This window comes from Strongylocentrotus purpuratus, unplaced genomic scaffold (assembly GCF_000002235.5).
Source record: "Strongylocentrotus purpuratus isolate Spur 01 unplaced genomic scaffold, Spur_5.0 spur5_scaffold_1, whole genome shotgun sequence".
NCBI classification, from domain to species: Eukaryota; Metazoa; Echinodermata; class Echinoidea; order Camarodonta; family Strongylocentrotidae; genus Strongylocentrotus; species Strongylocentrotus purpuratus.
The window spans coordinates 5,241,090-5,313,178 of record NW_022145594.1 but is presented as its reverse complement, the minus strand read 5'-3'; the positions used below and the strand labels follow the sequence as shown (position 1 = coordinate 5,313,178).

General features: G+C 36.9%; 4 protein-coding genes and 1 long non-coding RNA gene across 5 annotated transcripts; 3 read left to right on the top strand and 2 right to left on the bottom strand.

The window, feature by feature from the left end:
- The first annotated feature begins 5,107 nt into the window (after window positions 1-5,107).
- On the top strand, window positions 5,108-7,068 carry LOC115921455. The gene is made up of 3 exons (XR_004062871.1): window positions 5,108-5,193; window positions 5,818-5,892; window positions 6,987-7,068. It is a non-coding gene; the product is annotated as an uncharacterized LOC115921455 (long non-coding RNA).
- A 22,766-nt stretch (window positions 7,069-29,834) lies between these two features.
- Window positions 29,835-41,259, bottom strand: LOC764863 (glucose-6-phosphate isomerase). Its single transcript, XM_030977557.1, has 13 exons — window positions 40,920-41,259; window positions 40,089-40,179; window positions 38,803-38,991; window positions 37,951-38,034; window positions 37,141-37,284; window positions 36,392-36,508; window positions 34,773-34,826; window positions 34,051-34,275; window positions 33,171-33,333; window positions 32,366-32,442; window positions 31,807-31,935; window positions 30,896-31,038; window positions 29,835-30,109 (listed from the first exon to the last, which is right to left on the bottom strand). Exons 1-13 carry the CDS (start codon window positions 41,045-41,047, stop codon window positions 29,986-29,988), a joined length of 1,668 nt encoding a protein of 555 aa, XP_030833417.1. The 5' UTR covers window positions 41,048-41,259; the 3' UTR covers window positions 29,835-29,985.
- Window positions 41,212-47,940, top strand: LOC100891003. Its single transcript, XM_003730468.1, has 5 exons — window positions 41,212-41,262; window positions 43,016-44,744; window positions 46,181-46,470; window positions 47,078-47,392; window positions 47,935-47,940. Exons 1-5 carry the CDS (start codon window positions 41,212-41,214, stop codon window positions 47,938-47,940), a joined length of 2,391 nt encoding a protein of 796 aa, XP_003730516.1.
- Window positions 47,941-50,984: 3,044 nt separating this feature from the next.
- On the bottom strand, window positions 50,985-55,461 carry LOC576642 (heat shock 70 kDa protein IV-like). Its single transcript, XM_030977556.1, has 2 exons — window positions 55,265-55,461; window positions 50,985-53,240 (listed from the first exon to the last, which is right to left on the bottom strand). The coding sequence occupies exons 1-2, from the start codon at window positions 55,444-55,446 to the stop codon at window positions 51,521-51,523; spliced, it is 1,902 nt and encodes a 633-aa protein (XP_030833416.1). The 5' UTR covers window positions 55,447-55,461; the 3' UTR covers window positions 50,985-51,520.
- Window positions 55,462-59,595: 4,134 nt separating this feature from the next.
- On the top strand, window positions 59,596-71,692 carry LOC100890046 (tyrosine-protein kinase receptor Tie-2). Its single transcript, XM_030978270.1, has 13 exons — window positions 59,596-59,599; window positions 60,675-60,989; window positions 62,503-62,778; window positions 62,986-63,120; window positions 64,363-64,491; window positions 65,312-65,467; window positions 66,460-66,588; window positions 67,601-67,894; window positions 68,409-68,717; window positions 69,181-69,251; window positions 69,838-70,069; window positions 70,576-70,814; window positions 71,588-71,692. The coding sequence occupies exons 1-13, from the start codon at window positions 59,596-59,598 to the stop codon at window positions 71,690-71,692; spliced, it is 2,394 nt and encodes a 797-aa protein (XP_030834130.1).
- The last annotated feature ends 397 nt before the right edge of the window (window positions 71,693-72,089 follow it).

Below are 72,089 nucleotides of genomic sequence, written 5' to 3'. Positions count from 1 at the left end.
CAGAGAGATGGAAAGATGAACATATGTTCCATTTAACACTATTAAAAACGAAGAAAAAACTGCAACAAACATAAACAGACAAACTACTTATTGCAAAAAGATTCCATATGGAATCTGAATAGCATTATCATTTAGTTCTAAAACCCATTCAATAACACACTTATCTTCTTCTTATTGCAGCTTGGTCTCCTCGATCTGTCTATGGACTATGCCACAGTCAACGAGCGAGTTATAGACGTGACCGCTCAACAGAATATGGTATTGAATGTGTGAAGTTACGGGTTAAACATAATTATTAGAATACGAATGCGACACGTGCATTTCTATTAAAATTCATTGTGAACCAGACTTAAGAAAAATATCACAATGCACCCCAAGGTGGATATGCTTTCTGTGTGATCGCCAGTAAAACTGACTATGTACCTCCTGTTACCCTGCTGGAAAAGGAAGTTGATCCTGTATGCGCCGCTGGAGTTACTCTTGCCATCCTAATTTTAAGAGTTCCTTCTTTTGTTAGATTATGGCAATTATCTTTATCAATATTGTGATACAAGCGAAGGTATTTAAGAGAATATCATGGCCAGGAGATGACCCCCAAATGACATTTGGTTCGTGCTTTATTTCCCAAGTATGAAGAACATTGGCATATACTTACTTTGCCATATAATAACATACTTGGCTGTGCTATTTGAAAGCAAGTAGTGAACTAAGAAATCTTAGTCTAAAATGGCAGAAATAGATACTGTTTTGATGGTGCACTTTAAACTTTTATTCATTTCTGTAGAGTCGGCATCTGGATCCGTCAGTGGAATATGCTACGGTCAATAAACAACGCAACATTTCATCAAATCTTGGTTCATCTTCTGCCCAGGTATTAAATAGCAATATCTAAAATCTAAATAGATATGCATATACTATACGTAAATATATATATATATATATATGCATATAATATATTGATCATATAGAAAAAACACATATATTTATATTTACTTATCAAAACTTGTCGATTATCTCTCGCAGCTGTACTCTCATTTTTTATTTCTCTATCAGAGAGAGAGGGATAGATAGACATATGCTCCATTTAACAATGTCGAAAATGATGGAGAAAAACAGCAACAAATAAACAGACAAACTACTCATAGCAAAAAGAGATCACATGGCATCTGAATAGCCTCATCATTTAGTTTTAACACCCATTTAATAACACACTTATCTTCTTCTTATTACAGCTTGGTCTCCTCGATCTGTCTTTGGACTATGCCACAGTCAGCGAGCGAGTTATAGACGTGAATGCTGAGCAGAATATGGTATTGAATGTTGAAGCAACGTATACAAGATCATTATAAGATTACGAATACGACATGTGCATTTCTATCAAAATTCTATGTGACCCATAATTATATTTATGAAAAACATCACAATGTACCCTACAGTGGATATGTTTTCTGTGTGATCGCCAGTAAAAGTGACTATGTACCTCCTGTTACCCTGCTGGAATAGGAAATACTCCTGTATGCGCCGCTGGAGTTACTGTAGCCATGTAAATATTAAGAGTTCCTTATTTTGTTAGATTCATATGGCAATTATCTTTATCAATATCGTGAAACTAGTGTAGACAACTAAGAGCATATCACTGCCAGGAGATGATCCCACATTATATTTAGTCCGTACTTTTTTCAAAAGTATGACAGACATTGACATACATACTCGGCCATATCATCAGCGATTATACCGGATTATTCAGATGCAATTTATAAACTCTCAACACTTTCCGGTATATAAGACAAAAAAGGCAGAAATACGAATTGTTTTGATTGTGTACCTTAAACCAGAAGACGATGGGGTGTCACATCATACTATATTTCATTCATTTTGTAGAGTGGGCCTCTGGATCCGTCAGTGGAGTATGCCACAGTTGATAAGCAACGCAACATTTCTTCAAATCTTTGTTCATCATCTGCTCAGGTATAAATTTGCAATGTATTTTCTTTTGAAATAGACTTTACCGTAGAAACTCCATGTTTGCCAAGTATATACCGTGGAAACTCCATACTGGCAAGATATACCCACAATTCCAACCTTGACCAAACACCTTCAAATACTCTTTTTTTTTCTTCTCGAAAGCCAGTTTTTCCTTGATTGGTGATCATTCATATACTGTATGAAAAATATCACTAGTAATTCACATACGCTTAAAACCCTCTTACATACATACCTACTTGAATACAACGTATATGATATAGGTATATACACATAGATGTATATTAACTTATCAAAACTTATTCATTCTCTATCTCTCTCTCTCTCTGTCTGAACTCTCGCTTTTTATTTCTCTATCAGAGAGAGAGAGGGATGGATAAACATATGCTCCATTTAACAAAGTTAAAAATGGGGAAAAAGAGCAACAAATAAACAGACAAGATACTTCTAGCAAAAAGATGACATATGACATCTAAATAGCATTATCATTAAGTTCTAACACCCATTCAATAACACACTTATCTTCTTCTTATTGCAGCTTAGTCACCTTGATCTGTCTTTGGACTATGCCACGGTCAGCGAGCGAGTTACAGACGTGACTGCTCAACAGAATATGGTATTGAATGTTGAAGCAACGTTTACAAGATCATTATAAGATTACGAATACGACATGTGCATTTCTATCAAAATTCTATGTGACCCATAATTATATTTAAGAAAAACATCACAATGTACCCTACAGTGGATATGTTTTCTGTGTGATCGCCAGTAAAAGTGACTATGTACCTCCTGTTACCCTGCTGGAATAGGAAATACTCCTGTATGCGCCGCTGGAGTTACTGTAGCCATGTAAATATTAAGAGTTCCTTATTTTGTTAGATTCATATGGCAATTATCTTTATCAATATCGTGAAACTAGTGTAGACAACTAAGAGCATATCACTGCCAGGAGATGATCCCACATTATATTTAGTCCGTACTTTTTTCAAAAGTATGACAGACATTGACATACATACTCGGCCATATCATCAGCGATTATACCGGATTATTCAGATGCAATTTATAAACTCTCAACACTTTACGGTATATAAGACAAAAATGGCAGAAATACGAATTGTTTTGATTGTGTACCTTAAACCAGAAGACGATGGGGTGTCACATCATACTATATTTCATTCATTTTGTAGAGTGGGCCTCTGGATCCGTCAGTGGAGTATGCCACAGTTGATAAGCAACGCAACATTTCTTCAAATCTTTGTTCATCATCTGCTCAGGTATAAATTTGCAATGTATTTTCTTTTGAAATAGACTTTACTGCAGAAACTCCATGTTTGCCAAGTATATACCGTGGAAACTCCATACTGGCAAGATATACCCACAATTCCAACCTTCACCAAACACCTTCAAATACTCTTTTTTTTTCTCGAAAGCCAGTTTGTCCTTGATTGGTGATCATTCATATACTGTATGAAAAATATCACTAGTAATTCACATACGCTTAAAACCCTCTTACATACATACACACTTGAATACAATGTATATGATATAGGTATATACACATAGATGTATATTAACTTATCAAAACTTATCCATTCTCTATCTCTCTCTCTCTCTCTGTCTGAACTCTCGCTTTTTATTTCTCTATCAGAGAGAGAGAGAGAGGGATGGATAAACATATGCTCCATTTAACAAAGTTAAACATGGGAAAAAAGAGCAACAAATAAACAGACAAGATACTTCTAGCAAAAAGAAGACATATGACATCTAAATAGCATTATCATTAAGTTCTAACACCCATTCAATAACACACTTATCTTCTTCTTATTGCAGCTTAGTCACCTTGATCTGTCTTTGGACTATGCCACAGTCAGCGAGCGAGTTACAGACGTGACTGCTCAACAGAATATGGTATTGAATGTTTGGAGCAACGGATACGAAATCATTAATAGAATACGAATGCCACACGTGCTTTTTTATAAAAATTCATTGTGAACTTCACTTTAAGAAAAATAACAATCCACCCCAACTATGGCGTACTGCGTGACCGCCAGTAAAACTGACTGTGTACCTCCTGTTACCCAGCTGGAAAAGGAAGTTGATCGTGTATGCGCCCCTTGAAATTACTCTTGCCATCTAAATATTAAGAGTTCCTTATTTTGTTAGATTTATATGGCAATTATCTGTATCAATATTGTGTTACAAGTGTAGGTATTTGAGAGAATATCACGGCCAGGAGATGATCCCCCATTATATTTAGTTCGTACTTTATTTCCAAAAATATGAGGGACTTTGACGTACATACTCGGCGATATCATAAAACATTATACCGGGTTTAATATTTTACTGCAAGTAGGAAAATTTCTAAATATTTTGAGGAACTTTTAACACCGACAAAAACAGAAATACATATATGATAGTGTACTTCAAACCAGAAGACGATGAGGTCTCGCATCATAACATTGTTTATTCATTTCGTAGAGAGGGTCTCTGGATCCGTCAGTGGAGTATGCCACAGTCGATAAGCAACGTAACATTTCCTCAAATCCTGGTTCATCTTCCGTTCAGGTATTGATAATCAAAACATTTTCTTTTGATAAAGACTAAACCTTAGAAACCTACAATACCCACACTTAACCAAACACATTCAAACACACGGTTTTTCAAGAGCCAGTTTCCCCTTATAACTCGAAATTTATGTCATTTAGCATTTGTTCATGTTTTGATTGAGTTATGGAAATATAATTATTTTAATTGAATTAATCTACATTCAGTTGCTGTGATATGTCATAACAAAAAAAAAGATTTCTTCATAATAGCTTAGTGCAAGAGGTTTTTATTAATAAGAAAACAATATTAAAATCTACACTTTTATTTACCGAAATAGAAATCTGCACTAAGAAACAGTATTGATTTTAGGGAGTAAAACCATATGGGAGGCCGGGAAGTGGCTGCTATACTACAGATATTAGCTGGTAGGGTGTGTAATATAACATTATTTGGACCGCCGAAGGGAGTTATATTTTCGCAAGGGGCTAAATGATCAACCATGCAGATACCATGCCTACGAAAAATCAGTATTTATTATCTTAACCCGTTTATGTCATATCGAAACAGAAAGGAGATGTTGAACAACCAGAACAGTCACTAAGAAAGGAGATAGGGAGAAGAGGAAATGTACCACACGTGTACACTGCATCAGCAAATGGACTGGTAACTATAGTATTTATAATCTCCTATGATGATTTAGAGTATAACAAGGCCAGAAAAATTAAGGCACTAAAAATCCAATTAATCTAATAAGTTGTTAACACAAATCTATGTTTTAATGTAATAACAATATGTAGTGTAATAGCTTATGTTCATCTGATATTTTTAAAACATTTTTATGACATGAACATGATATTACAAAAAATCCAAGTATCACGTTTTTAGTGTGATATTGAAGGTATTCTTTAAGAACGCAAAGGAAGTTTGTTTCAAACTGTGAATTTTCACAAGTATTGCGTAGTTGAAACTAAAGCTACCATCAGGTTAACAGAAATTTAAAAGTTTCAAAGAAGAAGAAAACCCTGTATCATATGAATACAATAGATTTTCTATTAAGAAGTTCTGTAATATTTTGTCTGTGTTTCTGCAGTTGCCTTGATGTTCAGATGTTGTTGAAATGTCTAATTTAATTAGTTTTGTTAAGCACCAGGGGCAGTCATGTGTGTTTGATACGTAATGAAAGCATTCAAATACTCAAGATAAAGCTTTCGTTGGTTTTAATTGTTCACATATTCTTGGACGAAATTGATCACGTTTATTTTTGTCTTTGTTAATCTAACACTGAAGGCCGAGTATGCAGTTGTAGACACAACTAGAGAAGAGAGAAATAAAGGGCAATCAAGAGCTCATCAAAGGAATATGGTTAGTTTTAGAAAATCAAGTTTTTTTCTATGTTAGCTGGCAGTCCTAAACTTTAAGGAAAATTTTTCTTCCTTACATGTACTGATATGTCCTTCTTTAGTACATGTACTTACGTACTACATTGAATTGATTTGTTATTTTGGTACGAGCAGTCATCTTGAATAAGATTTTGATTTAAGGATACCACTCGACATAATGCCATTGATATTTAACTTATCTGATATTCTGAAAGAGAAAAATGAAAAGTATTTGTTTCTAAAAATAACTCACTCGCAGGCATCTTGAACACTTCCATATTACTTCGATTTTTTGTTGCTGTGCCTCTCTGCACTGTAGGTCATTTGACTCGCAAGAAATGTTGCACAAAATAAGAGGCACTACTTCCATGACAGCAGGATCGGTTTTGATATCACAATGATTTTGTAAATTACCAATTTCCGCTCTTAATGGCTCCATAACAACCTTTTTAACGTCGGTATAGAACAATATTTTACTCTAAACGATGACAAAATTGAAAGATAAATACGAAGTGGTAAAGGAAAATTGTATAAAGAGTTGCAGCCTATCTGCACACGTTTGGCAATGAGGGATCAGACCTCCCTGCATGGTCACTGACAAGTGGTTATCTCATTAAATCGGCTCTCAATTAACATACGAAAAAGGGGACCATGGGGGACCAACGGTCACCGCTTAGGCATTGTTTGCTATATAGAGGGCGCAAGTAGCTATAAGTAGTTCAGTGTGGATTTAAAGGAGTTTCTTTCAGGTCAATCTCAGATTTCAAGGATGACTTTTCACAAAGACATATCTCAAGGATTTCCTTGGTCCTCAACGTCAAAACGGACCCCCCCCCCCCCAAAAAAAAAAAAAAAAAAAAAAACGCCGATGGTCGGAGCACCTAAATCCTTACTCGATAAATGGATACGAATAGGTGTCACCTTATTTTATAATGGCTACTCTGTGTCAAACTAAACATATTTGACACCAGAGCCTTCAAACGCACTTTGAAATTGAAAGATATAAGAGTGAAAAGTAATTAGGAAAGCAGCAATTGATTTAGTTCTAATTGTAAATTTTTATTATATTGTTTACAGGCTTACCATGACCCGGAAGAAGATTATGCTGTTATTGACAAGAAAAAAAAGAGCCGACGAGAGAAATGATATGATGAAAAGTACATTTTAAAAAAGGTCCATGCGTTCATTTTGATAATAACATCTAAATTTCTTAGCATAATTATGTGCATATTTAAATTAACTTCTAAAGATTTCTTTAAAAAAAAGATTAGTTTTTGTTTTGTTTACTGTTTAAATGTAAAACGACATACCAATTCAACCAGTTGGCTTACAAGTAGGCTTATACATATCACTTTTCCATTTCATATTTCACGTTTACGACTAAAATTCAAGGGTGAAATAGTATTGTTCCCGTTACATATCTCTTTAGATTAAAAAGAATAATAATTAAACACAAATTATAATCTCTTTACATTAAAAAAAGAAAGACGGATGACAAATAAATATTTATGCACTTAATTAAACATCTAAATCAGTGCACATACAAATCACCAATGCGAAAATCATATATTCTATATTTTAGTCATATTGAACGTTTTGGTTTTTTATCCCATATTGTAGCTGTGGAATGTCAAATTGATTAATAATTATATTATACAGGGAATGACGCGATTTGATAAAGAGTCGAAAGTTTGACTGACATGCATGACAAACTTATATGTGAAAGGGATTTTGGAGAATCCGGTTAAAAAAAATGGAAATACGACTATCAGAGAAGATCTTGGTTCTAAAGACGGAAAGTGCAATCAGGCGATGATGTGTATTAAACCCTCCTTCTTACGAACCTGACTAGCTTGGTGGTGTACTCGATGTGTGGTTTAATTTTTATTTATAATCAACAGCGATGCTATATCAACCCAATACGTACTAAAAATAGTGTAAATAAACACAATCTTTTTAAAAATAATATACAAAACATGTTTCAAAGTAGCCTATATGATTAGAAATAATGATAGATATATTTAGATCAAATTATACAAATATGTGCATTGATATCGAAATGTTTCGGTTATGAGTTTATAATCTTAAATTTTTCTGTTCTAAGACCATTTTGAGATTTCGGAGAGAGAGAGAGAGAGAGAAAGAGAGAATGAAAGAGGGTGATTAGAGAACATGCTAAACATGCACAAGTTGTTTACACTTTTCGTGTTATATCATGCAGCATTTTTTTTGACGAATGGGTAAAGAATATTTTTTCGAAAACGTCAATGCATTTTGTTTTAACGATGGTATTTGAAAATATTAGCCAATTGATAACGATTAGAAGAGTTTTAATTATTTAGGTATGTCAAGAAATAAATGAGAAAACAAATACTGGTGTGAGGTAGGGTCCATGGTATAATAATCAAGTCGCACACAATAATACTCCGGCAATGAAAATTAAAAGCGCAAGGTGAGAGTAATGCAATAATCATTATAAGCTTGCCTTGTGTCGTTATCAAAATGTAGGACTTAAAATTCAAATTTTGCATCAATATTATTTCATTGTAAATAAACTTGTGTCACCAAACAGTGGTCTTGATATTTTGTTGCTTTATTTAAATGCATTAGCACAAATACGCTTATCGTTATTAATATAATAATAATAATAAATAAACAAAATTATGAATTTGCTCGTGTTGATGTATTGTTGTTGTTGTTTTTATTTCCGAAATCAGATAACAATATTATACATAGTAAAATATACAAAATAAAATATTTATACATGTACATAGACAAAAAAAAAAATCGGTGGATAGCCCAATTCAGCAGTGTTTATAGAACACTACTGTTCTTCCTTGGGGTCCTGTATCATCAACTCTCCGGTCCCTTTGATGATTGGGAATTTGTATGAAAGAGACATAAGCCTTTAACGAGAAAGTAAGTGGGAGGAAAAGAGAGGGAGAGAGTAAAAATAGACAAAGGTAGAGAGAGAGAGAGAGAGGGAGAGAGGGGGAGAGGAAGATAGAGAGAGATGGCTAGAGAGAGATAGAACACGAGAAAGAAAGAGAGAGAGGAGGGACACGAGAGGCTTTGAGGGAGAGAGGGGTATTTCGTGTTGTGTATCAGTTTGGCCATGTATACAAAACATCTAAGATGAGTACCTATGGAAATAACATTAGTGAACTCGATGCTTCTTACAAATTCTCCAGAAGCATAACCAAAACCAGCTCCAAGCTTTTACTACTGGAATTTTTATATAATACGTGAAACGGCAGCACCGGCAGATTCATTTCGCAACAATACATCGAATAACCATAAATACATCGACATGGAAAATGTTTACCAAACGTCCTCAGCGGGGCAAGATGTAGACCTTGGTGGATATCTTTTTCCCGTATGTGGACTCCAAAAGCGAGTTGAGCGAAAACTGTGGAAAACTCATTAACCAGTGTGAAACAAAAAACATGACATAGAGTTGAATCCATGAGTATACGGACATGCATACTGTAGGTGAAATACACATGAAATCAACGATGGAATTAGACAGTGTTGCGTCAGCGTTCAGTTGTTGCTAGTGTGTATGATCTGTCATTTGTAATGATGTTAGCAAGTGTGCTAAAAACAAAAGACTATCGAATGAGAGCCATATTTTGATGATGTCAAACCAACACGGTCGAAAACGATTTTCACTCTTCAGTACGATGAAAACTGAAAGTGATGTCAAATTCGATTATAAATGGAGGTTATAAGTACTGTTCAGAAAACTGAAAGTGATATGGAGGTTATAAGTACTGTTTTAAAAATTGAAAGTGATGTCAAATTGATTATCAATGGAAGTCATGAATACTGTTCTGTTCTGTTAATTAAAATGCCTCCTTAGTTTTATCACCGATAAAACAATATGAAGTTGTATTCAAAGTATAAAATGATTATCTCATATATATATTCAGTAACTTTACCTCTTTGTGATACATAAAGTAATCGTTATCGTAAGATGGTAACTGACGCAAATAATTGATTGTTCACAGCAAGCAGTGCACAAAAAGGTAAATAAATTCAATCTATCAATCATTTTATGATACATAAAGTAATCGTTATCGTAAGATGGTAACTGACGCAAATAATTGATTGTTCACAGCAAGCAATGCACAAAAAGGAAACAAATTCAATCTATCAATCATTTTGCTTTCCTTAACTTGGTATAGATGTGTTGTAGCAAATTACTTAGATATTGACATGATTTCATTTTAGATTGTAAATATTCATTATCATGATTGTGTAAAAAATGTACAAAGATTAATCACACATAATGTGTCACTTTTATTTATCTAAATTAATTATTTCACAATACTGTTAAACTTTTATTTGTCCTGACAGTGACAAGGATACCAATTCAGGTGTTATATCGCATTTAAATATACCTGCCTATCTTGCTTTCAAAATAACATGAGTTCTGACTTGTTTCTTGTTTCCTTCTTTTGTGTATTCTATAAGCTCAAACGTTGTCACAAGGCACTCATATAACATATAAAATAGGAAGTTAGTTAGCGAGTATCCTTTTGGATAAAAAGGTGTCACATGACACTCAATATGTTATCATAATGTGCAAGACCATGCAATTGGATAACACGGTATTACGCGTACAAAAGAGAATCTTCGTAAAGCCCCCATCTCACTAAACTAGTTCTCACTACGTTCTGGAAAATGTTGCCAAAACGGGCTCAAACTGTGTGCGAACGGATTTGAACGTAGTAGCAACTGTTTACGATCTGTTTAAGGACTTCATGGACGGGCTCGCAATACAATGTCTCTAGTACGATCCTAGTTCATTCATAAACAGCCCGCAATACGTCCATCTCGTCTGTAGCCCGTCCACAGTAGGTTCATATCAAGATCAGATCGGGTAAATTTGCCATTTCCAAAAGTCCAAACCCGTCCGTATTCTGTTTAAACCCGTTATTAATTATTGCTTATTAACTATAAATATTCGTTCCCAATACGTCTAAACCATTCTTACTAGTTCACAACTTATTCTGAATAGTTTATAACCCAAACACCCCGTACATAGACGGTACGATTCGTCCTCATCTCGTTCTTAGTGCGTTCGAACGCTCGAGGGCTATAAAAATACGTTAGTTGATGCTCGACCACGTCACGTTGTAACACGTTCCTAGTAGGATCGAAGTACGGCAATTTCGTTCATAGTACGTCCATCTCGTTTTAAGGACATTGTCACTCCGTCTAATTGCAGGACGGGGAAAATTTGAACGGGCTCAAAGTTCTAGAGCATCCTTCCCGTCCAAGCTAGCCCGAGCCCGTTGCTACTACGTTCACTCCGTTCGCACACAATTTGAGCCCGTTCGGCAACATTTTCCAGAAAGTAGTGAGAAATAGTTTGATGAAATGGTGGCTTCACTTGATTGTCTTGATCTGCAAAGATTGAAGTTGAACTGGAATGATGAATGGCGAGAATGCGCTTGGTTTTTCAAATTGCTCCGGTTGTCTCATTTTCGCTCGCTGGACATATAAAGCAGACGACAATCGGTGGATTAGACGACACTTGGTAGTGAATTTGTATGTGAGATTGCTTCGTGAAATATAAAATACAAGAACGTTTTCCATATCTTTAAACTTTCATTGATATCTGATAATTAAACAGTTATTAATATAAACCTACCAAACTATATAATACAATGAAATACTTGACTTAATGTACGAGAGTTTGATTTGGTGCACAATTGCACCCCTCTGTAAATAATCGAATAGTCCATGGCGATCATTAATATTCATGTTTTTGCTTACCTCGGCAAAATGTTTGCCCTTTTTCAATGGAAAAATTACGGTGGGGGGGGGGGTTGGATGAAATGGAAATAATGAACCGATCAGAACTGATCTATTATAATTCATGCTTCTTATCCTTCGTGTGCTTGACCTAAAACCATACAATCGCTTGGCAAACTGAGACCAAAGTTCGACTTGTTTCACATGTGTTATATAGTCAATGGCGAGCTTGCAACCTATTTCGATCAAATTACGGTGGGTGAAGTTTCAAAAATCAATGGGACATGAGGGTTCCAATGAAAGAGCTAGTGATAACGTACGTCGGGGTGGGTGTGCTTTTCGTTTAAACAAAAAATGAATTTCAAACTATTTTGGGGGGTAAAATTCCATAGGCTAACATGTTAGGCTGCTGACTCTGACGATAGGGGGCGTTGTCAAATGAGACTAAACGGAGCTATATGTATAGCCAACATTTTGTTATCGTACTTTCGGCGTAAACATTAGACGCAGAAAATACGCATTGTGTACACAAGTCCACGCAACACTACGCTACAGTACGCCACACCTACGCAATAGTACGCTACCGTACGCCAGTCCGACGAAGCAGTGAAACCTTGCGCACACAGTAAACAACCGTACGCAACCGTAAGCAAACCTTTACGCTAGGCCTACGTAAACGTACGCAACCCTACAGTTGTTATACGCAATTGTACGCTTAGATACTCCAATTGCATATATGTATGTACGCGGTGCCCATTCACAGGGTACGTAGGCATACGCCATCGTACACTAACCTCCGCATAATCTACGCAGGGACTACGCCGAAACAACATTTTTTTCATGAATACGCAGCCTAATTTAGGCGTAGTCGTTACGCCACACTGCGCAACTCTACGCAGATCCGGTGTGAAAGGGGATTTAGGCTCTTAGTTGGATCCAGTAGTGCTGAAGGCAGAGTGCAGGTCTTGTACAATGGATCCTGGGGAACTATCTGTGATGATAGTTGGGATCTTAGAGACGCGAGGGTCGTCTGCAGAATGCTGGGGTTCAAGGGAGCTTTGGACGCAACTACTTCTGCAAGGTTCTGACAGGGATCTGGGAATATACTCCTCAATCATGTCAGATGTGATGGAACAGAGGGAAATCTTGCGGACTGTGCAAAACTTGGGTTTGGTGTCAATCACTGCGGACATGAAGAGGATGGTGGTGCCATCTGTTACTCGGGAGGTAAGTGTCTACACTTTCAGCAAAAAGATGATAGATGAACTCCTTTTTAAATGATACAATCAAGCGCAAGAGTGAATTCCTGATATTTATGGAAAGATTGTTGTCAATTGAGGGCGTTTGAGTGACATCCGCGCCGGATAGACGCTATTCTGTCGTTACATTCTACTTTGCACAAGGTGACGTAGGTGTAGTGAATGTGTGGTCACATATACAAAATGGCACTATTGGTTTGATGGTCTTATATCTTAAATATTTGTTTTTCAGTCTTATTGGCATGATGGATACTTGCACTTAAGATCGACATATATCCTCTGGTATGGAAATGGCTAGTAGGGATGTCTCCAATAGGTGGGTAAACAGAAATAGAGTACATGAAACGATTTTCACCCCCTAAAAATGAATGTACTCCCCGTGATTTGATGAACAACTTAACGAGAACATAATGGGGAACGACTATTGTAGCTTTACTTTAAAAAAAATAAGTTCATTTTCGTTCTAGCTCATCCAAACTCTGAGGGAGTACGGCTCGTGGGTGGATCTAACAATTCTGAAGGCAGAGTGGAGATCAGCTACAACGGCACCTGGGGAACAGTTTGCGACGATAGCTGGGATTTGAAAGATGCAAAGGTCGTATGCAGAATGCTGGGATTTGGCGACGCCTCAGCTGCACCAGGTTCAGCCAAGTTTGGCGAGGGGTCCGATGAAATTCATTTGTCTGTAGTCGGGTGCGATGGGACGGAAGACAACCTCGCGGACTGCGTATATCTAGGGTTCGGAGTGCACAACTGCCAACATGGAGAAGACGCTGGGGTCACATGCCTCTTAGGAGGTACAATACTTAGCTATTCATTTTGCTTTTGCATTCAGTAATAATAATAATAATATTCCCTTTTTGTATAGCGCTTAATACACCTACGATGTGTCTAAGCGCTTTACAGATGTACTATAACTCCCGGTCATTGGATTCAATACTTTGAGGAGCTTTCCAACCAGGTACCTATTTAACACCTGGTCGGAGAGAAGCAAGTGCATGTTTATATATTGCCAAAGGATTAGTGCCGTGTCGGGATTCGAACCCTCGACCTTCGCATCTCCAGTCAAACGTCTTAAACCGCTCGGCCACGACATTCGTTTATGTAACCATTCAAATTGACCTTAAAATGGACACAATTATGAATGAATTGCTTACACTGACGTTGTGTATTGATAGATTTATTACAAAAAGGCAACAACCTTTTCACCAAAATTCATTTCAAAGATAAATATTTGTGTACCGGTCAAAGGAATCGAAAGCACCATATCATATTAAGCATTTATAAATATAGTTGGAGTCAGTGCAAAAGGCGAGAAATGAAGGACAATGATCTGTCTGTTTTGGTTGAAAAGACCAACACCTCTTTTTCTTTTTGTTTGTCATTCAATCTAGTTCGACTTGTCGGTGGAGCAAATGAATATGAAGGAACAGTTGAGATACTACACGAAGGGTCTTGGGGAACTGTATGCGATGATTCGTGGGACATAGACGACGCTACAGTTGTGTGTAGACAGTTAGGATTTGATGGGGCTTTAGCTGCTCTACACGAAGCAAGATTTGGCCCAGGTACTGGTGAAGTCTTGCTCGAAGGTGTTCAGTGCAATGGGACAGAAGCCAGCCTCATAGACTGCAATTATTGGATTGGAGTCCATGATTGCGGGCACAAAGAAGATGCCGGCGTCTCATGCATGCGTGCAGCTAGCCAAGGTAATATCGCTATTGTACATAGCACTAATAGCAATATGTTAACCAAGGCTGTTGTTTCTACTTGGTCCTCTAATTTACACTGAAATATTATAATCAACAAGACAGATGACCTTCATGAATCGTCACTGCTGTCAGACGATCCGGAGCATGAATTGGACCGTTCATACAGAGTGTCAAAAAGATATACATGTCCTTGGACATGAAAAACTTTACCGCATTTCCGATTCAAAATGTTGATTCTTTTTATCAAAAAAAGAGATAGAAGTGAATCACATTTAATATAAAAATCAGGATTTTTATGAATTCATGCTTCATTTTAAATTGCCTACAATACCTTTCCTTTTATATCTGTATAATACAATCATCCTAGCGCATGTTTTGATCTATGTTTTCCCATAGATATTTTGAAAATGTAAAATGTCTGAACCTTTATGCTAACTCAGGAAGTACGTTTCCCTTTATCTCATAACCAAGTCTTTTTCAGGACCTCTTTTTACCAGGTTGGTCAACTTTTCTCTTGAATGGATTAAATGTTGATTTAAAAAAAAAATATATTTTGTTTTACTGTACAGTTCAACTAAAGATACAAATAAACTGACGAAAACAAAAATCCCCTGCAATAAAACTCAGTTATTAAACGCATTGGCTACCATCAAAAGTAAGCTTTGAAAGCAGGTCAATGCGTTTTTTTGTATAAATGTGAGGTAAAATGCATGGGTTACATCTTTTAAATGATTATAATTGTTCTCCTGTCTCAGACCCACCTGGTCCAGTCGGTTTAACTCTAATACACGAGAACGAAGGGTCAGCAATCAACTCCAGCTTTCTCAGGGTCAGAGCTGATGTCGATATGACGATAAGATGCCTTGCCAATACATCAGTAGTGTCTCTCCAGTGGTATCCCAATTGTTCTGATCTTTCTTACCACGGATGCAATGAGGGTGATCTACAGAACGGTAGCCGTGCATTCTCATTCACCCCAAGAGCGAGTCAAAATAGAACCATTCTAACATGCCTAATAGAGAACACGTATGAAGCACCGGGAAATATTAATACCTCGATTACATTACAAGTAGAAGGTATGTTTTTTTTTTATTTACTTTTGAATTGAGAATTTTACTGATTCGTGTACAACGTGTATGATATAGATTGCAGTTACATATTTTTCTTATCGTACTCTGCTTAACTGTACTCGTTGCCCTATTACAATGTAATATATTGTTAATTTTATGTCATTCTTCATAGAAAAATTTAGTATTGTAAAATTTATGTCAAGTATTTGTCCTATGCATTGAAATATTTTTGTATTATTGTATTTAATATTCAGCACATTGAAGTGTACTATGTAATGTGTTATGTGAATGTAAAATTTTATTCATTTATTAATACTGTTTGTGCAAAAAACCTTTTTTTCTTCTTGATGAATGTCTATGTCTGGCCACAATCGTTTTCTTCAAATAGATTTATGTGAATGCAGAACAAAGATTTTCACTTGCCGCATATGCGTACACAATTTTTTCTCAAAAATCTAGCTTGTACCAAGGACCTATCACCTGGAATTCACTTTCTCAATCAAAGAATCTCAATGGCCTAATGTTTTTAAAAGCAGGTTCAAAACAGTTATTCCTGCAAAATATTAATCTAATTTCAATCTGTTACTACATTTATTTTCAATATTGTAGACCAGCCAGTTTGTAATTTGTTTCGGTTATATTGTATTTTGTCATGTCCATGTAATATTCTTATTATATTTATTGTTGAATTCCATATCTTCTTTAAAGATGAAGTTGAGTTCTGGTCATGCGATTGCATTGTGAAAGAAACGGTGTGGAACCGACCAGAAACGGTTGATCATCTAGCATATGAGAATTTGTGTGTATTGCAAGGTTCTGGAATCATCAAAATGATAAGAAATTTGGCCAAGTCTTGGTAAAGTTACAAACACTTGCACAGAAAGATGTATATGGGACTACACGAACACGTGGCGTAAAAAGCCGGCCCCCCGATTTTTACGATGTTACATGCATATTTAGAATATGAAGGCATTTGAAGAGCCATGCTTTTCAGGGAACATGTCTTAACTGATGTTCTTCCACACTTGCATAATAAGAATGAGTAGTGCTCACAAATTATTTTTCACCTCTTCCCAGAACTCAACCTTCTCTTTAAGTCAGCAGCTTATAAAAGTAACTTTCTCTCTTGCTGTTACCTTCCAACCAACTGCTATATTGTTTTACAAATGTACATACATGTATTCTATTCTTGTTATGTGACAATGTGTAATCATATGAATGTTTGCTATTTTTGATTGATTATGTGAAATGAAATTGAATGAAAATGAAATTTGTTTTTTTCTTAACAGTATGTGTTCAGCATCTTGAAATCGTCGGTCACGACTCCTTTGAATCTACCGTCGGTGGTCAGAGTGCATTTAGATGTGAAACCGATACTAGTAACTTCAATCTGACATCATCATCACTCTTCTTCACCACATCTTATCTAGATGGGAGAGGAAATGAACATACGAGTGCTTCGTGGGAAAATGCAGGAGAATTACATTTTGCTAGCTACAAACTTGATTCAAACTTCAGCTCCCTGTCCTGTTGTGTGTCAAATACCTCTTTTTGCCCAGGGGTTTGCTCGGAAGAATACGTCAAGGAACTTATTGGTAAGGGATACAACAAGAATTTCTACATGGAACCCCTGTTTAGAATAACCTACACTTCTCTTCTACCGACAGCATCAAAGAATTTTAATGAAAAGAACTTGCAATCGTTACATGATAGAAGCTAAATCATTTGGGTATGAAAATACAATCCTAGTGAAGTGGGATATTATTTACACCCCTTCATTTAATACTTCATTTTATAAATTGCAATGAATATGGCTACAACATAATTCGATCAAATGTTGATAACATACAAGAAACTTAGACCTTTCTTTCTTTTATTAGGTTCAATATATCTAGCATCTACACACTATCCTGAAATTATAACCGTGGCTAAAACCGACGGATTTTCAGGTAAGATGGATTCAATAATGTATTATTTTCTGTGGGGAAATTTGATAAAATTTCATGAGCAAAAATGCTTTGTTCTTCATCGATTGTCCTTTTATTTGTTTAGCATATCACTTTGATATTTTCAAATCTACTTTTGTGGTATGAAATATCCAGTATTCTTAATCCTTAATTGGCTCCCTCAACTCTGTGACAGGTGGGTTACTTTATATTTCTTCGGGATTTATATGTAAATTTAGAGTCTATAACTATACTATGTAGAAATGTATACAAAGTTTGTATGAAGTAAATACAAAAATCAGTGCCAGAAGTAAACAGAAAATGGAAATAATTATTTAAAAACTTCCAGTTTACTTGTACATGGATCCATTTTTGTTCCTTTAACAGATTGCTTTCTGCCCATCTAATGTTGCCGCATTTTGTTGTATGTACATATATATCAATAAATTGTATTTTAATTTTGACACATGAATATATTTCACTACTTCATAAATCTAACAATATGATACTAATAAGAGGTAGTTAAATGATATTCATATAATTACATACTGTACTTGTTATCATTAAAGTTGTCAAAGTAATAGATTCTCATTAGCTCTTAAAGTATTTTCTTTTCTCTGCAGATTCGGTGCCATTTGCTATGTACGCTGTAGGAGGCACGGTATTTCTCATCATGATTGTCATTGTTTTCATATTCGTCTTTTGGAGATGCAGAAAAAAGAAAAATGGTTATTATTTTGTCATTATAAAATAACTTGAAATTCCAGAATTCTGTGACTGAAAGAAAATATAAGCTAACCAAAACAACATCAAGGTAATGAGATGGTTGTTGGAATATAGGAGATTCAAACTAATAGATTATTTAGATGTACTAAATTTAAATTTGATTTGAAGAGTACAAATCGAAAATTATAAGCATTGATTATGTTGGTGACTGTACAAGTAAAAACATGAATTATAATCAATGTAACCAATATAAATAAAGTAGAGTTTTCCTTTTTCTTTTATTGCATCCAAATTTTCACATATTGTTGGGAGGGATGAGTGTGCTTTGTTTTAGATATATCCCAATTCATAACGGATCGTACGAAATTCCATCGTGGTAGACCCATAACATATTTGTCGAATACATATATATAAATATTTAAACAAAAATCAGTCGTATGTCAAACCTGTCTTAGTGATCAACTCTCTTTAAAGACCAACTGTCTATAATTGCCATGTATCTAAGTTATTTATGTGTGCATAATACTTACAGGAATAGTTCCTAAAGAAATGAACAACGTTCAAGGACCAGGTACACACCGAACGGGGCATAACCGAGGAGCTCTTCCCCCTATCCCAACCATCACAACTGACCCATCTACTCACCATTCACCCGTTCCATCCCACTTGGCTCAAACCAATCGCCGTATGGCCAAGGGAAACCAGGACCGGATTCCGCTTCAGTCACTCGTGTCTCCTGTGGATGATACCCTCAAGAGAGATCAGAACAGGACCTTGGGAGCCAGGTCTAACGCTGGAACAAGGGCCAAGACGGTAATGTTTCTGTTTTCTTCTTTCAGTCATCAATACATACAATTTTTAGTTTCTACGGAATTAAAGAAACAAAAAAGTTGTATACGTGTTTGGCAACACTTAGCAGTTGATAGACGACCCCCCCCCCCCCCCCTCCTCCCTCCCTCGGTGGAATGTCTCTTAAGGAATTTTCTCTTTAAAAAAACTCACAGTAAACCTCATTGTATTTCATTTACTTAGAATAACATAGACTCTAAACGGAACAAAGTTTTGGGTTATTTATTTTATATCAAACAGAGTAAACCAAATGTTTCTTTCCCTCGACAACAAAAACATCATCCTTTGTATTGCTGTGATACCACACCTAAGGTGAATAGTGACACTGTGAATTACCAAATCGGAAAAACAACTCATCTGCAAAAGCTATTCATATCCTTTATATTCACTTTTATTTAAATTTGGTAGTTCAGTTGGAAAACCCACATAAAATATTAACTGAAAATTAATTGTAGAATAGGTTTTCTATCTTGTTCACATGCAGAAAAATATTAATGTTTTTCTTACCGGTAAAGCTTAGTACTGGTCATGCAAATGTGTTGTCTGGAAGGATTAGAAGTAATATTTATATATATATGTACGTTTTTTATATTGTTTTAATCGAATTGGATGAATAAACTGAAAGGATATTACTTTCACACTACTTTAACAAAGGCGAATCGAGACAGTAACGGACTCGTATTGGATTATTTTTGTCTTGAGCGATTATTTCCTTTTAAATACCATTACTTTTCATGTCAGTACCTTTCCTTTTGTACTTGTGTCTATCTATCATGTATTGTATCTTTTGCACAAGTTGCGCCTTGAGAATTTGATGGTCAAGATGATTTGGCGCCTTAAAAATGTTATGTATTATTATTGTTATTATTACTAATATCAAATAGGAACACACTCCAGATGTGGAAAGCTACATGGAGCTGCGGCATGTAGCACCGGACCAGCAATACATGGCACTAATCGATGATGGAGCTACAATTGATGACAAACTCGGGTCTTACGTTAGCCCTACACTCACACGGAAGCACAACCCGACAACCGCAGAAAAGACTTTTGTCTGTGACCCTACGTATGTGAATACAGAGGAAGTTTTATATGACAATACAATAATGAAAAAGGATGATGAAACATTTCATAGTGAGTAAAGACTAAAGACACTCCCATCCGCTTTATGACTTTGAGGCAATGCAAACGTTATCCATGTCTTAGAATGTTAACCTACTCAATCAAAATATGCAAACGAATAAAGAAAGAAATATGGAAAGACAGACAGAAAAATAGAATGACAAAAAGAAAAAAAATTAATATATATATATATATATATATATATTAATTAATGAACCAATACATGAAGAGATAATTTCTAATTATATCAGGAAGTTTATTAGAGATAAAATGTATGTGAACTATCCTTTGAGCTGTGTATATATGGATATTCTCTGTATTACTTCAGATAAGAACAAGAGCTTACAAAATACCTTACAAAATAGCTACCTTCACACTTCCACCCATCTTTTAATTTGAAGATTTAAACTCTTATCCAACCAGACAAACTGACAATTTCCATCTAACTGTATTTGCTCTTAATTTCATTCGACACACTGGACTAATACTCTCTCCTTCTTAAAATTCGAAATCTACATTGGCTTTGTAAACAAGAAGTTGAAACTAGGCTATAATGCGATTATTATTGACCCATGTTTTACTCTTTATTTTGTCTTTTCTATACATTTATGTTCATTCGGTTGATATTTTTGCATGACCTCGCATCATTAAGGCTTATGAATCTGCCTCGTATTATCTAAACTGGTGTTACTATTGTTGTATTTACGGTTTCCTCCTTTTTGTCTATACGTATATGTTTAGTTAATCTGAAGCCTGCAAGCACATTTAATATGTATTAACTATGCATGAAAAATGACACTTATTATTATTGTTTCGTTTTATTCTAATTTTCTTTATAATGGCATGTACTTGATTGGTAAAAATATAGATCAAACTTAAATTTATGGAATGTCACATAAATTCACGTGAATATATAATTGTTCAAAAAAGGGGATAAGAAATATGATATAAATTAATGAATGTATGGACGAGCAACTTATGAAACGTTTAAAAGAGAGTTGCGGAGTCAACATAATACAGAATAGATGTTTTGATCGTATGGCTCAGAGAAGCCAGGACCAGATTCCGCTTCAGTCACTTATGTCTCCTGTGGATGATACCCTCGAGAGAGATCAGACCAGGACCTTGGGATCCAGGTCCAACGTTGGTCCAAGGGCCAAGACGGTAATGTTTCTGTTTTCTTCTTGTCATCAATACATTAAACGTATTTTTATCTAAAAAGTTTATTTTCTACGGAATTAAAGAAACACACAAGTTTTAGAAATTCTTTGCAACATGTACCTGTTTTTATTTTCCACCTCGGTGGAACGTCTTATAAGGATTTGTCCTCTATAAAACCTCACAGTAAACTTCATAGAATTTCATTTACTTAGAATAACATAAACCTGAAGCAAAACAAAGTTCCGTTATTAATTGGATATCAAACAGAGTAAAATGATATGTTTCTTTCCCTCAACCAAAAAATATTATTCTTGTTATCGCTGGGATACCATATCTAAGGTAAGGGTATCATGACATTGTAAACAAGCAAATCGCACAAATAACTCATCAGCAAAAGCTGTTCATATCCTTTATGTCCACTGTTATTTTTATTTCTAATTCAGTTGGACAACCCACATAAAATATTAATTGAAAATTAATTGTAGAACACGTTTTCTACTATGCTCACATGCAGGAAATAGCTCAATGTTATTCTTACCGGTAGAGCTTAGTACTGGTCATCCAAATGTGTTGTCTGGAAGGATAATAAGTAACATATACCCTTTTTTTTGTTAACTTGACTAATTTTTTTTAATAAAAATTGAACTACCCTACCCGCATACATGACAGAAATGTGTCATGTCAACCTTTTCCATTTTCATTCGATTTTCACTTTTAAATATTTGCTCTAAAACGGCCTTATTTAAACGTCCCAGTAACGGAACCTATTTAATTACTGGTATTAGGAACGTCCTCGACATTTTTCAAAGGAAAAAAAGAAAAGATCTATTAAATTAATTATATCTAACTCCAACTAGGCAATTTCACGTTTTTTACCCTCCATATTTCGATATCTCTCAATCCCTCATTTTACCTCTTCACTGCCCCTTTTTTAAATTGCTTTTTTGAAATCCACTTTCTTGAAACACCCCTTTATTTTCTCTAGCGGGAGACGAGGCCGTTTACTACTAGACCGCATTTAATATTGCAAACAACTTGACTTTTTCGTATTGGGCACTGTATTATAGGTTAATTAGACTACAAGTAGCTCTTCAATAAGTCAAATCGTTTACAAAAAATTATCTCTGTAAGTCTGTATACTCTTTTTGGAATGTTGTGATGTAAATATATACTATTTACTTGAATGAATTAATTGCGTTACCTTCATCTTAGATGTATTTAGGTCGTGCAGATACAACTGACATTGGAAAATGTACTTGATACATTTTGATACTTTCAGGTTCAAATAAATCCTGATGTTGATTATGCTGTAGTAAACAAAAAGCCGCGATCAGGAAAATAATAATAATAATAATAACTTTTACTTATATAGCGCTTTTCATAAAACATTTATATCAAAGCGCTTTACAATATTGATACAATTAAAACTTAACAGAGTAATGACAAGAAAACAAATGAATGAAAGTGAAATTATGAAACATAACATAACAAGGTAAGGTAACAATATAAGAATTAGGTAACAATTTAAGAACTAGGTAACAATTTAAGAGCTAGGTAGAATATGCCTTTTCCATTAGGTAGGTTTTTAATTTTGATCTAAACAAAGTAATATCAGAGATGGAACGAATGGAGGCTGGGAGAGAATTCCACAGACGTGGAGCAGAGCATGAAAAGGACCTATCACCAAAATATTTTGTTTTTGCTTTTTTAACGGTCAAGAGAGTTTGATTTGCAGAACGAAGGGGCCTATTGGGTGTGTATAATTGAATCAGTTCAGAAAGATAATTTGGGGCATGACCATGAAGAGACTTGAAGGTTAAAAGAAGAACTTTGAACTGGACGCGAAATTGAATGGGGAGCCAATGCAATTGTTTAAGGGTTGGTGTAATATGGTCATGTTTTTTGGTGAGAGACACTAGACGTGTCCGGGCGGACAAACACAAACTAGATCTAAAAGTCTCTTCAGCTTTGGTAAGTCGTATCAATATTACTACGTTTAATATGAAACCTGACAACACTCTTTCCTTTGTAAGTACTTGCAGCAAGAATTTGCAAACGGTCTCTCAAAATATAATATAAGGTAATGTAGTGAATACTCGCATCTGCCAATGGAGATATTTCATATAATGTATAAATTACATCACTGGTTATTTACATATACATGTTGCTTTTTTGATGGTAAACTACGTATGACTTTGCTTGCGATTTACTAAATGTGTAATTTGCAAACATGTATATGTAGAAAACACAGTCTTGTTAAAAGGCAATGAAAATTTGATGTGTTAAGCAAGCATTAGTATCTCAGATCTTATGCTTTTCGTTTTTCTTCTCTCCCTGCCCCACCCCAACTCTCCATACCCGCATCTCTCCATCCGACCTATTTAACAGTGACTGATTACTGCGTACGTTGTATCTGCGAGCAGACCAGGGGGCGTTTCACAGAACTTGTCATCAGTGACAAATTACAGTTTTTTTTATAAGCTACTGAAATCCTTGCTTCTGATTGGTTATCAGCAGATTTGTTACTGACTTTTGTCATTTTTCATTGAAAAAAAGCTTTGTGAAACGGGTCTCTGGAGCTGTTCTTGTTCTGGGGACGACGGCTGTGGTCCTTTCAACATCGCAAGATCTTTCGTAAACGCTGATTCAGGCTCGGAAACCAGACGAATGAGTAAGCCTTACTATAATTTTAGAACTTTCATCTTACAAGTAATTGTAATCTGTGTAATCAATATTTTTAAATAAAAAGAGAAAGTAGATCTTGTACCAGATTTTTGTTACGAAGCTGTTATAAGAAGTTATCTTCCCTATTAAAGAACTTTCGCTGATAATCCAACATATATTGTTTTCCAACAATTTAATTACTGTACTCTCTTATCATAATGTAGAGTGAAAGCGTATAGAGTATTAATATAAGAAGATGGTCAAAACTGTTTGATGAAATGTGTTTATTTTTCTTATTCTCAGTAAAGTTCTAAAACAACATTTACCTGTTATGCCCACCATTATTAATGGTCGTCCTCCAGGGGCTGTTTTATTTCTTCTTTTGTCTTCTTCTCTTTCCTTTCCTTCTTCTTCATATTTTTGTTCTTCTCTTTCTTGTTCTTCTTCTTCTTTATATCCTTCTTCTTTTTGTTCTTGTCGTTGTTTTTTCTTATTTACTTTCCCTACTTTTATTTTTCTTTCCTTATTCTTTCTTTCTTCCTTTATTTCTCTCTCTGTTGCCTCTTTTTTTTTTAAATTTTAAATATTTAATCTGTTTTCTTCGTTGTTAACTTCTTCTACTTCACCGCCATCACATTCTCTTTTAGCTTTTCCATTCTCTTGTTTTATTTCGCTAACTACAATTTACAATATTTCTCATTTCCCTATTAGGTTGCAAAGAGTGCTCTGCCTATATTGGGTGTAGCAGGCGTGTTTTCGATGCTTACGTAGACTGCTATGTGCAAAGGGAGGGTTCCAGACGTCTGCCCAAGTGCGAGCTAGAGGGTCCCGCGGTCCCTATTCCCGATCAACCGATCATATCCACGAGGGAGGGTCCCGCGGTCCCTATACCCGATCAACCGATCCTATAGAGGGAGGGTCCCGATGGCTTCTGGCTCTATTTCAATCCTGCATGACCAACGAATAATTCTAGCAAAGGAAGTCCCGGTAGTTATTGCATTCGCCAAAAAAAAAACACACGTAATAGTCAGTTAATAAACGAAACAATAGTAATAATTAGGATTGTTCCATCCCGTTGGTTTAAAAAAAAATTATTCCTCTTTGATAAGACAGTTGTTTTGTATCATTAAACTAAACACTATTAGCTCTCCGTTTCTAGTCTAGTATCTGTAACTAAGAATTCTATCTAAGCAGATGAATAAGCTAAATACCCAAATATCTACTTGGTTTCATCTGCATCATTTGCATCATCCCCCAAAATAACCCTCAAATTTCCCCTTCAATTCAGTGGTATTATGACTGTCATAAAAAAAGTTTTTGTTGAAATGACTCTTTATATCCTGTTCTTCCTTAAGTTTAATTTTTAGTAGTTTTAGTGAGGTAATCTAAAGAAGGTAGTTCAAAAGAATGTGAAGTATATCATCTTCTTTAACTTGTTCATGTCGGTTTTGTTGTTGTTGAGCGTTCAAAGTGTATATTTCATGCTAAATGATGTTACCTATTTCCAATGAGGGCTGTTTGAGGCATAAATAAAGAATATAAAAACATACATCGCTTTTACTTGTATGTAGCAAATGTATAACTTTGGAAATGGACAGATATTTATTGGGGTATACCCCTAGAAAGGATTAGACAAAACGACTGTATGACTGTATGCGAGGACAGAGGGCACATGCAGAGAGCAAGTGGTGTGAGAGAGAGAGAGAGATAGAGAGAGAGAGAGAGAGAGTGAAAGAGAGAGAGAGGGGGATAGGGATGTCCTCTATTGGTATCACGACGACTGTGTATGTGTGTGTGCGTGTGTGCGCGCGTGCATGTACACATCCATGATAGACATTAATTGTTAAGACTTCGCTTGCTATCTCCACCCCTGTGACAGGAGCTCGTTTGCCACGATTGCAATTTTGCACAAAACAACAGGCACCAATTTACGGAAGGATTGCTTTGTGCAGCACAATATCTTTGTAAAATTACATATGTCTGGTCTTGATTAGCTCCATGAAAACCATTTTTTAACACTGGTACAGATTAATGTTTCACTAGAAATTAGGTCCTTCCTAATACAGTACATTTCCAGAGAGAGAAATATAAAGAGAGAGAGAGAGCGAGAGAAAGAGAGAGAGAGAGAGAGAGAGCAAGTGATGTGAGAGAGAGAGAGAGAGAGATAGAGAGAGAGAGAAAGAGAGAGAGAAAGAGAGAGAGAGAAAAGAAGGGGGTAAAGTGACTATGGTATAGAGTGAGAGCGAAGCATTCAGATCGATCAAAGATGGAAACAGAAACAGATAAAGGAAAGAAATGGGTAGGAAAAAAGTGAGAGGGGCAGTCAAGAACAACTATAAACAGTGAGAGGGGGAAGGAAAGTGTTTGGATAGGGGAGAGATTACGTGCACCGGTTAGGAGAAGGGAATGGGGTGGTGAGAGCCAGAGGAGTAGAGCAAGAATAACTGTTGTTAAACCAATGCATTGTTGTCATGATGAATATTGAAGATATTACACGAATTCTGTCAGCAGTTATTTTCTGTCTCTCACCGCTTCTTTCGATTATTGCATATTAATTTAACCCCGTACATGCAATACCTATTTTTGTTTCATTTTGTCTAATTAAAGTAGTTTTTTCTTCTCCACATTTGCTTTCGCTTTGTCTTTTTCTCTTTCATCAAGGTTCCCCATCTCAGTCTACATTCTTTCTTTCGCTCACTGTGACCCTTTTTTTTTTTTAAAGTCATCGCTCATTTTCTCTCTTCCTCTTTCTGTCTTTTTTCATTCCCCCTCTATTTCTTTATATAATCTCACTCCCTCTGTCCTTCTCTCTCTATTTTTTTTTTATATCTCTCTCTTTGTATGATCTTACTAACAAATAATATATTTATATCATGCCCTAAAAGTTTCTTTTCAATAAAAATATAAATAGTGAGAAAGCGGGAAACAGAATAGAAAGAGAGACGCTGAGTGTCAGAGAGGGAAAGGAGAAAAATGAAGAAACAGCAGCAAAGATAACAAATGTAGTAGAAGAAGAGAAGAAAACTATCCGATAGGCAATTTGAGAGATTTCAACAAAAACAATTTATTTCTCTTTTACTTCTTATGCAGAAATAAACATCTATTTTCATTTTTAACAAAAACTATACAACTAAAATTATGAAAACATGCAATTGCTTTAACATAAAATAAAGTCCAGGCAAAGCTTTTACAGAACAAAAAACACCCATTTTATCACCCATAATGCCAGGGGCGTTGAAATAATTTAGTCAGGGGGGGGGGTGTTGGAAGGATCAGGTAAACAGTGGCGTACGCAGGATTTTTTCAAGGGGGTGGGTGTTTAACATTTCGAAATCTCTGATTATAAGCTTTCATTTTCTTTATTATGGCTACCAAGGTGAAACTAATTTTAAGGTCCTAAACATGATTAAGTCTTTAAAATCTTTAAGAGACATTTATTATCATCTCCTCAGTGTTTGAGGCTATGCATATATATACCATGCATTGGCAATGATTATGTCTTATCAATGATTGTAACAAGCAAACGTAATGGCAGACCTTCTGGGTATATCAACAAATTGAAAATGTACTTCTATTTCAAGCATTACTTCAATATTCCATCACTTTATTTAATTATTCAGAGAGACATTAAAGGAAAGCACAGCATGAACATTCTCCTATCTATCAAAGCACAACATCAATCTTTTTTTGACATCATGTGAGCATGTTCATTGAACCAATAATCACTGGAAAAGCAATGTAAACCTTGCATCATGCTTTTTTCTATGCCATGTGTTATTACATACCATACTTTCAAAAACTTTGTATGTCCGCTTTGACTATTTGAATACTGCACATGAAAGTGTTGCTCGACTGAGTTTAATACAAAATAATGTTTAAAAGAAGCCCAAACCCTAATTACTTGTTTACTAATGTCTGCTAAACAATCTTCAAAACAATGTACGTACCCGTGAATCATTTACGGCAAATATTGACTTTGCTTCTAATACACTTGTTAACATGATTCAAACAACTATAATAGCACCCATCGTATTGTATGAATGATTGACTGAAACTCGTTTTTTTATCAAGGTTCAGACATCTATTGATACATAACTCAGATTTGGCTGAAAATAACTAAACAATATCCTACAGCAAAATGTGATTATTTGAATAAGTAACAGTTACACATCCAGTGTGGAATAAACAAAATTAATACGCTCCATAAATAAATCATAGATCTATATATATATATTGGAACCCTTATACAGCTGTACATACACCAGAACAATACACTTACAAAAATAAGTTATTTTTGAAACAACTGAACATAAATATATCTCTTTCTCTCTGTATACCACTTTGGTATTTTCTACAAAACAAACTAGCAAATATTCTCTTTTACAAAGAGATAAACAAAAAAGTAGGAAGTACTGATTTTGTTTTGATAATTGTGAGACAATATATCATTAAATGAACTTTCATCTATAGGAGAGCACAAACATTCAAGCTTTTACACAGAAATTAACAACTCACAAAACTATAATAAGTAATTTATTCTCAAGACCATTGGAATTGCATATATATTACCTTTGAGTTTCTTGAGGGGTGAATCTAATTCACATTAAAGTTGGGAGCTGAGATTGTTCGGCAGGTTTCTGAAAACCAAGAAAATATTTGGCAGTTGTGCATTTTTTTACCCAGCAATTCAGTTAATAGAGTTTCAGCCACTATGATATTTCTTTCATTCAGAAACACAGAATTATTTCTATGATTAAAAATTTCTTTTAAATTTCAAATCAACAATTCTAACACATTACATGGTTTGGATGTATCATGATAATCTGTACGTATTTCAAGTAACTTGGGACAGTAAACATACATGTATGTTCTACATACTATAACCATTCACAAACATACATACCATAACCATTCACAAACATATAAATGTACACTGTATTCTATTGCTTAACAGTTGTAAAGTGAAATATATCCCTGGGTTGCTCATAATAAGTAGATATTATCTTTGTGCTTATAATGCAAAATGTATAATCTTCAACTATTTATGAACTAACAGGTGGAAATTTCTATACTTTGTCATTCAAATTTGAATATGACCTACAGCAGAAGAGGTACATCAAACTTCATGCACATCCTCTAAATACTCTTACAGCTTGTTCAGATATGGGGCGGTAAACCACAGCAAAAAAGCCGCTGTGATTTTTTTTTTTAAACGTGTAAATGAACAGCGACTGCATGCAACAAAGGGCTTGCATGGATTCAATGAGCTCTGTGTTATAAGATACAGAAATGTGAAGCATATTACACTTACGTGATTAAAAAAAAAACGTGAAGGTGTACCGCATCAAATCTGAACGAGGCTTAGGTTTATAGCACTAAAATCCTTTGGCAAGATAATAACCTGCACTTGCTACTCTCCACCCAGGTGTTAAATGGGTACCCGGTAGGATGCGACCGTTATTGTCGGTCAAACAGCTTGTGAGCGTCAAGTAACGCCCGGCTGGAATGCTCCCCAGGGAGTGGAGATTGTGCACACAGTGTGTGCGGGCAAGCACTGAATCCAATGACCGGGGTAATAGTATATATTTGTAAAGCGCTTAGAGACATTTGTATTAAGCGCTATATAAAAAGTAAATATTATTATTATTAATACATGTACATGTTAGTAAACCTTACGTAAAGAAACTTTCACCAAGATACTGATTCTATTATTAAGATTGATTAGTTTCTATCTATTGGAGCACATTGCGCTCGGTAAGTAATACAGGAAGGTCATTGACCTCTGACCACTGAACCTCTCTTGCTTACTTCCTGTGGGTCTTGATGAAGTTGATAAGGCCGTTGGTTGAAGAGTCATGGGAGGATACTGGGTTGAAGTCTTTGAGCTCTGGTTGAATGATCTTGGCCAGTTGCTTACCGAGCTCAACACTATAGGCAACAACGGGGGGGGGGGGGGGGAGAAGAAATGATGTATGAATGGGGATTCAACATTGTGGTGTCTCAGATGTCAGCTATCCATCATTTTAAATAATGCCCCCACTTACCCCACTGGTCCAATGGTAGACTTACCCCCACTGGGCGCCCGTCTTACAAAGAGTTGATATCAATCACAACTTATTTGCGATTGATATCAGTCACAACTATGTACATACGAGATAGGAGACTGCAAACTTACAATTGATTGGAGGACTTGCTTCGTCATATAAGTTGATATTCCAATTGATGGACCTACCCCCACTGGTCATATAAGTTGATATTCCCATTGATGGACTTACCCCATTGGTCATATAAGTTGATATTCCCATTGATGGACTTACCCCATTGGTCATATAAGTTGATATTCCCATTGATGGACTTACCCCATTGGTCATATGAGTTGATATTCCCATTGATGGACCTACCCCCACTGGTCATATGAGTTGATATTCCTGTTGATGGACTTACCCCCACTCACTATGAACGTGACTGACAAAGAAAGCGGACAAAATATACAGTTCCTCAGGTAGACAAAAGAACATCCCTCCACTGCTATTATGTAAAAATGTGTAGAACAGGTGCCACATGCATATTCACCTGTTCTACACATTTTTACATAATAGCAGTGAGGGATGTTCCTTTGTCTACCTGAGAAACTGTATATTTTGTCCGCTTTCTTTGTCAGTCACGTTCATAGTGACTGGTTATATGAGTTGATATTCCCATTGATGGACTTACCCCCACTGGTCATATGAGTTGATATTCCATATGATTCCTTGGGTGAAGATCTTGTGTTCATACGTAGCAAGCAGTACGCCGAGTGTGAACGGTGTTAGTTTCTGGAACATGATGGAGTTGGTTGGACGGTTGCCTTCAAATACCTGATACAATTCAAGAACATATACAGGAATGAGGTATGAGTTCTATTCAAGTTAACATGCAAAAGTTTTTTGTACAGACTATGCTCTGGCAAGCTAGAGTGCCTCCGGAGTCAATTTCCAACACTAGTCAACTCCCTCACTTAAACTCTGGGTTAATACTACTAGTGCTGTGAGTTAGCGTGTAATTTTTTCTCTGTGTACACGGCCAGTTTATCTGTGTGTTTACACGGTTATAAAATTTACCAAAACCAAAAGCAGTATTTCAGCCACGAAAGACCAGCAATCCAGCATATTTTTTATGTACGAAAATAAATGGTGTATGGAAATTATTATAAAGTTATGTAACACAAGTGTTGGCCATTTTCTATTCAAGGAAGCTATTCAAGTAGTCTACTCACAAGTCGATTATTTGTTGATTGAGAGTGTATTGAAACTTGCAAATATATCTTTAAAGTAGTGATATTTGAAGATAATATTTTTAATATAGTATAGTTAAAGGCCCACTGCACTACTTGTAGCTACTTGCGCCCTCTATATATAACAAACAATGCCTAATCGGTGACCATTGGTCCCCCATGATCCTCTTTTTCTGATGCTAACTGAGAGCTGAGTTGATGAGATAACCACCTGTCCAGTGACCTTGCAGGGCGGTCTAATCCCTCCTATAAACTACGGCAGGTAAGCTTTAAATCAAAACCCTAACAAACAAAATACAACTTTTTTGAGTGATTGGTACACTTTAAGGAAACATCTAGATACGTAACCTACCTTGTGGGGCAGAATGAGTTTAATATTTTCAGCGGACATCCCAGAAGCCACCAGCTCTTTCTCTGCTTCCTCTTTAGTTTTGCCTGTCATCAGAGCCTCAGTCTGGGCTAAGAAGTTAGCCATTAGGATCTAAGATAAAGGCAAATATGAAATACTTTATTAAGTCACTGTATATTTCTGACTTTAATCCATTCATCACCAAAACAACAACAGCAAAAACAACCCTTCCCCCCCCCCCCCTCTAACATAAGAATAGTAGTCACAATGCACCACTTTACTTTCAAAGTCTATGATGAATCTGATGATTAAGGGTAACAAAACTTGTGTTTAGGGCCCTTATATCTACAGGAAAATAAAATGTAAACAAAACTAAAATTAAATGCACAGATAATATGAATACAACCTTGCTGAAATAGTTAAGATGGACATGGATGTAAATGAGGATTACCAAAAAAAATCATGTTCTCCGACAGGGTTTTATCTAGTTGTAGAAACAATTCACTCACACAGGGCCTTTATCGGCTGTGAAACCAAGATAACTTAATGTTTAGAGTCTAACCTCATGATGTAACCCTCCCTGGACAGGGTTATGAGTCTCTACAGGAGCGATGAAATCAGCTGGGATAATGCGAGTACCTAAGAGAAAAAAAGGAAAAAGAAGTAATTTCAATTGTTTTAATGTCCTTGAGCAAGACATTTAATCTACATTGCTTCTCTCCGCTCAGGTGTTTACTGGGTACCAAGGAGGATGCGTTAGTCATTGTAGTTTGCTCTGCATTATGAGTGTCTGAAAAATGGCTGGAATGCTACTCAGGGAGTGGAGAATGTGCATACATTAGGGCCAGGCGAGCCTAAATCCGATGACCTGGGTAATTCCATTTTCTGTACATGTATTAGATGTTTAATAAATCCGGATTATTTAATTTATTGGTGGTATCAGAATTATTACAGTATGTAGCTTAAAAATAAACTTTGGTATTCTTCATTCTGCTAGGTAAAATACTGAATTGAATACGGCCCCTGACATGGAGCTCATGCACAATATGACCCTAAAAATCTCAATCTGGGCCCCCTCTAACAAAAGTTAGTGTGGAACTCCGTCCACAGCCAGGAAGCATGCCTTCATCCAACACGAAAGCAACAAAACATTAAAGCCCATCTGCACTAGTTTTGCCAGGAGGAATTAGACCTCCCTGTATGGTCACTGACAGGTAGCTTTCTCATTGACTCAGCTCTGAACTAACATACAGGTAAGAAAAAGAGGATCGTGGGGGACCAATGGTCATAGATTAGGCATTGTTTGCTATATAGAGGGCGCACGTAGCTATAAGTAGTGCAGTGGGGCTTTAAAACTGATGGCTGACCTTGATGAATGAGTTGATAGAAGGCATGTTGTCCATTAGTTCCTGGTTCTCCCCAGACGATAGGACCGGTAGAGTAGGCTACACGGCGACCATCACGGGTCACATACTTCCCGTTAGATTCCATGTCGCCTTGCTGGAAGTAAGCTGCAAAGCGATGCAAGTACTGTGGGAGATATACAAATATAATATCTAGGTTAAGAGTTTTTAAGTACTGACAGTAAAACTAAATGATAGACAAGATTTACCCTGTCAAAATGGTATACTGTAAATACTGGTAAGGACAAATAATGTAATTATGAGGCTTCAAACATATATTCATTTTTCATTTTGTTATAATGGAAATATATATTACGGGAATGGTAGGTAAACAACAACACTTTAATCATGATTCATGATATGGACAATTTTCTTGAATATCTCATATCAATATGATACTGATAGAACATTAAAAACATTCAGAGAGATCTCAAAAAAGCTTTTAACTAGATGGATGTTCGACTGCGCGCAGTCTAAAATGATGCCTCCGTCATAGAGCAATTTTTCAAAGTCAAGTTTGGTTGTAATCTATTAACAGGTTCTCAGAATATCATGATTACACGCTATTTTTCATATACATGTAATCAGTTCATTAGCTCTGCCAAATACATACATGACCTAAGTTTGGCAGGAATCCATCGATCGGTTCTTGAAATAACGAGATAATGCGATCACAAGAACGGGACGTTTGGACGGACAACCCAAAAACATAATCATTGTTGAAAAATTAAGTCGATAATGCTGACAACAAAGTCATCAACAATGTCACAAAGTCACAAAATCAAGAAACAAAATCTCCATTGGTATCATACAATTCAACTCCATCGCATGAAATCTGACATACCTGATCATACGGGAGTAGGGCATGAGTCTCCGCTCCAAAGAAGTTGGAATACCACACTCCTAGCATGCCCATGATGACTGGGAGATTCTTGTCCAGGGGAGCGGTACGGAAATGATTGTCCGCAAAATGAGCCCCTTCCAGGAGCTTCTCAAAGTTATCCATGCCGACATAGAGGGCGATAGAGGTGCCGATGGCGGACCAGAGAGAATAGCGTCCATTAACCCACTAGGAAATGAAAGCAAAGTACAAGGATATCTAACAGCACATAGTAATAATAACAACAACAATAATAATATTACTAATATGCAACACGTATAAAGCACCTGATACTATGTTTCCAAGGACATAGGGAGATAAAAGTAATAATTGGAGAGAGGGAGGGAGAGAGAGAGAGAGAGAGATCATTAGCAATTCAAATATTCACAACTACTATTGCTTCTGTGGTATTGATAAATACAGTCAACCTCACATAAGTCGATTCAATAGAACTTTAGAAAGTGTTTCCATGGCAATGATACTAACAAATCCTGTCTAGCAGCAAATGGCAATTCTGAATTAAAAGGCAACACAAATAATCAAAAACAACTCGAAATATCCTCTATCTTTGGCTGTGTGATTTCAGCAATATCTCAATGGTGGTTAATGTCAATCAATATTAACACAAGGGTGCTACACTGCAGCGACTTATTTACATGGTATATTGAACCTTATGATATACTCACATTCCATAATCCAAACATGTTGTTCTTGTCAATGCCAAAGGCTGAAACCTTCTCCTATAAAAAGAAAACGAAAATAGTTTGTAATATCAACTGTATATTTGCACATGGTGCTTTACAGACCTTGGCAAATAAGGGAAATTATTCATCTTATTTTCCCTACTATTAAAGCGGAGGACCAAAGTCAAATATCATACTTAGTTTTTGAGTTGCCTGCCACTACCACACAAACTAAGCACACCTTGTTCATTCGAAAGATTTTAGCATAATACACAACAATTCAGAGATGTTTTTTTAATTTGTAGCGAACACCCCTAAATGGGAGGGGGCATCCAAAAAAGACCCCCTTTTGACAATAAAAAAATTGTGAATAATATTTTAAGGAAACCTTAAGCCACCATGAATTTGAAGCCATATGAAAGAGAATTAAATTATCTACATTTTGATATATTAATTTGTAGTGAACACCCCTAAATGGGAGGGGGCATCCAAAAAAGAGGCCCTTTTGACAAAAAAAGATTGTGAATAATATTTTAAGGAAACCTTAAGCCACCATGAATATCAAGCCATATGAAAGAGAATTAAATTATCTACATTTTGATACCAATTTCAACGGAATTGGGATTATTTAACAAAAATTAAACAACAAAATGAATAGGCAGCAGTTGGTTCTGGGAGACAGGTCTCCTTTTCTAGATTTAGTTTTTAATATTTCAAAATCATCTGTTTGGAGCCAGATGAGCATTGACTCCTATACCTGAGCACAGGGACAATGCCCTTCTTGCTCTGAAGATGAAATATGCCTTGTAACAAGAAACATAACAGCAACAATTTCTTACAAGCATGGCCCTAGGAATCAGTTTTCTAGAGCTAAATTTTGATAAATGTTACTTGAATGGAACACTGTTTGTGTAGTCTTTGTATTGGCTTATATCAAAGTCATATAAAACCCACTGGGAAATGGCTTCCTCCGGGGGCTTCAAGGACACGACCCACCAGTTTGCAAAGGTAATAGTTGAGGGTAAGCATGCAGAGTAAAGCAGGTTTGACTATGTCAGTCAAACCTGCTTCAGTGACCACCTGTATAGAAAAACCACTTTCTTGTTTCCCTTGAAAATGGTTTCTCACTGAAACATGTACTAAAGGAACATATAAATAAAGACCACCTGCGTATAATGACCACTTTTCTTGTTTCTCTTGGGTGGTCTTTATAGACAGGTTTCACTGTACTTAAGATCGCGATGATAGACTTCAAAGTGTTGCTTTAGTTGACAGATGTCGTTTTTGGCAAGTGTCGTAACAGGGTCGCCATACGTGTAGGCAGCAACATGACTCCCAAGAAAAGCCTGGGTCAACCTAAACCGTATCAGAACTGGAGTTGGCCGTACACAACATTTTCTACATAAAATTGGAGCTGAATCATCACCAAACTGCGCATGTGGAGAGATCCAAACTATGGACCATGTCATCGATGTTTGTCCGATCTACAAATCCCCCCACGGCGCTTCCGGACTTCGCGAGCTCGATGATGAGACAATATGTTGGCTTAATAAGGATCTTCCTATGTAGATGATGTACTCCCTGATATTCTTTGCACGAACGAACGAACGAACTGTACTTACAGCATTGGTGGAGAGGGCGACGAAGTGCTTGGCGACATGGGCAGGGTCCTTGGCCGTCTCCAAGAACCAGTTCTTAGCTGAGGTAGCGTTGGTAATCGTCTCCTGGGTGGTGAACGTCTGAAAGGAGGAGAGATCAACAAGAAGAGGAGCCAAATACCAGAGGGAATGCTTACTGTGTGCATAATGTAATACATACAAGTCTGTGACAGTAGAAGTACTGGTTGTTTGATGCAATATGACATGGTATGTGGCACATCTTGTTTTAACACTTATGGAAACTGGTGTTGTGAAATGGCAGCACTGGAAAACATATTACAAACAAAAACTTACCACAGTTACCAGTAATGGAAAAGGGAATATTTGAAGTAAGGGTCAGCAATGGGTCATAATTTAGATCAGAAGTACGAGTCTGATCATTTACAAACAAGAACTTTGATTTCATCACTTTAATACTTGGCACACAACATCACATACAACAAGTGTAAATAATTGATTTTCTTTTACGTCACAGAAGCATATTGCCTCATTTAGTTTTAGTGATGCTTTTTGCATTACATTTTGATCCAGAATGCTTGGAGTTACACTTAATACATGAGCAGAAAGAGTCAAAATCAGAGAAAATTGTTAAAAGTAATTTAACTGTAACTAACCTTTTAAGTTTCTAGATAATAAGAAAAGTAGACTCTTTCTCTGACCTGCGATGGCTTTCTTAGGTGATAACCACAAGAATAATAATGAGAGAAATCTACCTTTGATGCTATAATAAAGATGGTTGTCTCAGAGTTAACCTTTTTCAACACCTCAGCAAGATGGGTTCCATCGATGTTTGATACAAAGTGAACCTTGAGTGGTCCTCCAAATGGTTTCAGGGCTTCTGTCACCATCACTGGACCCTATACACAGACAATATTACCCATAATTATAAACACAACTTCATTGTGTTATATATTTGTTTTTGTTTGTTGATGATCATTACCATATAATGTGTTTGTATATTGGGGAACCATGATTGTACTAGACCTAAGGGCTTTATTTATGCAGTTCCCCATTTCATTTTCAAATTATGAGAATTTTTTTTTTTATCGAGAATGAAATAAATGAAGAAAAAATATCAAGTTAACAAAATTGTTCAAACTACAGATTCATGTTCCTTCTTTTGTTAAATAGTACTTTAAACAGTTTCAATAATGTAGCTTCGTTGTGGTGGTGTGACACTCATCGAATCACTACTAAAGATAGGAGAATTCTCAGCAAAATGATTATGTAATCTCTGAAAGACAAACAAGCAAACTTTATCTGCCTAATATTTCTTCATTCATTACAGGCAAAACACAGAAAATATATGGCTTATAAGTTAAATTTAATCAATTGAGTGTTTGGATTTAGGAAGAAAGTTTAACTCCTTGTTTTATTAGAGGACTGGTTTTGAATCGTTTTATTTGAACATCCTTAATATTTTTGGAGTTTGTACATCAGATGCAAAAAAAAGATCTCCAATTGAAGCATTGTGTACTAATAAAATTATTCATATGCCTAATAGTAATAGCAGATTGACTTACGAGATCTGATCCTCCGATACCGATGTTGACAGCGTCAGTGATTGCCTTGCCTGAGAATCCTTTCCACTCGCCGCTACGAACAGACTAAGGAAACATAAAGAATAATATACATATAATAATAAATAATAATAACACATCCATTGATACAACACAGCTACTATATTACTATACTCTCCTGCATATCATCTTATTACCCCAGCTGAAGCTGAGCCACCAGAAGGTTCTAAAACCTCCAGGGAAATTCTTCCTACATGGTACCCATTTACTTCACCTGGGGGAGAGTGGCAGATATAACTGGTTAGAGAGAAAGAGGACAATTCATCTAGTCTAAATAATAATTGTTTACATTGTCAATCAATATTTTTTTCACCTTAGAATAGGAATACAATGGTTTTGTTTACTCTGAACCAATATTTGTCATTCAACATTAGACAAACTCTAAAGTGCATGAAGCCTTGGGCTTGAATTTTCAATGTCATGGTTCTCAAGTAAACTTCTTTCATACTTTAAAAGGAAGATATACTCTCATGTTTTGAACCCTACGAATGAACAAAGTTTAGTACTATACTACTACCCAACTGGACTTGAATTTGCAATGTCATGGTTCTCAAGTATGTTATTACTGCTTTCAGACTTATAAGGGATATATGTTCTTTTGATAACCAACTGCCAGTGACCATGCAGGGAGGTCTAATCCCTCCTGGCCAAACTAGTGCGGATAGGCTTTTACACATTACAAGCTTATCAAAGGTCTCTACACAGCTCTGGCTTTTCTAAAAATCTTGTGGCTGTCAAAGTTTTGATAGCATTCACAAGTTTCAAGCCAGACACACTCTATAATAACTTTTTTACCTCAGTAAATTTCCTGACACGACAAAGGACCTCATTGACATCTGTCATCACGTCCTTGCCATTGAACAGGATAGGAGTGTTAGAACGGTTACGTAGGGCAACATGGAGCACAGCCCGGTCCTCCGTAAAGTTGATCTTCTCTCCTCCAAACATACGATCTCGAGCTCCCTCCAGGTCTCGAGCTTTAGCCTACAAGGAAAGGATAATATCGGTAGGGATAGGTTTTTAAAAAATGAGCCAGTTTGTAGATACAATCTGAGCCTGGGCAGATGAAGTCATTTGTACCAAAGTTGTAAAACCCCAATTGAGAGTGCGAGACAAATAATGGATTCGCGCTCATGAAAGTTATGCAATCATTATTTATTTATTCATCAATGGTACATTCTGTGATAAACAGGTGGAAGTATTCTTCTCAAGAGGGTATTTCATGAAGCAGCTCCATCACTTTGGCAGTGATTATTCTAAAACGCATTAAGTGGTACGTCTCCATGTGTAAAAGATCTGTGGATATTTGGGGGTCATATGTATCAAAGCTACCGGGTAACTATGATCTAGCCTATTTGTTGGGTCTGTGTGTTTGTCATTAGTCAAAACATTCTGCAAGTACCACAATTGTGATAATTACATGTAAATGTAAAAAGAGATTGCTTTGTAAAAAGAGATTGCTTTAGTTGTCTTCTATTATTACTGCCTCTTCTTTCATGTCGTTATTATTGGTCCCTCTAATTTTTGTTTTTTTTATATACATCTGTGCATGCTTTTTGTTACCTTGTACTGTACATGTATCTTTTCAGTATTCATTACATCATTATTCTATAAAAACAGAAAGTATCTTATGTCACTCACTCAAGTAAATATAATAATAATGATAATTATAAATAATAGTGGGTTCTTGTATAGTGCTTATTTGTTCAGTTTAAATATTATAAATAGGTTTTTTTAAGGGGAAAAAAGTAATTACAAAGTAAATGCTCTGTGACCTGCAGAAATTAAAAAGCTCCTACATCACTTCCTAGCAACTTTGGTAGCTTCAGATTTAAAGATATATACAAATAGCACAACATACATGTAATTGAATCTTCATTTTTGACAATATCTTGAAATATTTATCACAGGGCTCATTTTTTTCATAAAGGTTCCAGATCATACTTTTAGGGTTTGTGTACTGAGCGCCTGCTAGAGTCGAGCCCTGCCTAACAAACAAAAGTTAGTATTTAGTTAGTATGGAACTAAGTTACCCTAAATAGTTTTAAAGCATCCTGCTTTTGATGGATGAACTAGCTTACCAGCTTCAGCAGGAAACCAAAGACTTCATCATCCACAAGATTCTTGGAAAAATCAAGGAGGAAGTCTCCATCTGGAGTCGGAATAGTACGGCTGAAGAAAAAAATTGAGGCACAAGGTAGTCGATCCAGAGAGGATGACAGTGAGAAAAATACATTGGAGTAGAAACTATGATTTATTTCTGGAACATCCTATACAAAATTACAGGTTCTGGAAAAACTGAAAAACCACTCTTTAACAAAAATAAGTGAAAAGGTAAGCGAATAAATATTGTATCACTGCAATACAATCTCACTTTTTTAGTTTAACAAAATATCACTACAATTTGTTTTAAACTTTTAAAAAATGGGTAGAGTTTATATCTTTAAACTGGGTGATGATGATGATGCACAAAAAATGACCATTCCAAAATGTGGGCGTGGCAGGGGGTGTGACAATTAATAAATTTGTTTAATCAATTTAAACTGGCCACAGAAGTCTTTAAATCTAACAGGTTTTTATCCATTCAAGTGTGTTTCAGATATATTAAATAAAAGCGAATAAACATTGTATCACTGCAAAACAATCTCACTTTTTTAGTTTAACAAAATATCAGTACCATTTGTTTTAAACTTAACAAAAAAGGGTAGAGTTTATATCTTTAAACTGGGTGATGATGATGATGCACAAAACATGACCATTCCAAAATGTGGGCGTGGCAGGAAGTGTGACAATTAATCAATTTGTTTAATCAATTTAAACTGGCCACAGAAGTCTTTAAATGCTCTGGACCGGGGAATGTCAGCTGAATGCCGTTCGTTCGTGCGGAGCAGTGAAAATAGAAAGAGATTTACCTGTATTTTTCAAACCGTTTTGGATCGGATTTCATCAGCTGATTGAGGTTCAATTTGCTTCCGACTCGGTCATAGCATGCCTTGAGTTCTTTATATGCTGGATCGTCAGTCAAAAAGGTAGCAGCCATGATGGAAATTTAGCAGAAATCACAGACAAATAGGCGGAAGTATTTCAACAGAGACGGGAGCTAACCAGGTCTACGGGCAAATAAAACAATATACTGTGACGAGCAATCAATCATTAGTCCCTTTGTAATCACCCAACGTAATTCACTGCTCTAAGAAATCAAACATGAATGCCGAATTCTCAGTTGAAAAAATGCAATGCTCACTTGGTCAACAGGTAGGGTAACACAAGTGCAAACTGTATTATGTATAGCCTCGGTGAGGCTGTCTGGTAGCGGATACAGTGTAGCCACCTTGGCTGACTAGTAACTCCATGCTGACACGGAGTACTTGTCAGGATGCTCGTGTCCGGCCAGGCGCTTTCCGTTCGTGTGTCACAATATATGACCGGACCTAGCTTGATGGCTGGAGTTCACTAGCACTGCTCACACAGGGCGTAGCACCAATCATTCGTCCGTCGACTTGCAATCGGTCACCTCAAACATCTGAGCACAGCATGACTCAATCGAACATCCTTCGAGCAATCAATCATTAGTCCCTTTGTAATCACCCAACGTAATTCACTGCTCTAAGAAATCAAACATGAATGCCAAATTCTCAGTTGAAAAACTGTAATGCTCACCTGGTCAACAGGTAGGGTAACACAAGTGCAAACTGTATTATGTATAGCCTCGGTGAGGCTGTCTGGTAGCGGATACAGTGTAGCCACCTTGGCTGACTATGCTGACACGGAGTACTTGTCAGGATGCTCGTGTCCGGCCAGGCGCTTTCCGTTCGTGTGTCACAATATATGACCGGACCTAGCTTGATGGCTGGAGTTCACTAGCACTGCTCACACAGGGCGTAGCACCAATCATTCGTCCGTCGACTTGCAATCGGTCACCTCAAACATCTGAGCACAGCATGACTCAATCGAACATCCTTCGAGCAATCAATCATTAGTCCTTTGTAATCACCCAACGTAATTCACTGCTCTAAGAAATCAAACATGTATGCCGAATTCTCAGTTGAAAAACTTTAATGCTCACCTGGTCAACAGGTAGGGTAACACAAGTGGAAACTGTATAGCCTCGGTGATCGAGGCTGTCTGATAGCGGATACACCAGGGACATGCTGTAGACATGTCTAGTAGCTGGTCCATGGATACACAATCCTCCCGTGCTAATATTTTCACTTTACTTATGTAGCCCGCCTCGACCCTTTAAATGAAGAGAAAAGACAGACACGCGTTATTTCTTGGTAAAAGTAATAGCAGAATTCTTTTATTTAGACAAATAATCAAACACATGAATGTATACAAAATAATAATATAAATATGTTGAGTTTAGACATATATATATCAAGATACTGTAACCCCGAGGTTATTCAGTCTCCTATAATAAACTTAACATTGATAACACAATGTATTAACGAGTTCCTATTTAACTTATATTTACATAATTATTAATACAGTTTCATTATCGAATCGAATAGACACTAACCTAGTAACATATACAGATAATGATTTATATTCCTAACTAATATGGTGATTCGTAATACCCTCTAACTCTAAAGGTATTATGAACTTCATTGTATATCGAATCATCAAAATGCTTATCTATTATCCTCTCAGATTTATAGAAATATAATATAACATAGACCTATGTTGTATCCTTCAAGCTAGCACACAGCACATATATATTCTCAGGTGTAACTATCGTTTTAGGAAAACGAGCTTATCAATCATTACTGCTATCTGCATGATTCACCTATTAATGCACTATTATTATGCTTACACTACCCATGATATGACATAGAAACAGAGAAGAATAATCATGAACTATATACAAGACAAGAAATATAGACTAAAGAATATTGATTGTCTCTAAGAAATCTGATAACTTCCACTTATACAATATACAGCGATACATGTTGTATTAAGCCAATCGATATCCTAAACATCAATCTTTAAACAATAATATGCACGACAGTTCCTGAAACCTGAGCCAACGTCAAGTGTGGCCGTCCCTGATGACCTTGAGGTGGTGTGGATCAAGCTCCAGCCAAAAAGACTTCCCCGCTCTGTTTCCACAGTGGTGGTTGCGGCAATATATCATCCTCCTAATGCCGCGACTGCTGACACCCTGATCGACCATTTGCTGCACTCGATGGACGCCATTGCATCTACACATCCAGAGACGGGTTTCATTTTGTTGGGGGACTACAATGAGTTAGACATCTCGACGCTAACCGCAAACAGGGGGTTCCGACAAGTTGTCAGTGTACCAACAAGAGGTGACCAGATTCTGGACAAGATAGTCACCAATATGTCAGTCTACTATAATTCCCTAACAACTCTACCCCCATTGGGCTCAAGCGACCACCTTGCGGTTTCCTGGATCCCTACCCAATACTCACCGAAGCCCAATCGCACAAGAACTCGGATTGCAAGACCAATCAAAGACAGTGCTATTCGCGAATTTGGACAGATTCTCCAGAACTATGATTGGTCTCCAGTTTATCAAGCCGAGAACACGAACGACAAGTGCGATACGTTCTATTCCACACTTCTGCCATTGATTGACGAGTATTTCCCCTTAGTTGTTGTCAAATGCCACGACAATGACAAACCATGGATTTCCCCTAAGATCAAAGCGCTTATTGGTGCACGTCAGCAGGCTTTCATAGCAGGTTCGAACAAATGGAAAGGACTGAGGAACAAAGTAATTAAACTAATCAAAGGGGCAAAATCTGAGTTCTATGTCGGACGCGTGCGTAAGATGAAGGAGAGCAATCCATCTCAGTGGCACAAGAACATCAAATCAATGGCGGGAAATAAGCCCAGCCCACCTGCCATTGAGGTCGAAGGGATCGACGAGTCAGACCTCGCTGCTATTGCTAACACGATCAACAGGTTCTTCGTCAGCATAGCTGAAGACATCGATAGACTCGATCTGACTGATCTCCCAACCTATCTCCCTGCTCTGCCGCTGCCTGAAATTAAACCTTGGGATGTCTACTGGGAATTGCAACATCTTAACAGACGGAAAGCTCCCGGTCCAGATAGCATCCCAGCTCGGATCATTTCCGAATTTGCGTTAGAACTGAGCAGCCCTCTTACGGCCATTTTCAATGAATCTGTCAGAGAATCGGTGGTGCCACACCGCTGGAAACGTGCAATTGTGGTACCTATCCCCAAAGCCTCCAAACCCACCATAGGAGACTTGAGACCGATATCGCTCACAGATCATTTCGCAAAGATCCTGGTGAAATCCATCTCAAAGTGGCTGGTGGGTGACATTGGATCTGCGATTGACAAGTCACAGTACGGCAATAGGAAAGGCTACTCGACTACACACTATCTGATAGATGTACTAAATACCATCTATCGGAATGCCGAAAATCCAAAAACGGTCACAACACTGGTAGCTACAGATTTCAGCAAACCTTTCGACAGGATAGATCATGGACTAGCGGTTAGTAAACTACTCGAAATGGGGGCATCCCCGTCTTTGGTGGCATGGATTTCCAGCTTCCTTTCCAATCGAGAACAATGTGTGCGCTACATGTCACAGCTCTCTGACTGGATGGAGATCTCGGCAGGTGCCCCACAGGGCACTCGACTTGGGCCGCTTATCTTTCTCTGCATTATCAACGACGTGTTCAAGGACAGTGATGTTCAGTGTTGGAAATACGTCGACGACCTCTCCCTGCTTGAATGTAGGAAGGCAACGGACCAACCCAAAATCCAAGAAGTGATAAATGAACTTGAGAAATGGACCAAAGACAATAGCATGAAACTATCTATCTATCTATCTATCAGGCTATAGTTCATCCAGACGTTGGACAAAGCCCTCCTCATGAAATTTCCATTCTCTTCTGTCTCTAGCTGTCCTGGTCCAAGCGGCCGTTCCCATGTATGATGTTAGGTCATCTCTCCATCTTCTCTTCTGCCTTCCTCTTCTTCTCTTTCCCACCCTTGGTTGCCATTCTGTTAAACGATTTGTCCATCTATTGTCCTGCAGTCTTGCTACATGCCCTGCCCATCTCCACTTTGATTCTCTTACTTTCTCCATGATGTCTTTAACCTTTGTTTTCTGGCGTATGACTTTGTGGTTGATTTTGTCTCGCAGAGATAAATGCGACATCTTTCTCTCCATAGCTCTTTGAGTAGTCACAAGCTTCTGTTCTAGATCCTTTGTCAATGACCATGTTTCTGATCCATATGTCATAGTTGTTAGAATGCATTGGTTGAACATTCTTCTTCTTAGTGACATGGGTATGTTTTTATCGGTCAACATGTCTTTGTATCTTCCAAAGTTCATCCATCCTGCTTTTACTCTCATCATAACTTCTTCTTTTGTGGTGTCCTCCATTTTCAAAGTTTGTCCCAGATACTTGTAATTGCTCACTCTCTCTAACGTTCGACCTTCTATCTCGATGTTTTCATCTGTGTCATAATTAGTCATATATTTAGTTTTCTCTTTGTGCATAGTTAGGCCAATACGTTTGCTCTCCCTGTTGAGACCTGTCAGCTGGTCTTCCAAGTCTTTGGTTGATGAAACTGAACCCTAGCACATGTGTCGTCATGAACATTCAGTTCATGAGAAACCAGGCAACCGTCCCAAAAGTAAAAATTGGCGACCTGGACATAAGTGAAGTACAACTAGTTAAGCTTTTGGGTGTGTTTGTACAGGAGGACTTAAAATGGTCATATCATGTCACAGAAATGGTCAGGGCGGCAAGCATGAGGCTACACATGATGCGTATCTTGAAAGGTTTTCGGCTACCTGTTGAGGATCTGAAAGTTTACTATAAGATTCTTCTTATAGTAAATGATATTTTTTCATGTAAATATGTTTCTGCTTTCTCTCCAACAGTTGCAAAAGACTGATATACATCTTCTGAAATATTACCTTTCAAAATTTGTGATACAATAATACGAAAAAGTGCAGTAGCTAAAAAAATGTATTTCTAATGTCATAAATTTCGATGACATGTCTGTCGAAACATATGACTTATGGCTGGATAACAAAAACGTAAGCATACTATTACCTACAAATTAACGTTGACTTGTAAAAGTGCTTGCAAAATGACCTACTCATAGGTAATCTTGTTTTTCCAATCTGTTAACAATATTCGTATTACCTTTCTAGTTCGTCTAATCGGTGGAACTAATGACGCTGAAGGTAGAGTAGAGATTCTACACGATGGCTCCTGGGGAACTGTCTGCGACGATTCCTGGGATCTCAAGGACGCCGAGGTTGTTTGCAGAATGTTAGGCTTTGATGGAGCCTTTGACGCTCCACTTGGTGCTCGATTCGGTAAAGGATCTGGGAGCATCTTCCTCGATGAAGTTCAGTGCCAAGGGACAGAAACTGACGTTAAACGTTGCGATCATGACGGCATTGGTGTGCACAACTGTGCCCATAATGAGGATGCCAGCGTTATTTGCATCCAAAAAGGTATGGAATTGCATTCTAAATGTATTTATCGGTATTAAGTGTAACATTTACGATAAAGAATTAACTACTTTTGTTCCTGTTTTCCTTGGAAGTTTTTACCACGAGATGTAAAGATTTCTTAGAGTTGCTGACCTTAAACTACAATGGAATTTTGTATTGATTTGCAAAATGGTTGAACACACGTTTTGGGGATAAAAATTTAAAGTATTCTCGTTCCTGTTGTGGAAAACATTTTGGAAGTCCAGCTCCTTAAATCCATTTTCATTCCAAATTTCATTTATATTCGTGCTCCAATTCTCATTTAGATCTCATGACGTTATTTGTAACCGGTGAAACAAGCAACACAATTAAAACCAATGAATCTGGTCAAACATCAACGCCGAACAACCCCTTTCAAAATCTACAAGTGAAGATTGTAATACCGGGCTTTTCATACTGCTTTCAATCATCTTCATCGTAGCAACACTTGCATATTGTGTGCGTAGGGCCATCAAGTCACGGGCAAGATCGAACTTAGAAAATGATATTTACATGGATGTTAACGACACAGGATTAAACCGGGACAGGTTTGTTGCCTCTACTTATCAGGATCTGAATGCTCCTCCAAAACTCCCAGAACGACGGTTAACAAGGTTGAGTAAAGTTAGTACGATGAAAGAGCCCTGCCAGAACCAGCGGTTTAGGACGGATGAGGAGCAGATTTCTGCACAACAGACCAGAATAGATGACAACACCCACGACTATATGGACATGACTCCTAGAAACAAGACAGCTTCAACGAACAAGGATGCACAAATTGATGCTTATAGCCTCCACGTTGAAAATAAGGACACGGATACGTTACCACAAGATGATACAGCGACAGTATCAAGAGCAATCTGCCATGATAAAACATGTGAGCCAGTAGGTCCTGTGCAAATTATTACACAAAATAATCAACACGGTAATATGGTTATGAACACTGTATACAACAAATTTACGATAGAAAAAGATTTAGATCTTGACGGATATCTTCTTCCAAGTAAAACTAAAAGTGGAGAAGATGAGCCGCTAGGTAATGCACAAAATAGTTTTTCCTCACCACTGGAAGATATAGACATGGATGGATATCTTATGCCAAGTGATGCAAAACGTATCAAAAACGACGATCCAGGCGACGATCCTATTGAATGACCAGGCAATATCATGCCTGACAGTGTGCATGTCTTCCTCGTGCTGTGTATCGATGATAGTAATGGGTTTACAGGGGGATCATTATAAAACGGCGATTATGATGTTCCACATTAGGACGAAACTCAGCAGATGGTTTGGTAGTCACATAGCATATTCGTGGACGAAATTAGAGGAAGTGAAATTAATCTTCAGAAGCAATATTGTCCAAATTTGGAAAAGAAGGCTGGTAACGATTGTATTTAATATGTTTCCACTGTTCTATGCATTGAAAGATGTAGGCATATGTTTCTTTTAATGGACCTTAAATCTACCACATAGGCCTATGTATCTATATAGAGGTAGTTCTAGATTAGTATTCGAAAAAAAATTCATTAAAAAAAATGCTAAAAACATTTGCAAAAATGTCGACGAATATCTTCTATTTTATTACATTCGCCCCCCCCCCCCAAAAAAAAAAAAAAATAAATAAAAAAATAAAAAAATAAAAGAAGAAGAAAAGAACACACGTTATAGTCAGTTAAAAAACGAAACAATTGTGATAATAAGTATTGTTCTATCCCGTTGGTTTACAAATGTGTGGTTGCTTTTGAGGTAATTATTAATTCAATATGATAACTTATCATTTAAAAGAAAAAATTATTCCTCTTTGATAAGACAGTTTTTTTTGTATCATGAAACTAAACACTATTAGCTCTCCGTTTCTAGTCTAGTGTCTGTAACTAAGAATTCTATATAAGCAGATGAATAAGCTAAATACCCAAATATCTACTTGGTTTCATTTGCATCATCCCCCAAAATAACCCTCAAATTTCCCCTTCAATACAGTGGTATTATGACTGTCATAAAAATTGTTTTTGTTGAAATGACTCTTTATATCCTGTTCTTACTTAAGTTAAATTTTTAGTAGTTTTAGTGAGGTAATCTAAAGAAGGTAGTTCAAAAGAATGTGAAGTATATCATCTTAACTTGTTGATGTCGGGTTTTTTGTTGTTGAGCGTTCAAAGTGTATATTTCATGCTAAATATTGTTACCTATTTCCAATGAAGGCTTTTTGAGGCATAAGTAAAGAATATAAAAAACATACATCGCTTTTACTTTCATGTAGCAATGTATAACTTTGGAAATGGACAGATATTTATTGGGGTATACCCCTAGAAAGGATTAGACAAAACGACTGTATGACTGTTTGCGAGGACAGAGGGCACATGCGGAGAGCAAGTGGTGTGAGAGAGAGAGAGAGATAGAGAGAGAGAGAGAGAGTGAAAGAGAGAGAGAGGGATAGGGATGTCCTCTATTGGTATCACGACGACTGTGTATGTGTGCGTGCGTGTGTGTGCGCGTGCATGTACACATCCATGATAGACATTAATTGTTAAGACTTCGCTTGCTATCTCCACCCCTGTGACAGGAGCTCGTTTGCCACGATTGCAATTTTGCACAAAACAATAGGCACCAATTTACGGAAGGATTGCTTTGTGCAGCACAATATTTTTGTCTGGTCTTGATAAGCTCCATGAAAACCATTTTTTAACACTGGTACAGATTAATGTTTCACTAGAAATTAGGTCCTTCCTAATACAGTACATTTCCAGAGAGAGAAATAGAGAGAGAGAGAGAGAGCAAGTGGTGTGAGAGAGAGAGATAGAGAGAGAGAGAAAGAGAGAGAGAGAGAAAGAGAGAGAGAGAACAGAAGGGGGTAAAGTGACTATGGTATAGAGTGAGAGCGAAGCATTCAGATCGATCAAAGATGGAAACAGAAACAGAGAAAGGAAAGAAATGGGTAGGAAAAAAGTGAGAGGGGCAGTCAAGAACAACTATAAACAGTGAGAGGGGGAAGGAAAGCGTTTGGATAGGGGAGAGATTACGTGCACCGGTTAGGAGAAGGGAATGGGGTGGTGAGAGCCAGAGGAGTAGAGCAAGAATAACTGTTGTTAAACCAATGCATTGTTGTCATGATGAATATTGAAGATATTACACGAATTCTGTCAGCAGTTATTTTCTGTCTCTCACCGCTTCTTTCGATTATTGCATATTAATTTAACCCCGTACATGCAATACCTATTTTTGTTTCATTTTGTCAAATTAAAGTAGTTTTTTCTTCTCCACATTTGCTTTCGCTTTGTCTTTTTCTCTTTCATCAAGGTTCCCCATCTCAGTCTACATTCTTTTTTTCGCTCACTGTGACCCTTTTTTTTTTTAAGTCATCGCTCATTTTCTCTCTTCCTCTTTCTGTCTTTTTTCATTCCCCCTCTATTTCTTTATATAATCTCACTCCCTCTGTCCTTCTCTCTCTATTTTTTGTTATATCTCTCTCTTTGTATGATCTTACTAACAAATAACATATTTATATCATGCCCTAATAGTTTCTTTTCAATAAAGATATAAATAGTGAGAAAGCGGGAAACAGAATAGAAAGAGAGACGCTGAGTGTCAGAGAGGGAAAGGAGAAAAATGAAGAAACAGCAGCAAAGATAACAAATGTAGTAGAAGAAGAGAAGAAAACTATCCGATAGGCAATTTGAGAGATTTCAACAAAAACAATTTATTTCTCTTTTACTTCTTATGCAGAAATAAACATCTATTTTCATTTTTAACAAAAACTATACAACTAAAATTATGAAAACATGCAATTGCTTTAACATAAAATAAAGTCCATGCAAAGCTTTTGCAGAACAAAAACACCCATTTTATCACCCATAATGCCAGGGGCGTTGAAATAATTTCGTCAGGGGGGGGGGGGGGGGGGGCGGGTGTTGGAAGGATCAGGTAAACAGTGGCGCACGCAGGATTTTTTTCAAGGGGGTGGGTGGTTAACATTTCGAAATCGGGCCAAAAATTTCGCAACGACTCAGCCCGCCGCTTTATAAGCGGGGAGGTTATGGGGGGGGGGGGGGAAGAGGACACTTTTTGTTTTGTTTTTTGGTCCCAAATAAATCGCAACGACTCAGCCAGCCACTGAATACGCGGGGGGGGGGGGGGATAAGAGGTTATTTTTTTTTTTTTACATTTTGCTCCGGGGGGGGGGGGGTAACCCATAACACATCTGTCCCTTTCCTTAGCCCCTCCTAGCTAACCCCTCGACGCCCCTGGTATAGAATAGTTTTACTACAGCCACAATATCCAATCTTAAATTTTGGCAACATGTCCCTTCTTTTATTGTGATTCTATTTGTTTTATTTTGTTGTACAATGTATCCATTATATCTTAATATCATTTTACAATGTTCTGCAAGTCGGCCCACTAGCCGCGGCGAACGAATCTTGTACTTTATTCAATACACCAGTTTAATTATTAAAATGAATGAATAGTTTTCATCTGAAGGCTATAATACAAAACATTAGGATTTTTTTTTTTTAATACAAGGAAATATATCAATATATATGACTCTTTAAACAAATCAGCTCAGTGTCTTATGTGCACCAGCATTTACCAAGAAATGAAAGAGTTATTTATTTCACCAATAAATTAATTAACATATTTAAAGCAAGTTCTACACATCACTTTGTCATTTGTCATGCTTGGCAAACAGACTTTGGGAAAATCATTGTCCAACAAAGAATTCATCGTTGATCCTTTTTTTTTCTTCATAAAATATTGTGATCATGTTTATTATACTTTTTTCCGAGAGATCTGATCAAGTTTGAAATGATTGACGATCAACCCTGTACAATGACCCTATAAGCGCCAGTACTTCAAAGGGTCGTTTCACTGTTCATTTCGCAATTACTTTGTTTACTATGTCAATCTGACATGATGCATCAAAGACGCGATACGAGCCCATGACGCAGTTATACGTCACCAAATTGACGCAGTCCTAATTAATGGATATTACGACCACACTCAGTTCAGTCTCCAGCATTAATCGACCTCTTCGACTCGTGGTCCACCAGCCGGCTGCTGCTGTCCTGATCCTCCTCCGCTTCCCTGATGAAGCTTAGCCATGATGGGTGAACACTTCTTTTGCAACTCATCCGTCTTAAACTTAAACTCATCCTTATCGGCCAACGAGTTGCTTTCCAGCCATTGGATAGTGTCTTCCACCGCCTTGAGGATTGTCTGTTTGTCCTCTGCAGACAGCTTGCTTTCAAGCGCAGAATCGTTGACTGTAGACTTCATGCCGAAGGCGTAGCTCTCTAGTTGGTTCCGAGCTGAAACGCGAGCGAATTGTGCTTCATCTTCAGCTTTGTATTTGTCTGCATCGTTGACCATCCTGTCAATATCTGCCTTGGACAACCTTCCCTTGTCATTGCTGATGGTGATTTTGTTGGTACGACCAGTGCTCTCGTCCTTGGCTGTGACGTTTAGGATGCCATTAGCATCAATGTCGTAGGTGATCTCGATCTTTGGGACACCGCGAGGTGCAGGAGGGATTCCAGACAGTTCGAAGTTGCCCAGGAGGTTGTTGTCTTTGGTCATGGAGCGTTCGCCTTCGTAGACCTGGATGCTGACCGCGCTTTGGTTGTCTGCGTAGGTTGTGAAGGTTTGTTGGGCTTTTGTTGGGATGCGGGTGTTGCGTTCAATCAGTTTGTTCATGACACCGCCAGCGGTCTCAATTCCGAGAGACAACGGGGCAACATCCACCAAAAGAACGTCTTTTACCTCTGAGCTCTGATCCCCTGAAAGGATGGCAGCCTGCACTGCCGCACCATAGGCAACGGCCTCGTCTGGATTGATTGACTTGTTCAGTTCCTTTCCGTTCAGGTAATCCTGCAGGAGTTTCTGGATCTTGGGGATACGCGTGGAGCCACCAACCAGAACCACGGTGTCGATCTGGTTTTTATCGAGTTTGGCGTCCACAATGGCGCGTTCGACGGGCTCAAGACTCTTTCTGAACTGATCCGAGCAGAGTTCTTCAAACCTGGCCCTGGTCACACTGGTGTAGAAATCAATGCCTTCATAGAGGGAATCCACCTCAATACTTGCCTGGGTACTACTGGAAAGTGTACGCTTTGCACGTTCCGCAGCGGTACGCAACCGCCTCAAAGCACGGGGATTGCTGCGAATATCCTTCTTGTTCTTCCGCTTGAACTCTTCCACAAGATGAGTCACCAATCGGTTGTCGAAGTCCTCTCCTCCAAGATGTGTATCCCCTGCGGTTGACCTGACTTCAAAGATTCCCTCATCAATGGTTAAGATGGAAACATCGAAAGTTCCACCGCCTAGGTCGAAAATCAGAACGTTCTGCTCTCCGCGGAGCTTCTTATCCAAGCCGTACGCTAGAGCGGCCGCGGTGGGCTCGTTGATAATACGCAAGACGTTTAACCCAGCGATCTTACCCGCGTCTTTGGTCGCGGTGCGCTGCGAGTCGTTAAAGTAAGCCGGGACGGTTATAACCGCGTCGTTGATCTTGTAACCGAGGTAAGCTTCAGCTGTTTCACGCATTTTTGTGAGGACCATAGAACTGATTTCTTCTGGAGCAAAGCGCTTGGTCTCGCCCATGTACTCCGCCTGTAACATGGGTTTGCCGCCGTTGTTGGTGACCGTAAATGACCAGTGTTTCATGTCAGACTGCACAGCCGTATCATCAAACCGACGCCCTATCAGACGCTTCGCGTCGAAAATTGTGTTTCGAGGATTCCTGTACAATAGAAAAGATAAGATATAGAAAAGATAAGATGGAGAAAAAAATAATGAATTATTAGGGAAGTAATATGATTCAGTATTAATAGGCCTACTCTAATAAACAGGTCTACAAAACTTAATGTTATAAAAACCAGAATAATTTAGTTCTTCTTTTCAAGGTAAAGATTATTACCATAATTCTTTTGCAAGTCCCGTTATCAAAATAAACTTGAAAGAGATGAGGAAACACCATAACACCGACTCCAATCCCTCCAGATAATTGTGTCCGAAATACAGTGGTCATGATAGATCCATACATTTTTGATGGAGCGGGAGCGGGGGGCTGTAGAATTATCAACATATCGCTCTTCTTGAAAAAATGCCTACATAATTCTAGGAAATAAGACACTACCATCAGATATTTGCAACAAACAGGGGCACTCATGAAGGGCATAGTTCCGAAGGGGGTGGGCGCTAAAGGAACATTGGAATGTGCCTCCTCAATTAATGGTAACAATTAGACTCATCTTGAAGATTGTCAATAATTAATTTGTATTGAATTAGTAGTGGTTATTTTACCTGACATAAATGCTTTAGCAAGCAGTCAGAGGACTGAGGGAATGAAAATTAATGTCTTATCAAAGGGCACTAGCTCATCGACTTGGTTTTGATTTCGGGTCGCCGGATTACGAGAATACTGTTCTACCAATACTTTAATATTTAAAATCATAATACAACATTTTGGATTCCATTTCAATAAATTTGAATTAAGATTAAAATGTGGATTTTGATTGAAATTTTATCCTAGGTAGTTGTATAGCTAAACCCTTTCTCCGCCCATTTCCTAAATCAGACCTGAAAATGAATGGATGCCCCTTCGATCACCCCTATAACCCTTTACAACGATCCACCACTCACTACGCCCCCCCCCCCCCTCCTCCGTCGTGCTGGCACGCCTGGAATGTAGTCATGGCTGTAATAAATCTATATGGGCCGTCTGTACAATACAAGTAACGTTAAATTGTACTCTACGTCTGTGATGAACATGATGAACTAAAGAATTTCTGACTAGGGGCTGGAGGACTTTCATAATTTGTAATCTGATCATACAGCAATCATACTGTAGTGGCATAGCGGGTATGTGTGTTCAGGGAGGGGTAGATTTCTTTTTTTCATCCCTCGAAAATAGTTACGTGATATAAGTTAGTATTCACAAAAGGGGATAATATATAGATAATAATGAAATACTGTAAACGACAAATATGGAAAGAGGAAGGGGCCCAGACCCCTTGACCACCCTATCCCCTGTGGATCTGTTACCATCGCCACGCCCTCATCACAACCGTCACGCTCATCAACAAAACCGCGAGCACCAGTGGCACAGATTCCATCCGGCATCCATAAGCCATCATTCCCATTTCAAATAGCCCAGTTCAGACTCACAGCAACTGGGTTCTTTGCCGCATCTTCGATCAATCAGTGTCATTGAACACCACTATAAACAGCACATGCACCATCATTGGTATCACAAAGTTAACTATCACTATACCACAACCATCTCCCGATACCACTCAAACAACACCCCAAAATAACCTGATCATCAATAGCCCAGTTCGTACTCACATAAACCCCTACCACCAACGGCACGAGAGCCATCCCCTTCACTAACAGTGCCCCCAACAACACATGCCATAACTATCACCATCACCAATAGCCCAGTTCACAATCGAAAAGCAACTTGGTTCTTTGCCGCATGCCATAACCATTACCAATAGCCCAGTTCATATTCACAAATCAACTTGGTTCTTTGCTGCACCTCCGATCAATGTCTCTGTATCCGTGAATGCCACATAACTGGGCGTGGTCCTGTTACCCTGGTCATTGGCAGTGACGCTACCCACCATCATCACCACCACCATCGTCATTATCACCACCGCCATCTCCATTATAATCATTATCGATATCATCACCATCTGAAAGGATATTACAAAATTATCCCACTTATCAACACATAATATAAACAACCCAGTTCATACTCACATAGCAACTTGGTTCTTTGCCGCATCTCCGATCAATCTCTCTGTATCCGTGAATGCTACATAACTAGGCGTGGTCCTGTTACCCTGGTCATTTGCGATGATCTCTACCCTGCCGTTCTGGAAGACGCCCACACACGAGTACGTGGTCCCTAGATCAATACCGATCGCTGTCGGGTTGGACATCGTTGTCTTAAATTTTTTTCTGTGAAAATAGAATGTTTTCAATATTGGTGATCTTAATTTTGATACATTTTAACAATATTGGATTATGCTCAGTCAAACAATTTACCCTTTTAATCCTGTTAATTCAGTGTAATATGGACGGTAGAATTCCACTCTTTTAGTAGTCATGTCACGATTACTTCGTTTTTTATTTGTTGAATCCCCTCAAAAATCATGATGGAATTTACTAAAAAAAGGACTGGTTCGAATTTACCCTTTTGAGAGTGGATTTAACTTTCAATTCCGAAGATTGGCGGAGCGGGTCGGGGTGGGGGTAATTTTTGATAAATGTTTGTTTACCTTTGTTGTTTGACATAATTTTGATACGTTTAACCAACATTGGATTAAATTTTACTCTACTAACATACCCATTCCCCTCCTTTGCTTTTCTTTTTCTTCTCGATCATGAGCATAGATTGATCCACGCGAAAGTCCAATTACGAATAAGCTGTTTTTTCGAACCAATTAACCATTAATATAAACATTTCAAAGACGATACATGCTCAAGGAGAAAAAAGAAGCAAATTAACAATAATGAAAGAACTATTGTTCGATCGCGCATGGTAAGGTTTTTCAAAATGTAATTGGTTGATGAATTATATCTCACCTAAATACAAATGAACAGTATTTAATTCCATTAGCATATCACATCAGGAGAGTGAATAAACAAACAAAAGACGTAGAGAATAAAAAAAAAAAAAAAATCAACTTGAAAATAACACAATAACCATAAAAAAGTAATTAAAACAATTCTTACCTTGGGATTTAATGAATGGGGTTGAATTTAACTTCGCGTAAATCCTCGTTATTTTCCACACTTCAAACAACTGCAAGTTATTTCCCAAGAATTGTTCTATTGAATTCTCTCTCGTCTCCAAGCAAACTTCTGAATGATGAAACACTCCTCCAAAGTGATAGTATGGGACTGCACACACCCTGCTGAGCTACTCTCTGGTTGTCTGTTGAAGTATATAAGCTCGTAGCTAGATGCTGAATCGGGAAGTAAAGAACGACCGGAATGCTAGGTCTATATATCGCTCCCCACAGTCTCCTTCCAGAGCATTCTCCAGCTCTCCCGGCCGGGCATCTATTTATGAGGCCAGGCGCAATTCGCGGAGGATGTGAGTAAGATGAAAGGATTAAAATTTGAGACATAAACGACAGGGGCGGGTTAATAAAAACAGTTGTTTTTCAATAAGTAATATATATCGCTTGTTTATGATTTGATTTGATTTGTTTTATTGTCCACATAAATGTAAATTCTTTTTTTCACATGGTTACAAGGTATATACATAAAGCATAAGTCAAATGAACAAGCTTAAAATTACACATTACTCATTAATGACCGAGTAAGTCATATTAATAATTTAAAGTTATTCTTCATACAATCAACCCTTTTACCAACACATTTATCTTCATATTCTGTTGTTTGTCTGTTTAGCAACATTTATTTTAATATAATGCGCTTGAGCAACATTTTGTTGGATTTTGTGTTACATGTGTTTTACATGTGTGTTTAAAAACAATCCTTTTATGAATGAATGAAATAAACAAATATTTAGGCCTATGTAGCGATAGTTGATATTGCGCTTTCACTCTTTGTCTTTGGTCACCTTCCTCTCAAGTTCAAGTATTTTAAAAAGATATATTATTAGCGACTGAAGTTAAAACGGGAGCTGTTAATCACTATTTTTTGTTATTGAGGATCTCTCTTTCACTCCCTCCTTAGTGCTTTGCATTAGTCTACCGAACTCAACTCCTATCGTCTTCTCTTTAAAACATATAGGCCTACTGTTTGATGATGATAATAGTGGATAACGCTGATAATGATGAAAATGATAATAAAAATATGACAATAGTAATAATGATGATAATGATATTAATAATAATAATAATATTAGAAACATAATAATATTAATAACAACAACGAAAATAATAATAATAAACTAATAATAATAATGCTAAGAAGAAGAAGAAAAATGATAAAAAAACAACAACAATATAAAGAAAGAGAGGCAGAGAGAGAAGAAAAGAGAGAGAGAGAGAGAGGGGAGGGGCGTAGGGTAGTTGGAGGTGGAATGTAATCTAGTTATTTCACAATGATCACTGACACTTAACTGTTATGATGATGGGCTGTGCAAAGGTCGATGTCATTCAAGAACATTCCATTCCCTGATCATTCATCAATGCATCACTACGCTATCACACTATCAGGTTTTACTTACAATCAGACTCATTACATTGCAACAGGGAGAGAGAGGATAGATTATGAGAAAAAAAGAGAAAACGAGAGAAATTAACACAAATGAATTTGGAAGAGAGAGAGAATAAGGGACAGAGGAGGAGAGATAGAGAGAGAGAGAGATATGGGGAGAGAGAGAGAGAGTGAAAGAGAGAGAGAGGGATAGGGATGTCCTCTATTGGTATCACGACGACTGTGTATGTGTGTGTGCGTGCGCGTACGCGTGTATGTACATGTGACAGGAGCTCGTTTGCCACGATTGCAATTTTGCACAAAACAATAGGCACCAATTTACGGAAGGATTGCTTTGTGCAGCACAATATCTTTGTAAAATTACATATGTCTGGTCTTGATTATTAGAGCTTAACTTTTTTATATTTGATTAATATTGGTCAGCCGCATACAAGGACCACCTCCTTTCTGGCTGCTACCAGCATTAGCAATTTCCTTTGTATTATTCATGTTTGTAAATTAATTCTGTGTATTTCTGTGTTTATCTATGTTTGTAATTGTGTGAAACTTTGTATACTGCTTTTGTTTTACCCTGTATGTTTTTTTATTGCTTGGCAAAATTAGCTCCATGACAACCATGTTAACACTGGTACAGATTAATGTTTCACTGGAAATTAGGTCCTTCCTAATCAGGCGCGTGCGCAGGGGGGGGGGGGTTAAACCCCCAACCCCCTCCCCCCTTTGGTATTTGTATGTGTGTTGTTTTTTTGTTTTTTTTAAATTATTAACAAAAAAAGAATTGTACCAACGATTCACCTAAAAAAGGTGACCCCCCCCCCCCCCACCCAACGAAGCAAAATGTCAAATTTTAAAAATTTCGAGACAAAAAAAAAAAAAAAAAGTGTCCTCTTACCCCCCCCCCCCCCCCGCGAAATTTTTGGGACCAAATTTCAAAATGTTAACCCCCCCCCCCCCCCCCCCCTTGAAAAAATCCTGCGTACGCCACTGTTCCTAATACAGTACATTTCCAGATCGTTCTCGGCATGATGTATTCCTACAAACATGTGTGTCCTCGAAAAAGTAGTAGCCTACTGATCACATGTACCTAACGATCTCTGTATTCTTTGTTTTGAATATGTGTAATCACTATAGATATGGGCTCTTCAAATTGGCTGTATCGGTAATAGTAGGGACAAATTTTTCCATTTGTTCTATTCTCTTCATAGGACATTTCGCTATCCATGATATACTTTGAGTAGTGCCCCACGGGAGAATGTAATTAGGAGAAAAACAGAAATTAATTACTTGTTTGTACACGAGAGAGTTATTTGCATAGACCTAGTGATCTCATATTTCAAACATCCAAACCTTTCTTATTACTGGTCCGATTTATTTCAAATTTCGCCAATCTGTTCATCATAATTTTCTGCCTTCATACAAATGAACTTAGTACAAGGGTTGGATTGCCTTGTAAGGGAACCTTTATTTACTCAACATATATGCAATTCTATAACGTGTAGGCCTGAAAGAACATATGCACTGTACTATAATTTTAGTAAAATAGGAGGTAGTTGTAGTTTCGTATGCATGCAATGCTATTTAAGTGTAGGCCTAAATTATATGCACTGTACTAGGCCTATATATCATTGAAACTTTAAAAAGAAACAAGTCTTCGGCGTCTGAATATTATTTGCTATATATTATTAAGGAATTAAAGCAAACTTTGATAACTGGAGTCTATTTAGATTTCTGTATCCCATTATGTTAATGTTCGGCGTGACCGCAATTTTTATTGGATGTCGTAGTTCCTGGATTATTTTACTTCCTATAACGTTGAACTATGTGACCTAGTTTCCGGAGTTGAGGGAAGAAAAAAAAATCATTATTGATGTGTGTGTGCATGTGTGTAATTGTATATGTGTGAGTATATATATGTATATATGATTGCGGAGAATACTGGGGAAAGATGGCAACGTTGAAAGTCCTGACACTGTTTTTATCAACTCTGTTTCCTTTCTTCTGTTTTCCGATATTGATACAAGGTAGGTTGCTATCATCATTTAACATCCATCTTGGTATGAGATTGATTGCGTACTAGTGTGATCATGACCAAGTCAATGCTATATCAAGTTTATAATTGTTTGTACTTATTTTCTAGTGATAAGACAATACACCCTTTCACGGTTACAAGAGTGCGCATGCGCTGACATCGGCGCCATTTTAACTTAATGGCGCAGCAGTACATGCGCATCTGAAAACATTGATAAAGCAATATTTACTCGGAAATTAAAATGGCGGCCTTAACTTAACTTTCGATTAAGCTTCTATGCAGCCGTAGTCCAGTGGCTTAAAAACATGACAGAAGAGGAGAAAGTCGGGGATCAATACCCTTTGGCAAGACATTAAATCTACATTTGCCACTCTTCATCCATGTGTTGGTACCGGTAGAATAGGGTTCCTTAACTGCTGTGAGAACCGACATCGGTAGCCTAGCCCGTGGTACACAGGAGCGCATTAATTATTGAGCACCTTGCGTGGTGGATCTGTGCACGCATTATCCAATATACGATATTGTTGATATCAAATTTTCCATTCATAATTGTAACGTTATTTTTCCAAAAAGGGCTTACCCTCACAGTCCTTTCTTCGTAATAGGCCTATCAATTGTATAGATTTTGATTAAAAAAACTAGTGCGTGTAACTTTACCAAGACTGCGCCAAATTTCTTATCATTTTGATGATTCCAGAACCTTGCAGTACACACCAATACTTATAAGCTAGATGATCAACCTTTTCTGATCGATTGCACAACGTTTCTTTCACAATGCAATCGCATGACCAGAACTGGTCTTTATCTTTAAAGCTTGAGTGTCATATTGTCATACAGTACATATATAACTTACTAGCTACATGGCTTGAAATCCAACATTCATGTGGAAAAAGAAAATGAGTGAAGACTTATACTGTTAAAAGAAAATATATCTCGGTATTTCAGGTGAGGTTGTTCATATCACAGTGGTGACCTTGGGATATTACACCAGTTTAGGATCTAGCCATTGTCAGTTGCAATGTTACCGCAGCGAACCAGATAGAAATGCTTCACTATCATTTGGTCGGTCAGCACCCATAACAACAGACAGATCACCACCAGAAGATGTCCAACACTCAAGTGGAAATCCATTCCTCAGAGTGGTGAGATTCCCTACAGGAGATGGATGGGATAGAGATGGTTTCGGTCCTTTCTACTGTGAGGCTTCTAAATCTGATCGAGATGTTACAAGGGTTACTACATTTTTCCAACGAAATAATGGTAAGAATATTACCCCAATCATTATAATTAGTATAGGATTTCCTTGTTTTTAAACACATTCTCCAAATGTAGACTGAACACGATGTTCTGTAACAACAGAGGTAGGTTATCTTTGGCGATGAAATTGTATGTGTGGTATCTACTGATATACTGCATTTATCATCTAATGAAAACGATGCGCTACTTTGAAAACATTATGCGTACAGCAGCAAAGCTCATACTGCAAGACTGTTTACTGAGGATAGGTACCGAGAGTGATTCAATAAAATTGCTCCGCTTATGACGCTTTCACACTGTTGAAGATTAATGCTTGAGAATGGCACTATCACAAAGGCTTGATATTTCGCATGTATAATGTCAATGAATCTAGAGATTCTAAATAGGATTCTGTTCAGAAATTTCAGTCTTAAAGAGCACGAAATTGTTATCACCAAAACCTATGTTACATTTTCTTTGAAAAGCGCAACCCTGTGTATAATACCCGACACTCTTTTCATAATTGTGCATTACCTAAAGGCCAAACGAATTATAAAATAAGGAGTTTAAGTTATAGAGGAGCGAAATGCTAGAACATAATTTTACAGGAACTGAAATCCATAGAGAATAAAAATGTTTTTAGAAAACACATCATGTCACCACCTAGGTAGCGGGGGGGGGGGTGAGGGTGGGGGGCTGACCCTTGGGAGGAGAGTCAATCAGACTCTCGGTTTACAATACACCTCTCTGTTAATTATTTACCTTTTATTCATTATTGTTAATTTGTATGTGTACATTATAATAATTCATGTTTTCGTTGTTTATTTTTAGTTGTTGATTTGATTCGATTATTTTGCATATTTTTATGTTTTGTTATCTTTTGTTACTGGATTTTTTGTGTGATATAATTTGTATATTTGTTTATTCAGTCACGGACTTTCTGAAAATCAACCGATAGGCTGAGAGAGTGACCGTGCTTAAATAAATAAATGAAATGAAATGAAATTGTTATCATAATTATGTAAAGCAGTATTGAGCTGAGCCTGAGATTATCCTAATTATGTTGATGTTGTTTATTTACATTCGAATGGTCGAACGAAAATCCTAACAGATTTTGACATACACCAGTCCGTTTGCCATGTTCATGATCATGACATGTTCATGATATCAACTTCTAATTGAAAAATAGCAGTTCTGGTGAAGTGTTAAAAAATAATCTTAAGAAATATATGTTAAATTTAGCTTATAGTTGATACCTTTCATGTCCGTACCTTTCCTATTGTACTTTTGTCTATTTATAATGTATTTCATCTTTTGCACAAGTTGCGCCTTGAGCATTTGATTGTCAAGTGGATTTGGTGCTTTACAAATCTTATGTATTATTATTATTAAACCCTAACCTGTCTATCTGGTTAGGGTTAGGGTTAGGTAAACTAATTGAATGCGAAGTCTTATAAAAGCATACGATATCCCGTGACCTATGTGTGCTACATAATATGTAAAGCATCAAAGTGAACATTGTTTATTTGGTTAATAGCTAAGTTCATAACAAGCGATGGATTGTTTACAAAGACAGTCAATGTGAATGACACCGGAGTGACGATCACCATGACTAGACGTTATGATCCCGATGTGAGTGACAACGCGATTACTTGGAGGAAAGATGGAAGTGAGGTTCTTACATCATTTGTCGGGCAGACTCAGATCAGCTTCCCAAACCCAATCCAGACATCAGACCAAGGGTTCTATGAGATCTACTATAATAACGAGAGGCATCAAAGTAGAGGAGGACTATACCGACTCATTGTCAGAGGTACATGTTAGTTTATTCCTGCTTAATTCAAATTCTTTAGTTCTGCGTTCGAGAACTTTATTGTTTAATAAACTTTTCAATTTTCTACTTCCCGGCGTTTTATTTTACCCTGCTTATCTTTTTATCTATTCTCATCTTTGTTATGATGTCATCTTCAGTGACAAGTAATTTACATAATTATTTTTCTCTCTCCCTATCTCATATTAGAATGCCCTGCTGGTAAGTGGGGTCCCCCTGGGTGTTATGGTATCTGTAATAAATGCTACAATGGTGGAGTCTGTGATGACAAATCTGGTCTATGTATCTGTCCCAACAACTTCAAAGGACCGAATTGTTTAGAAAGTAAGTAGGCCTGTAAAACTTCATGTAGAATGGTGTTTTTTATATTTTTAAAACTCTTAATAGATAAATTGAGAAAGATATTTATTGTCTTATTCCATTGAAAATGAACAGAATAATCTACATCTCTTTTACATGTTCATTTCAAATATGTCTTTCTTCTACCGGACAAACTTCTGTTTATGAGGTATTGTCTCTCATGTGTTACGAACAGTCTGTTATATAACGTAAACTAGCTTTGTAAATACTTTGTAAATATACCCTTTCTGTACATGTACAGGTATAGACACTGTACATCAAGGAAATTTATAAAACAATGCATACACAATAAGATACAGCAGGGAAAACGATTACCTTTTCTCAATTCTCAATTCTCAATGCCATATAAAATGTCTAAATAATATCTGAATAAATGTCAAAATAACAAGAATGTTTATGATCATTGTAGTAACAAACTATTATTTGTGTAGAGCATTATACACCGTCGGTAATTTGCAAAGGAGATTACAGGAAAGCAACCATATATACAATTAATCTCATGAAATCTTATTCTTAATGCAAGTCTATATTAAATGTTTTGATTCAATGGAGCAACTATTTGTTTTCAGTTTGTAATACTGGCGGTGGAAATCGACTTGGATTTAACTGCGAGTTTCAATGTTCATTTATCAATGATGCTCCCACAAAATGCCATGGGTATCTGTTTTGCCTTCCTGATCCTTATGGATGTTCATGTGGCGTCGGTGCCCAGGGTCTTGCATGTAACACACGTAAGTCTTTCGATAGTTTGTGAATTGTGCTCAAATTCTGATAGTGAAACTGTTATGTAGGCTTAAAAGTTGTCATACAATTCACAGAAATTCTATTTTTCTTAAAATATCAAAAGCACATACCAAAATGTAACCGGATTCATGAGTGAGGTCACGCACAACTCATTGGACAACAGAATTAGAAGAAGACGACGACGAAGAAGAAGAAGAAGAACAAGAAGAACAAGAACAAGAACAAGAAGGACAAGAAGAAGTAAAAGAAGAAAAAGTAAAAGAAGAAGAAGAAAAGAAGAATGAGAAGAAGAAGAAGAAGAAAAGAAAAAAGAATGGAAAGAAAAAGAAGAAGGAAAAGAAAAAGAAGAAGGAGATAAATTAATAAGAATAATTTGTTGTAGCATGTAAAATATTTCTGTCTGATGAATGTATAGTACATGTATCTGTAAATCTTGATCTTGTATTTCGAATTCTTTTACAGTATGTTCCATTGGTACATATGGTCCAGGATGTTCACAGACATGTCACTGTGCAAATTCATCATGTAACATCTTTAGTGGAATATGTGCAGGTGGATGTCAAACTGGCTGGTTTGGTGACAACTGTCAAAGTAAGTCCTGGTCAGCAATGATAACAAATAGTATGTCATAAATGCTTTCCTCAATTTTTTTTTTTTTTTAAATCAGAATTTTACTTGTACACTTTAGCTCTGTAATATACTTCTTTATTAACCCATGTCTACATGTATATGAACCGGATCGCTCCTATATAAGGGAGTTTACAGATAGCACATGGTACAAATGACCCCAAATATCCACAGATCTTTTACACATGTTCCACTTTGAGCATAACTGCCAAAGTCCTAGAGATGTGCTTCATGAATACCTTTTGTTTGCCCTCTTGAAAAAAATACTTCCACCTGCGTATCTTAGAATGTACCGTTGGTGCATAAATGAATAATGTTACATAACTTTCATGAGCGCATATCCAGTATTCATCTCTGGTGGGTTTTACCTTTTTGGTACAAATGACCTTTATCTGCCCATGCGCAGATTGTATCTGTAAACTCCCTTATTAACGCCTACTGGAATGCGGTAATAGAAGTTATTATATTCATTTTGTAGACATAACCAAATCAAGCTGTGACTTGAAATCAACTCCTTCAGTGCATTTCATTTTCATTCTATTGATAGAGGAGATGAATTCTTTATTTAAATACGTGAATTTATATAGTGAAGGCACGGTTCAATTCAGGATTATGCGTCATAATTGAAGTCAGTAGATAGTGCAAAAGATTTTGAATTTGAAATCACTAGTCGCAAAGAAAAGAATTATGTAATGAAACAATCTAATTTTTGAGGACTTCATCTAATATGATTTGCTGGTGCCTGTTAAATTGTGGTTTGAAATATTGTTCTTATCAACCTCAGTTCCAGATGAATGTGAAGACGGTTACTTTGGGGCTCAATGCACTGATAAATGCCATTGCTTGTATGATGAACCATGTGGTAAAGATACTGGAGAGTGCCCTGAGCAGAAGTGTGCTCTAGGATACCACATACGAAGTGGCCATGTCAGATGCCAAGGTAAAATCCCTTTTTTCAATAAAGGGTGTTGAATTTTCCATATCAATTCCTATTTCCTATGTACATCAAGTATGGTGCAGTGTGCATGATACATTTGTTCATCCATGATTACTCATAAATACATTTCATAAACATTGGTCACATCAACCAAATATGTGTACGTAGTTCTCGAATAGTAAATACATTACTATAATGTATACTCTGCAGGAGGATTCCAGTCTACAAATATCGAGTTCTTTGACGGGCATTGTTACTATGGTGACTATTTCCCCAACGTTACATTGTAAATGTTCTCTGCCCCGAGTGAAATTGAGGGGCATAGTATAGTAATAATGACTGGTATGATAGACATGGTTGTTTTTATACGCTCGAGGGGATGTTACATCGTGCTATCGCCCCGAAGCAGTCATTCCTTGTGTGGATTCCCTAAAACATATTTTGACAAAATAATCTCTTCAAAGCGTATTTATTTTTGGAGGTAAATTACATAAACTGAGACTGTTTGCCCCAATTATAACCTCATGCATATCTGCAGTTTTTACCAATCAGAGGTCTAGAATCTTGTTATACTGTATATGAAATGCACAATATAACTACGTGTATTATTTGTTCTCATAATTATTACATTGTTGTTCGAAACAAGCCATATTTGATTGGCTTAAACCAACTGCTTTTACTTGCGGGGCTGTCAAAATAGTGGGAGACATTAAACAAAATGTTGAATGTGTATTTGAGAGAGTACGAGAAGTTTTAAATGATGGTTGATGTGATTGATCATGTCAGTAGTGAAAACCAAATTGTCAAAACCAGTCCATTGAATCAGAAGAAATCGAGAAGTAAATGTAATCATTTAGATTCATAGAAACATACTCGCTCTAGCACAATGTACACAGGGCTATGCTTCCAACTGGTTAAAATTGTTGTTAAAGTACTATTCTTCCATTATATGTTTCTATTATGTGATATTACGCTTTTGTATTATTATATTTTAGAGTGTGAAGGGGGTACCTTTGGTTTGGATTGTCTTCAGGAATGTCATTGTGCTCCAGAGGCTTGCGAGGCGCAGAGGGGCCTTTGCAAGGGACAATGCCTTGACACCTGGATTGAACCATACTGCCAAAGTAATTATACCCAACATATTTTGTTCTGGGTTTTTTTCTTTTTCAGCTTAAAATGTTTCAGATTAAAATCAACCTCAGAGTGCATATGGAACTATGAGTGCACAGATTTTATTATGTTTTGCTGTAATTCACAATCTTGCTTCATAGGCTTGTGGAGCAAGTACTTTTACTTCAGTTTAAGCTAATTTATTTTGTAAATTGCCATGAGCATCAGTACCTGGCGAATACCGGCTCAATATAAATGGCCATTATTATTATTAATATCATTATTCTTTTTTGTTGCAGACACTTCAGCATGTACCTATAAGTTCGAAAAATATTTTGTTTTGTTTGCTCAGTATAAAGTTTAAATTATATTTCAATCAATTTACACTAAACATGCATTAAATAGAAGTTTAATGTAAATTTTTTTTTTTTTAAACCTCTTTTCCTTCAAAATATTATCTGTTATGGGATAATCTTTGTTGTACAAAAAACTTTTTCAAGTGGATAAACATCATGATTGATAATAATGAGTGGTTTTAGAAGTGAATTAATGACTTGCTTGCCAGGAGTATTGCATTTATTTACATTAAGTAATTAGATTTGGGGCGAGATAGTCAGATTAAGATCTTCCCTTGTTTAGGTACACCTGTTTGTAAATGTACAAGTTTTTGAGATGTATTTCTTGATAGTAATACTAATATTGAGAAATGACTAGGTTTTAATCTTGTATTGTTCTTAGCGTGTAAAGTTGTATTCAATGTTTTGTATTTTTGCTTGGTTTTTGGCAGGAATATTAAGATTATCGGTTATTGAATATTCTTTCTAGTATAATTGAATTCATTCTCTTATTTATGAATATCATGATTGGTCAATGTTTTACAGAGTATACATGTTGGATTTGTTTGCCATAAGTATTGTCGATGGAAGACAAAAGGCGAGCAGACTTTGAATAAAATAATTAGGCTAGAGTTAGCTATGTGTTGATGAGCATAATTTGGTGTTTAATATCTGGTTTAATTATTGACAGGAATATCAAGATTGGTTACAGTGAGAGTGAACCCATACCAACCATCTAAATTCACATGTTATGTTGAGGGTAACCCACTTCCCGATGCATCCTCCGTTGATCTTTACAGACGTACTGGAAGCACCAATAACAGGACAGGAATCACCAGGAGATCAAGCACTGTCTCAGGGTCAGAACGAGCCATTGTCTTTCATGTTGATAGTGTTTATCCGCAAGAATATGGGGAATACGTTTTCTTTCTATCTGTTGAAAACACTGGCTATCCTAGTATGCCTTATACCAGCGCAACCTATGGTGAGCACACCGTGTGATATCGCTTCAGGGGCGGGTCTAGTTTTTTGATGAAGGGGGGGGGGTGACCCAATGACGATGGATCATCGTCCACGAGCCTTAAAGCGGCGATGCGATTTTGTGTGTGGCTATCTTGAACCCCCGTAAATGATGTTTTCCTGACAATTCTGTTAGTGCACATCACATATTCACTTGGCAGCCCAGGGGGGGGGGTAACCCCCCCCCCCCCCCGTAGATCCGCCCCTGCGCTTTACTCTACGGTACTTATGTGAGAAAAATGTGTAATGGAAAGCAGGAATTCAGTTTCTTTATATGCAGAATCATTCTCAGTATGCATACAAGCCGGGTTACAGGGAATCGATTCAGTTTTTTTTATAGTGTTCTTGTGTACTTTGGTAAATTGTATTTACATATTGACTTGATGGAAGAACTTCAATTATAGGTCCGTCATTGATTTTAACGGTTATTTCAATAAATTGTATTAACTATCTATGTCTCTTTTCCTTTTTGTTTACAGTGCTGCCAGTCATTACGACAGCTCCAGTTGTAGCGAGCGCCACTTCAACTATAGTAGTTCTTCGATGGGATGCATGGTCTGAAGGAGATGACATAGGTGATCCTCCTCTGGTAGGATATAATGTCTTTGTAAAGAAGGATGGTGGTGACTGGGTAACGGATCAGAGAGTAGACCAACTCAAAACATCAGCCTTTGTTATTAACCTGACACCCGACACAGGTTATATGTTTCGTATAGCAGCAGTGAGGGAAGGAACCGGTGGAACAGGACCTTTGTCTCCTCGCAACAGCATAATAACTCACTGTAGAAGTAAGTTTTAGATTGCAGAAAATACACAAGACGTTGAGGATGCCTATTTTGTCAAACTTTTTCAGATTGATTCGGTACATTTATTTACAAATATAGGTACGTGTATTACATTATTAGTAAATGGTTCGACATATATTTGGGATATGTATGCACTTTTTGATGATTGAAGGCTCTTTAACTAATCTAAATTTATGAGTTAAATATGGTACATAGATTTGTTTAAATTTTCCATTCCATATATTCTCCTTTTTAACTTTTCTATATTTTTCCCCCAACAATTTAATAGTGCCCTTGACTGTGCTTTGTCCAATTTTAGTTTCACATTTGACTCGTGAACATTTCATTTAAAACCACATGAAGAGTACTTGTTGTAGTAATGCAAATTGTTACTATGTACATGTAATTAAATCATCTAATTTAGATCCTTGCCATCTAATATCTTCTATATAACGTTAAATTTCAGAACCGAGCGCTTCTCCAACGGGACTACAAGTGGCAGCCATCAACCCTAAAGAGCTAGAGGTGACATGGGAGGTATGTATTGTTTTAAGAATAGCTGTTTGGTCACTTGGCGATATGTAGTTGGATGAAAATCGTCGTCCAGAGCACAAAATGCTCTCCTTTAACGAGTCATATTTGAATTACATACAGGTAAAACCTCACCATTACGATATGGAGCTGGTAAAGACACGTACAACCTTGATAACTTTTAATTTTACCTACAATTTCCTGGAGATATGTCAAATAAGAACTCCATCACACCACTTTCTATTTTTCGATGTTTCTTTACGTACCTTAACAATTGACCTAATTGAATATATCTTGTGTACAATTTGTTTTATTTAAATGCACCAATTTCTTTGTTTGCTTTTGAAAGTAAGAGCTGTTGGCTTTTTAAAATGGAGTTTTGATTTTATTTTACAGAAGGAAGCAAATATTAAAATAATTTGTGTAATCAAGAGATTCTTGTTAAGCAGGATGATATAGCAGCATCCTTATTAATGCGAAAAACTGTATGCAAGTTATGATAACGTCTCACAGTTTTGTTTATTAGTATGAAAGTAACTTCTTTTATGTGGTTGTGATGCAAGTTATATGTATTTGCACTTTTATGTTTCAGCACCTCCTCTCGGAATTAGCAGACTGCAGGAGTGGAGTGACCCATTATACGATCTACTATGCTTCTACTGGATCAACTTCTTCAAACTCTATCTTGGTTTTTCGTGACACTAGCTCCTACACAATAAGAGGATTAGACACCTATCTGGACTATACCATTCAATTGACTGCATCAAATAAAGATGAGGAGGGTGACAAGAGCAGTGAGACTATCGGCAAAACAATTGAAGAAGGTTGATGTTTATCTTGGGCTTTTTTTCTTCTTCTGGGTTAGGGGTAATAGTTGCTTTGCCTGTTAATTGTCATAGTAAATATTGTTGTAGATATTTTTGACACAACCTTCGTCGAACATTTTTTTTTGGGGGGGGGGGGAGTTTTTTTTTATTTTTTACTTTTCGTTCATTTCACAATATAATTTCAGTTTCATCTACAAATTTAATTGATCTTGATAGAGTGGGAGTCATCTATTCTGCTAGACTTCAAACTCGACTATTTCAGGCATAAGAGTACTTTTTCCTTTTCCTAATGTTTTTAAATTTGCATTGTGATTCCAACGTTGATTGTCTTTGTATACAATTAGTCACTGTTATTATACTCATTTAATATTCGTTTTCTGAAATAATAAATTGCACAAATATTTTAGATGAGACTAACAATAGTAGTTGATATTCCGGAATATTAATACATAAGTGTACTGTATTTCAGTATGACATTTTATAAATCATTTTCTTCTAATCAGTCGCGCCTGCTCCTATCAATGTGACTATACCGAAGAGTACTACAAGCTCCTTCACTGTATCCTGGTCTACCCCTCTACCATCTAACACCAATGGTAACATCCAGAAGTATATCATCCGCTACCAGCAAACTGATCCCATTGTTGATGGTGACTATAAGATGGAGGAAGTATTTACTGGTGCATTTGATGGAGAACATACTGTGATGAACCTGCCCCGTGAAATCAACTATACAGTTCAGGTGAGATGTCTTGATCTCAATACTTAAAGACCGTCACTACTACTTGGCCAGAGGGGATTAGACCACACAGCGAGGTCACTGACAGGTGGCTATCTCATTAACTCAGCTCTCAACTAACATAAGAAAAAGAGGATCATGGGGGACCAACAGGCACCGATTGGGGAAGTTTTCTATATAGAGGGAGCGAGTAGCTGCAAGTAGGACAGTGAGGCTTTAAGACCTAACGATTCAGGGAATTGTCAATCTCTTCATATTCTAGGGCAATCTTTCCATCGTAGATTGAGCTCTTATCCTAAGCTGTGTTTGAGATATATAAATATATAAAATATATTAAATCACAAAATTGATTCTCTTTCATATTTGTGCCATTAATCTAACAAGCAATCCCCAATTTAGTGCATGATATTGCATAAAAATCGCTTTTGTTACCTTGTTTGGCGTTCAACAATAAGGGATAGAGCAACGTTGATCAGTGGCTGCCGGGCTCACGATCAATTGGGCAAAAAGAATTTCCATTTTCAGTTTAACTTAATAAAATTTGGAGTGGACTTTAAATTATTATTATTATTATTATTAAATATTAACTGTTGTGGTGCGGACGCTTATGATGATTGTAGATTGGTATTTTCTCGATGATATGATTAACCATATCATTATTACGTGAAGACAAGACTACTCAGGTTTACACATTTCCTTTTTGTGTTTCGTGTAAAGATGATGTTTGTATTGTCATTATTACTGCAACAACATATTTTTATTTCCATGTTTGTCAGGTCCGAACAGTCAATGGAGCTGGTTCTAGTCATTGGTCTGAGCCAGTGAATGCAAAGACCATCTCAGGTAAGAGCATGAATCGAATGAAACTTGTTCTACTCTGAATGTCATACTTAAAAATACTGTAGGTAATGTCGTTTTTTAAGGATGTAGAGGTCAAAATCATTCGGCATTTAATTAATTGTTCATTCATTTTCGTATGTGCTATATTACTCACGTTTAGTTTATAATGCAGATCTCAAATGTGACTTCTTTCTTTTTTTCTCACAAATGCGACTTTAAGCTTTTGAATTTAAAAGGATTACGTGCCTCACAAATCTAATTCATTATTATTTTCATTATTAGTAGTAATTAAGAGCTACATGTAAAACTAAAGTCAGTATGTAATCGTGACATATATGAAAATATAAACATAAGTGTGTAGCGTTTCAGTGTTATTTACATCTCCATAATTTTTCTTTTTTCCGTTTGCTTTTCTGAATCCCTTTGGAAAAGTTGAGT

Bases quoted from the DNA above. Each gene is read 5' to 3' on its own strand.
- LOC764863 (XM_030977557.1), bottom strand. From the start codon at position 41,047: ATGGCTGCTACCTTTTTGACTGACGATCCAGCATATAAAGAACTCAAG. The intron at 36,509-37,140 runs GTAGATTTCTCT...TCCTCCTTTCAG, and splicing joins TCTTTATTATAGCATCAAAG to ACGTTCACCACCCAGGAGAC. The intron at 31,936-32,365 runs GTTAGACTCTAA...CCTTTATCTTAG, and splicing joins AGGGAGGGTTACATCATGAG to ATCCTAATGGCTAACTTCTT.
- LOC100891003 (XM_003730468.1), top strand. From the start codon at position 41,212: ATGAATGCCGAATTCTCAGTTGAAAAAATGCAATGCTCACTTGGTCAA. The intron at 44,745-46,180 runs GTAGGAAGGCAA...TTACCTTTCTAG, and splicing joins CGACCTCTCCCTGCTTGAAT to TTCGTCTAATCGGTGGAACT. The intron at 46,471-47,077 runs GTTATTTGCATC...TCTACTTATCAG, and splicing joins CCCATAATGAGGATGCCAGC to GATCTGAATGCTCCTCCAAA.
- LOC576642 (XM_030977556.1), bottom strand. From the start codon at position 55,446: ATGTCCAACCCGACAGCGATCGGTATTGATCTAGGGACCACGTACTCG. The intron at 53,241-55,264 runs GTGAGTATGAAC...TCTATTGTACAG, and splicing joins GCAAAGAACCAAGTTGCTAT to GAATCCTCGAAACACAATTT.
- LOC100890046 (XM_030978270.1), top strand. The intron at 60,990-62,502 runs GTAAGAATATTA...TTTGGTTAATAG, and splicing joins ATTTTTCCAACGAAATAATG to CTAAGTTCATAACAAGCGAT. The intron at 67,895-68,408 runs GTGAGCACACCG...TTTTGTTTACAG, and splicing joins TTATACCAGCGCAACCTATG to TGCTGCCAGTCATTACGACA.